The sequence below is a fragment of the Argiope bruennichi genome, chromosome 6 (genome assembly GCF_947563725.1).
Source record: "Argiope bruennichi chromosome 6, qqArgBrue1.1, whole genome shotgun sequence".
In the NCBI taxonomy this organism is placed as follows: Eukaryota; Metazoa; Arthropoda; class Arachnida; order Araneae; family Araneidae; genus Argiope; species Argiope bruennichi.
In genome coordinates this window covers 121,054,815-121,120,538 of record NC_079156.1, presented here as the reverse complement: position 1 = coordinate 121,120,538, position 65,724 = coordinate 121,054,815, and the positions used below count along the sequence as shown (strand labels likewise).

The 65,724-nt window shown below is 30.3% G+C and overlaps 1 protein-coding gene across 2 annotated transcripts; it reads left to right on the top strand.

Moving 5' to 3' along the window:
* The first annotated feature begins 4,983 nt into the window (after window positions 1-4,983).
* Window positions 4,984-53,654, top strand: LOC129971138 (alpha-(1,3)-fucosyltransferase C-like). Of its 2 annotated transcripts, none has more exons than XM_056084632.1 (4): window positions 4,984-5,241; window positions 42,919-43,152; window positions 48,633-49,009; window positions 52,625-53,654. In XM_056084632.1, exons 2-4 carry the CDS (start codon window positions 42,929-42,931, stop codon window positions 53,188-53,190), a joined length of 1,167 nt encoding a protein of 388 aa, XP_055940607.1. In that variant the 5' UTR covers window positions 4,984-5,241; window positions 42,919-42,928; the 3' UTR covers window positions 53,191-53,654. The 2 variants fall into 2 exon arrangements, with proteins under 2 accessions (XP_055940607.1, XP_055940608.1); XM_056084633.1 differs by lacking the exon at window positions 4,984-5,241 and adding an exon at window positions 34,073-34,194.
* Window positions 53,655-65,724: the final 12,070 nt, after the last annotated feature.

Here is a 65,724-nt window from a genome sequence, read left to right as displayed (position 1 = left end):
GTCTTTCCGGTGATAGAACTAACTGTGCTGGGAAGCAACAATACAGGTTTGTAACAATATTGTAGCTGAACAAGTAGTTTACAAAATGGACTAAGAGAAAATATAAGTTACAATATTCGCAGCTCTTTATTTCTTTACAAAGTCAGTATCATCTTTCAAAATATTTCCTGTCCAGGTTTCGGAAGTTCATTTACGAACCATAAAAATGGGGCAAGCATGCAGAAACAAATCATTTCTCAATCTCTACTAATAATAAGGAGGGATGTATTTGTGTCTCTCTACGAGGCTAATCGTTCGGCTTGAAAATCGAATTAATACTTAGGATAAAGGAAATGTGCAGCTTAGAACGATTTTATTTTTTTTACTTAATCAAATATAAAGCGATATTTTGTCTTTAATCCAGGGCTAATAAGGAATAGAAACAGAATAAGGAATAGAATTAACCAGGACTTACAATTTTTCAAAATATCTTCACACAAAACTATTTTTTACAAAATAAATAAAATAAATTTTTTTTTCAATGATACCAATTTATTTGTCGTATAAAATTTTTCTGAATTTTGTCAATTTCTTTGAATAATTTTTAGCAATAAATTTAATCCTCGCAATGTAATTCAAACCGTTTTCATTGTTTTATCATATAGTTAATCTCGCAATTTTCTTTCTTGGCTAAAATATAAGGAGGATTGAATCTGTTTAATAACTGCGCGATTTACATGGGGAATAAGGAAGAGAAATTGCACAACCTGGAAATGATACTTTTTCAATGCATTTTGACATCATGAGACTCGAAAGCATTAAGAAGTTTCTTATGCACAAGGAACAGAAAGGGTACAAAAACATTAAAATAATATGACTATAATGCCTGGCTCGATTCGGTGCTGAAAACTACTTTGTAGAAACAATATCAAATTATGCAAATACCAGAAATTATTTGAAATGCATTTTGACATCACCGGACTCGTCTGCCTTAACGAGTTTCTCACGTAGAGTGAACGAAACTGGTACAAGACTGTTAAAATAATATGACTATAATGCCTGGCTCGATTCGGTGCTGAAAACTACTTTGTAGAAACAATACCAAATTATGCATATACCAGAAATTATTTTAAATGCATTTTGACATCATGGGACTCGAATGCATTAAGAAGTTTCTTATGCACAAGGAACAGAAAGGGTACAAAAACATTAAAATAATATGACTATAATGCCTGGCTCGATTCGGTGCTGAAAACTACTTTGTAGAAACAATACCAAATTATGCATATACCAGAAATTATTTTAAATGCATTTTGACATCATGGGACTCGAATGCATTAAGACGTTTCTTATGCACAAGGAACAGAAAGGGTACAAAAACATTAAAATAATATGACTATAATGCCTGGCTCGATTCGGTGCTGAAAACTACTTTGTAGAAACAATACCAAATTATGCATATACCAGAAATTATTTTAAATGCATTTTGACATCATGGGACTCGAATGCATTAAGAAGTTTCTTATGCACAAGGAACAGAAATTGTACAAAAACATTAAAATAATATGACTATAATGCCTGGCTCGATTCGGTGCTGAAAACTACTTTGTAGAAACAATATCAAATTATGCAAATACCAGAAATTATTTGAAATGCATTTTGACATCACCGGACTCGTCTGCCTTAACGAGTTTCTCACGTAGAGTGAACGAAACTGGTACAAGACTGTTAAAATAATATGACTATAATGCCTGGCTCGATTCGGTGCTGAAAACTACTTTGTAGAAACAATACCAAATTATGCATATACCAGAAATTATTTTAAATGCATTTTGACATCATGGGACTCGAATGCATTAAGAAGTTTCTTATGCACAAGGAACAGAAAGGGTACAAAAACATTAAAATAATATGACTATAATGCCTGGCTCGATTCGGTGCTGAAAACTACTTTGTAGAAACAATATCAAATTATGCAATATCAATTGTGCAGCATACAACAGTGTACACAGCAGCTTATCTCCGTCGCTGCTCCTCTAGTCCCTGGAAGACGAGTTTTTCACCGTCGCTTCCGACTACACTTCGACTCCACTGGTCCACGACTCAATTCACCGTCCGTTCACCACTCGACTCACCACTGCCCCGGCAGCTGCGGGTGCTTCCTTTTATAGGTGTCAGGAGGCGGGGCTAGAATCCTCTCAACCAATCAGGAACGTTCGAGGCGTAACTCCGTTCCTACTGGACGGAACGGGAAAATTCTCGATGTTTCGGGTATAATCTATTTTGGCGCCAAAGTCCCAAATTCATCGCCAAGTCGCCAAATGGTCGCCAAGTTTGTCGCCAAGCTCCGGGACCTCCTATGGAACCAGCTATGCTGGGAAGCTGCATCAAGGATTCGTAACAATATTATGCATGTATTTTTAAGGAATTATTTTATAGTGCAATTTGTCATCATGGAACTCGATTTCATTACGAAGTTTCATACGCCCAGGGAACCCAACTTATACAAGACTGTAAAAATAATATGATTGGAATGCCTAGCTCAATTCGGTGTTTAAAAACATCTTGTAGGGAGAATATCAAGTGATGTATTTATAAGAGATTATTTTTAAATGCATTTTGTCCTCAAGGTACTGGAATATATTACAAAAATTCTTATGCACAATGAACAGAATAATCATAAGACTATTAAAATACTACGACGAATAAAACTGGCCCAATTTGATGCTTAAAAATAGTTTGTAGAGAAAATACAAAGTTATGCATTTATAAGAAATTTAATTTGAACAAAAAGTTTGAGATAAAATCACGCTAAAATTACAATATCATATACCAAATTTGATATATTTAAGTCGCTGCGTTTATGAGTTAGGTGAACGATAATTACGAAAAAGAGATTTTAGGAGCAAATTTAGAATTTTTATTGAATCTATCGTATGATTCTTGGCGAGTTTTTTGGCGATTAATCAATTGAATGCGGTTAATATTATCTGAAAATCGAATTTGGTTTTTTTAGACCCGTTTTTTCCTAACCGATTGAAACCAAAATTTGATACAAAATTCTAATTGTACCAAATTTGATATATTTCTGTCACTGCGTTTTTAAATTATCGCTGTTACATGCTTCTGAAAGTTTAGACCAATAAAAAATCAACTCTATGATGGATCTGGTTCCAAATCTGATAGGTATCTACATTTTAGATGATCAATTTTTGTACCATGATTCATTATCGTGTCAATTTATATTCGAATAGTCAAACAGGCAAACTTTCTTTGAATGGATTTAACTTAACTTTTCTGATAAATCCATAAAAATTTTGTCAAGACCATATGCTAAATTTCATCAGTCTATTTGAAAGCACTTTTGCTGCAGACCGGAAGACGGACAGACAGATCGACTGACAGTTGATCAAACAAAATACCACAAAGTATTTTTCAATCTCTGGGAGTCTAATTCATGGAGATTCGTCAAAATCTCGAATTCGAATTTTAAACGATTCCAGTATTTTCTCTATACATCACACACACACACACACACACACACACACACACACACACACACACACACACACACACACACACACACACACACACACACACACACACACACACACACACACACACACACATATATAATAAAATACTTTATCTGAAGTAATATCACTTTATTTCCAATCAAAAAATAATTATTTTCTATTAACTTAAACTTAACTTTAACTTCTGAGGTGCACGGACTTCTATTTTCTCCACAGTGATTCTGACTCATGTCGAACCAAAACTTAATATCAGCAAATTTCTTTTTAAAACTACATAAGTTTAAAATACTTTCCCTCGGTATCATTTCCCTGCTTTTTGTTTTTCCTCTTCGGACTACATTTCCAGCAGGGTTATGGCTCTTACAAAGAATTCTTAATGTAATATATAAAAATATATATTTCTTTGTTCATTTTTTTTATGCGCTGCCTCACTGTTCATTCGATTGCAATGAAACTGCCAACTTATTGCTCGCACTTGCGCAAGGGTTATAGGCATAGTACAATTATTATATCTAAAGTCAAAATATAGAATATATATTAATTACATTTCTTCTTTATGTATCTTTCAATTTACAAGAAAATAAGCCTCATTCTTTCTATCATTCCTAATTAAACAAGAAAGCTATTTCAAATTTCAAACGATATTTCCAAAATTATTTCTTCGGTGGTAGCAACACGTCTAGTACTATCTAGTATTGGATAAAAATTGATTACGTCCGTAATATCTTGAAAAGTAAAAATAATTATTAAGGAATTTAATGCCTGTATCTCCTTAAAGCAAAGAATATTTTGCATAAACATTTTTACAAAGTTACTCGAGTAAAAAATTAAACTTAATTGAATCATTAACATAATGATTTAGTTAAAAATACACTGTAGCAAAAAACTAAACTTCCAGTTTAATAAGTTATTCAGTTAATTAGAAAAGTGACCTCGTAAAACGTGCATTGCCTAAAGCCCAAACTGTCTAACTCCTGCACTGAATATATATCATTTGGCTAAGTCGAGTACAGAACTAAATGTAATATATTGAAAAATATCAAATTTCTGTAATTAATATATTTTACAATAACAAAATTATTAACTATGTTTAATAACAGCGTTTAAAAAAATGCGAGATTTGGCGGGGAAAAACTCTAAAACTAAACCGCCAGCTCTCTGTACCCATGCGTATTGAATCATTATTTACTGCCCCAACGTGATCTCATACATCAAAATCTCAACATCACTTATTAAGTAGGGCATCTGATTCCATTCTGACACGTGCGTTGTGGACATTCTAGAATAATAATAAAATAAAAAAAGAACAATAATCTCCGTAAACCTGTTGCGTCACATGATTCCCACCCGCTAATTGGCGATTTACTTTGGCCGAGAGAGCGCGAACGGTCTGCTTGTCCCCTTTTCCAGAGTTTCCTTCTAAAACGCGTCACGTGGTCTGCGTGATATCCCGGGTGTTGAATGTGGGGATTTTTAACACAATTATTTCTTTTGTAGCTGCTGTCAGAGCACGAAGCAGCGTCCGTGTTCTAACGATAGTGTTCGGGTTCGAATTCTTGTCAGCGAATGTTAAGTGATTCGTTGATAAAAAGTTATCTTATTAACGTGATGATCTGTTCTTGACGAACAGTGATTTAATTGTTCTTAAGTAGAACATTACTTAGTTATTCGGCAATGAATAAAAAGAAAAGCTGCATTTGGATAAAACAGGAATGGAGAAAATAAGGTAATAATATTTTTATTTCATATCTTTTTGGAAACGAACCATTTAGAAAATTACTTGTTGAAAATTACTCGGATAATTACTCTATATTTTTGTTTCGCTTGTACATGGTGCAATTTAGTTAAATAATTCAGCACGAAAACATTTATTCGGTACAAAGAAATGAACATAAATCATATTTCGATAGAACTTAATGAAATAATTTTTTTATGAATAAATAAATTGCTGTAAAATAATGTATGCTTGGATAAAAATAGGTATTTCATAAATAAATATTATTATTTTATTTGCTTTAAAAACGATCAATTAGAATTGCTTTGGGAAATTTAGATAAATTAAAATATTATGCGAGTAAATTATTTTATGTAATGCGAGAAATAAATAGATATAAATATATTATTTAAATATAATTCGAGTAATAAATTTCTGGAGTAATAAATTTGAAGAATGTTGATTAAATAACTGGATAAAGATAACACAAATTCTGTTACAAAGAAATGAATATAAATAAAGTTTTAATTCAATATTTTTATATAAAACTAAACGATGCAAAATAAATGCATATCTAAATCTTTCTATATATGCTTGTTTTAGAAATTGTTCTTAAATATTTATTTCATGTATTAAAAAAAATATTTTAAAAAAAGGATTGCCGAAATTTTTTTTTCTTTATTAGATTTTAAAATAAATTTTATATAAAATGACTTTTTTTCATATTTATTCTTTCTATGTTATGGATATATAATAAAATATAATTTTATTTGTCTGAAAGAATATAAATTTCGGCAATCCTTTTTTTAATTCTGCTATTTTCGTAACAATTTCACTAAAATGTTTTCTGTTATTTTATTTTAAGGTTTCATTTTGATTATTTTTACGTAATTAATATTAATTAACGAATTATATTATTCATTGTGATAAATGTATTATTTTTTACTAATTAAAGTTTTTGTACTATTTAAATTTCCACATTAAGTTTCAGAATGTTTATTTTTTAATAATAAATTGGCATCAAATTTAATTTTATGCATCGTTTAATTTATTTTCATTTGTTTCTGTAAGTAACGACTATGATGTTGATCAGCTTTATTTATTTTAAAACTAATTTTAATTTTTATGTTTCAAAGTGATTGCATAACGTTTATTCGGTTGTTATTTTTGAAACAGATAAGAGACAGATTTTCCCTTTGTTTTACAAATGGGATCATAAAATGAATTAATAGAATAGGATATACTTATTTTTTACTTTTTAGAAGTTAAAAATATCAATTTTTTTTTATGTCGGTCGCTATAGAAAGAAAATAAATGCCTAGAGTATTGAAAATTCAATAAAAATACTTCTTATTAATGTAATAAAAAGTGGAATGTTTAAAACATATTATTTAATTTAAGTCTAATTTATGATTCATTATTATAAACGTTCATTATTATAAAGATTTTGAAATCAAAATTTTTTTTCCAGTTCATATACAGGTGATTCTCTTAAATGGAAACGAAATCTTATTAAATTATAGGATAATCTGTTTATTTAAATCTGAAATTATTAAAATAGCATATTGCTTTGAGAACACACAAAAATGTACAGAATTTCAAAACTCTAGCACTTCAGGTAGAAAGTTAAAATTTAATTTAAAAAATTCCATCTTTACAAAATAAAACAAGTTGAATTAAATAAAAGCATTTTGTAATACTAATGGAATAAATGCGTTGCTAGTATATTTTTATTTTCTTTGAGTTTAGACATCACGTTTTATTTGCTAAAAAGTACTTACTGCAAGACATCAATAAATATAAAAGTTCTTTAAACTTATTGCCATGCCTGAGTATATTTGCGTAAACTTATATATATTTCTTGAGATTATACAATTTCTAAAGAATATGAGGAATGACAATTGGAACTGACATAGAAAATAAAAATACATTCAAAGCAATGAACCGACGCATTCACAGATTGTGACATAACACGTTTTGATAATGTGTCATACAACTAAAGAAATAAATTAAAGAAATGAAATAAATTTCATAACATGGAGTTTCCGCATGCAAAATATCGATCTAATTGGAGTTAAAAACAAAATTCATTTGGGTCATATTAAGAACTATTTAATTTAGCGCATTGATATATTGCGTTGATTCTTCGTAATGTCAACTCCAGTTGACACTGTCTATGGAACATTTTGTAAAGACGCAAGAAATTCGACTCGACGAAGAAGCAGAATTACAATTATTAATAAAATTTAGCAAAAAAAAAAAAAAAAAAAAAAAAAAAAAAAGGGAAATAATTATCTGTGATTAAGTTTTAAAAGAATAAAGATATTTTTGAGTAACAGGAAACAAAATATTATTAATTTTAAATTTCATCTTAATTATGTAACATTTGGGAGCAGTTTTGGAAATGATGGAATTCTTGTCGTATTAAAATATGTCTCTTTAATAAAAAAAAGTATCTTTCAGTAAAAGGTATCATTAAAGTAAATGACATTTTGAAATTATTCCCGTGTAAAATGTTATGATATGCGCGATATCCCTAAGTGATTTCAATTTCACAATATTAATAAAACACATTGTTAAAGAATTTCAAAATTCTATAGACACAAAAAAAGAAATCAGTATATTACAACTCATCAGAATATTCAAAATTGACATTTTCTGAAAAAAACGCAATAGGAGTGCTATGCCTAATACTTTTTTCGTACATTCTCTAATATATAAGGGGATTTTAAATGAAAAGGTACGAAACGACGCTGTGGGTATAAATAAAAACATGTCATTTATATCCACAGCGTCCGCGGTCTTTTGTTCTTGATGGGCCTGCGTAGTTTTCGGAATGTCTCACAGTACACATGGGAGTTAATTTTTAGTGAATCTGTCGTTCATTGACGAAGATTTTTACCGATTAAACCCTGCCATAAAAATAATATTCGAAAATTGGCTCAAAATCTGATAGGTATCTACATTATAGATTCCAAATCTGTGTACCAATTTTAATCCATCTAGCTCTCTTCGTTTTGTAGTTATCGTGTTAATTTATATTCGAATAGGCCGATCGAGAAATTTCCTCTGAATGGAGTTTGCTCAAAATCTGATAAAAATTTACAAGTTCGATATAAAGATCTTATACCAAATTTCATCTGTCTAGCTCAAAGTATTTTTGAGTTATATTTGTCACAGTCAGACAGACATAATGCTAAAAATATGTGTTTCGTATCCAGGGATGTATGAAAATGTGGATATTCTCGGAAATCTCGAGTTCGAGTTTGTTTGACGATTACAATACTTTATCTATATTTCGTACAAGAGTAAGTGAAAAAGTGCGCTCTTTTGTATTTTTATATTTTCGCATAAGAAAGTCAGCTAAATAGTGTGGCCATCCTTTTTTTTTTTTTTTTTTTGAAGTGTTCTCCATTTGACAGTTCTCCATTAATATCAGTAAAACTCCATTTCTTGTATCCAAAATTATCTTTCCTACTAAAGTTTTTTTTTTTTAATTATGGCTTTCTTAATTTTTATATTTTCCAATGTCATGAGCGTATTAAGATATTCAACATCGACATTCTCAGAGTTCAGATTCTATTAATTAATGAGTATTGAAAAAAAAAGAGTATTCTATTTTGTATTTTTTTTTATATATCTGTTAAAAATTATTATTATGAATGATTTAATTTGGACATTATATACTCAATAGTTCTCAAATGATACCCATAAAATTCTTTATATGTATCCCTTATAAGCTTCTCCACTAATGATTTATTTTATTTCTTGACTTTGATGCTTTCCTCTATTAATTGTCTACCGTAATTGTTAACGCAAACGATATTTTACTGTCTAAAATTAATAAAAAAATTATCTAATAATAATGCCAGACGATATATTTTCCTCTAATATTTGCATTTAAAAATTCCAGTTTTCTATAGCGATGAATACTTGCTCACAAAGAAATAAATTTTATATTGTCGTTATAAAGAGCGTAAACACACGAAAAAACAGAGTAGCGGTTATATATTTGATTCCTTGGGAATCGAGGGCAACATGCATGTAAATTATGTTAGTTTTAATAAAAATAATGTTAATAAATACTGAAATGTGAATGTGGTATTTTCATTCAATATAAACGGAATGGCTGAAACAAATATAACTCTTTTTTTAAGAGATTCTGCTTACAAAATAATAATAAAAAATACAAATAAATAAGTGAAAAAAAAGTAAAAGGAAAATCGAAATTATCGAAAACATTGTATCATGATACTGTTTTAGGCTAGATACATATGTCTCATTTGGTGTTTAAAAAAAATTTGCGTTTTAAATAAGCAACTATTAAATTATAAACTATTTAATATCGTCGTTATTCTCATCTGTATAAACGCAGGAAATAAAAATGAAAAGGCAAAATAATATTTTGAAGCATTTAATAAAAAAACAATTGTGCGAAAATGGAATTGGAAACAAAGGAAGGATAATTCTTTGGTATAATCAAATGTTACTGAGGAAAAACGTTCAAGTTTTGATTAATCTTTAATTAATTGAAAATATAATCAGGATTTTGAAAAGCTTATTCCTTATTAACACATTCTATTCAAAAAATATTTAACTGCCATACTTGGTAACTATATATTTGTGTAGAGTGTTTTGAACAATTGTTGCTTTTTCGTTTACGAAGTACAAAGAGAAGAGAAAGTAATTGTAATTGTCATATAATTCGAACTGAAAATTTTGACGAATCTCTACATTTCAGATCCGTTCAATTCGAATTACATTTTTGGAATTATATTTGTCTGTCTGTGAACATGATAGCTGCAAAAACTCTCTGGATATTATTTAATATACAGTCTTTACGCCAAATTTGTAGATTTCTATCAAATTTTAAACAAAATAAATCCCTAAGAAGTCTCTCCGAATGTAAGTAAGCACGATATTTACAAAACGATGAAAGCTTGATGGGTAAAATTTGACACCCAGATGAGGCATTTAAAATATATATCGGTGTCAAACCGATATATATTTTAAATGCCTCATCTGGGTGTCAAATGAACCAAATACATCTTGGTGTGAGACCGGCTGTCTTTCCGTACTTTGGAGCACGCATGTGAATTCAATAATTCAAAAAACTTATCGGCTTAAATAAATGAAATTTGCTATGCGATCTTGTGACTATAATTGTCCAAAATTCATATTCCGTTTCCTGGTATTTGTGTATTTAACGTATGTTAGCAATTAATAAATTAATATCGCTCATGGTCTTGCCTAAATTCTGTAATTTTAATCGAGAAGTGTTCGGTAAACATCATAATCGAAATCTGTTAATAGCCATTTAGCAGACGATTTCTTTTCAGACATTTTATAACTGTTACTATTTTTACTTAATTAAAATATTATTAAAAAGTAAAAGCAAACGATTTTTTCTTTGATAAACATACTTTGTAAATATTATTTCGTTTATTTTTTGTATAATAGCTGATGATCAATTGTAAACCTTGTGCAATCTGACAATATTTGTAATATATACTGTTAAGTTAAAAGAATAAACAAGCCGATGGAATTCTAAAATGCTCGGAGTATTATTTTAGTTTTAAGAATTTAATATGCTCTGCAAGCAATAGTTTGACGATTAAGAAAACGGATAGTTTTCTAGAAAGCTTGCAAAAAGAAGGTTACATTTATTAGAGAGTAAGTATGCAAGGAAGTTTTGAAAAGACCTTTCGTTGCTTATATCAAACGTGGAGCGTTATCATGTTAAAAAAGAGTTTGAACTAGTGAAAGTACTTCTTCTTATTAATGTATTACATCTTAAACGTTTTGCAAATTTACATTTTTTTGTTCAATGGACGAATTCCAGCTTCCCTCTTATCGCTTCTGAGGTATCCTATTCACATAAACTCGAATTGAACATAGAAGTAACTTCGAAAATAGTTTTTATAACTTCGAAAGTAATTTAGAAATAATAAAATTTTCGAGTTTTCTCATAATCATGAAAGCATTTTAATTTTTCAACTTTCTCATTCACGAAATATGCTTTGAAATGAATTTATAATCTATCCAGATTTTGACGTATGTATCTCAGTTTGGAGAAACACATTATCGATTTTATCTGTTTGTGAACAATGAAATAACTGGAAAAAAAACTGAGCTAGCGCGATGAAATTTGTTACACAGTATTAGAACCAAATCTATTGAGTTTTACCAAAATAAGGTCTAGATATTTCTTCTTGTCCTTTTAGTTGTCTGTATGAACTTATCCACATTTAAAAACTCAAAGAACTAAATGGATGAAATTCTGCTTATACATTCATCATTAAAATCATAACTGTATATAAAACTTTTGATTATAATCTGTCAAAAGAGATATAATCTACTAATACATGTATTTGCGTGCATGTAAACGTTGTAACTCAAAAACCAACACCTTAGACACCTAAAAGTTAGTATATAGTTTTGTGGTTAACATTAGAGGTATGGCAAATATTGGATCCAATAAATGGAATGTATGTCCAAAATGCATACCCTGCTTTCTTCTTTATGTTGGGAAACACAAAACGCGCCATATAGTGTCACTACACGTTGAAGCTTATTGGAAGAACTCACGCTTGCTAACTGTCATGACTTTCGAGGGTTTGCTGTCTTCTCTCTGCATTATTTCGATCCTCGCTATACGTTCAGTGCATGCAGAAAAAGATAGAAGGTGAGTAGAAGGCTCAAAATTATCAAAATGTATAAGAAAGTTGAAGGGAGATACTCCCAATAGTTTATGATTACAATAATTTTCTTGTATGTACTTCATATACGAAAAGATTAAAAAAAAAACTCTTCTGATGGAGTGAACAGAATTTTACATCAAATTAATTAATTCACATTTCGGTTTAGGTAATTTTGAAACTTCGAATTTGGAAAAAAAAGTTTGGGAATGTTTCCTCTTTTGCCTTCTCGTATGTATATAAATTGTGGTACGTTTTGTGATGAGCTTCATCATATTATGAAGATATTTTTCAAAATTACCCGATAAATATTTATAGCTCATTAGGTTTCAGAATTACCGAATTCACATACACCTGGTGTATACATTGAATGGATTTCCCATAGAATCGATTTCCGTAGATGATCAAAAATCTGATAAGTTTTTGATTAGATTCACATGTCGGCTTAGGTAATTTTAAAACTTAGAATTTGGACCAAACTTAAAATTTGGGAGTGTTTCTTCTTTTGTTTTCTCGTATGTATATAAATTGCGGTACGTTTTGTGATGAGCTTCATCATATCATGTAGATATTTTTCAAAATTACCCGATAAATTTTTCTAGCTTATTAGGTTTCAGAATTACCGAATTCACATACACCTGGTGAATACATTGAATGGATTTCCCATAGAATCGATTTCCGTAGATTATCAGCAATCTGATAAGTTTTTTATTAGATTCACATGTCGGCTTAGGTAATTTTAAAACATAGAATTTGGACCGAACTTAAACTTTGGATGTTTCTCTTCTTTTGTTTTCTCGTATGTATATAAATTGCGATGAGCTTCGTCATATCATAAAGATATTTATCAAAAATAACCTGATAAATTTTTTTCAGCTGTGTTGTTTTCAGAGTTACTGAATTCACATACACCTGGTCAATACACTGAATGGATTGATCGTAGATCTATAGATTTCCCATAGAAGGAATTTCCCGTAGATTATCAACAATCTGATAAGTTTTCTGATTGATTAGATTCACATTTCGACTTAGGTAATTTGAAACTTCGACTTTGCACAAAACTTTAAATTTGCGATTGTTCCCTCTTTTGCTTTCCTGTATACATCATATAAATTACGGCGCGTTTTGTGATGATCTTCGTCATATCATGAAAATATTTGTCAAAATTACCTGACAAATTTTTCTAGCTCATTGGGTTTCAAAGTTACAGGGTTCACATATACCTTCACGTGAATGGATTTCCCGTAGTTTCATACAAAAATTTGAAGCATTTTCACATTTTTGGCGAAAGGATCAAACAAAATTTATCATGTAATCATGGTGTAACATTTTTTTCGTTAATTTGTTCGTAAATGAACATACATATTTTCATTTTTTTTTTCAAACACGGGAAGTTTTAAAATATGAGAATTCTTCAGCACTTCAGCATCGAAGTTTTTGACCAACAAAGTATGTTCTTTCTTCATATCTCCCTCGGAGACAAGATGAAATGTTTTATCCATTCCCAAGAAACATATCTCGAATATCTTGAAAATTGATATTTTCGTATTTTAGAGTTCAAAAGATAAGAAAAACACAACATAACACTTCTTTTTTTTCAAATATGCCATTTATAAAATCATGTGGTAAGTTTCAAGGCTAGTTTATATATAAAAAAGAGTTATGTTTGTCAAGAAAAGACGATTGCGCCACGCCATTGAATAAAACGAGCGAAACGAGCATTTTAAACGTCCATTATCTCATTTACAATTGTGTTTTCAATTGAGGAAGTTCTTGGGCAATTTGCTATGGAAGTTGTTGGATTTTTCTTTCGTTAGAGAATTGCTTTCTTAAGTATTTGAAGCAATAAAGCTTCATTGGATTGAGTAAGAAAGAAGTATTTTTTTTTTAAATATTATATATAAAATTGAATTTTATATTAAAAAATGTTTAAATATGAAAGAAAAAAAAACAAATTTTAAACTAAAATTATGTTTATAGAAGCAATCATACGAAGATGGGTTTATTCCCTTACAGTTCTTTGTGAGATAAATAGAAAATGTGGAATTTTCTGTTGGTCAAAGCCACCTTAGGGCATTTAAGTATATCATATAGAATGATTTAAATCATATACTAGCCTTCTACAACAATGTCTGCCTTCGATATTAATAGCATTAATTTCGTCATGTTAACCAAATTTGTTGAATTATATCTTATTCTACCAAATAACACTTCTCATCCTTGATGCTTTTATCCGATTGTTGCACAAATCATGGAACGACTATCAATGCTGGTCAACAGAGATTTCGACGTAATTTTCTGTTGGGTACCGAGTCATGTTGGAATCCATGGCAATGAGCTTGCAGATCAAGCTGCAAAATTAGCTTCAGAACCTTTCAATTTCCGTGTTCCCTTTTGTGATGTATCGAGTTATATCAAACGGTATATCTATGAAAAGTGGCAAGAAGTTTGGGACAGGCAAGCTGATAACAAACTAAGTGCTATTCAACCAAAAATAAATATGTGGTCAGTTTTACCAAACCGACGCGCAGATGTAAAATTAATTCGTCTACGAATCGGACCCACACGGTATACGCATAGACATTTGCTGTTTGGTGAACGAGCTACTCATTGTACAAATTGTGGAGTGATCAATTAATTCCATTGCACATATTCTTACTCAATGTCCTAATTTTACTTCAGATCGTTTAACTCACTTTCATTCGCCCATTTTAAATTTACAGGACCTGGTGGGTGAGAAACCTCACTCAAAACTTTTTGACTTTTTAAAAGCCATTGGTTTCTTTCATAGCATTTAAAATTTGAGATTTATTTTTATTCTTGTGCCAAAACTTTGCCAGACTTTCTAAACTTTTGACGTTTTACAATGTATCCGTGTTTTATTTACACCTTTTACACTTTTATAATGGAACTATTTAAATATCCTTGTGGATGGCGTAGCTTGTCCTAAATTGGACCCTGTGCCAATAAACCTCACTATACCTACCTACCTACCTTGAGGCTTTTAATTTCATCTGCAGCCAGCATTTACATTTGACAATATCGAAATGAAAGAAATTGAGAGCTCTGATTCCACACACCTCAGGAACATCAGGGGACCCCAACGACTCAACTACGAAAAGGCCGTCAACAGTTTGTGCTTTCATCAGATCAACACGACTCTGTATTCCGATTTTTGCTGATTCATTTCATTAAGTAAAATTTACTATTCCTCCTTTTTTTCTTATTTATTTTTAACTAAGTTTCAATACTTTCTATGCATTATTGAAATTTTACAAAGCGCAGCCAATTTGTAATATCGTTTCAAATCCACTTTTCTTCCATTAAACTGTCATGCCCGAGAGTTAAGAAACTTGAATTCAAGCATTTTGCCCATCCTTTCTAAATCAGCACCAAATGAAAGTATCGTTTTAAGTTATAATTTAACAATAAGCATACAATATTCTAATTGCTAAACTATGAGCACAAAGTAACGATCCAACTGTTGAGACTGGATCAAAACTTTATCATGCGATATCTACCGAATGGATTACGTTTTGTCAGGTATGCCTAGTATGTGAACTCGATGTTCCGAAGTTCAAATGAAATCAAATTTAAGAAGTGTTCTTGTCGCCAACATTGCAGATCTCCGCTGCTTATTCCGAAAATCCATATGCAGTTTCCTACACTGTACTATGAAGCAGAATATGTGCAAAATTGTATTAGTATATAAGAAATTTCAGAGAAGAATATTTCCGCTGAGTTATGATACTGTTGCCATTCTGAAGCAATGAAATCTTCAGTCCTTATGTTAAATTTTATGGAAAAGGAAAAGTTGTCCGCTGTGTTTATTTAATAAATAATTCTCATTAATTTATGTTTTTATAAAACGCTCATGTTTGCTTTGGCAATAGCCATGAGTTTTAATTTATGAAATGCTGTCTCAAACCAGCAGGAGTGCTAGCCCCGAAGCGTTATCGTATACTTTTGAATTAAGGTCTTAACCTCACATAACGAATAGAATTATGGATGTTGGGAAAGGTCTCAAATGCATTGATTGGCATTAGCGAATAATATCTGTGAAATACAAATTTTTGGCATGAATCTAACATTTAATCTATTTTGGACGCTTTATTATCTATATTTTGGACGCTTTATTTGCCGCCAGAGTAAAATCAAAGTTTAACGCGGAAAAACAATTGTAGCCAATTATAGATAACATATCGAATTTAATTGCGTGAAGTCATTCTGTTTATATGTTCATATGCATGCTAAAAGAAAGAACGACAGACAATCAGTCCTTTGACAGATTTTGATCAAAATTGGTTTATTATCTATATTTTAAATGCTCAACCCATGTATCAAATATTATCCATCCAACTATTTCCGTTTAGGAATTACTAGTTCATTTGTAATCGAACAACAAGACAAATAGACTTTTTTTAAATGGATTTCACAAATTCTACAAATTTGGTCATAAATTCACATACCAAATTTTTCTACATCTTTTTTGATTTATCGTATTTAAGGAGAGTCGTAATGCGAAAAATGTGTTTTTAAAACTGAGGGAGTTCTGAAGCGTGGAGACTCGCCAAAATCTGGAGTTCGAATTTTTTGAATATTACTATATTTCCTCTTTACTTCGTATAAGAGAAAGAATAAATCATTTATCTTCAATATCGGGACTTAAATACAGGGTGTTTATAAAGTCCCGGACCCATTTTGATGTTTAATAACTCATAAAATAATAAAGATATAAACACACTTATGACATTGATTGATGGAATAACTCATATATTTTCCTTTTCAGGTTTGAATATTTTTACTTTTGTAAATATCGTCTGCGCGTGTGGTTAATTTCAGATAATTTCATTTTCCAGTCTAAATATCTGTACTTTTCTAAATATTGTCTGCTTATTAATTGCATTTTTCTCTCTTTTGTTTTTGTCAACTATTGCAATGTTATGTTTACTTTTGATGTGTTTGTTCTATGTAGTACTTTTGTATGTGATGTTTTATTCGAGCGGATATTAAGGAGAATGCATACACCACAAGAGAACGCACAGATTTTATGGTGGTTCATAGAAATGAAATCGATAGTGCAAGCACAGAGAAATTTCAGAAGAATTTACCAAAAAGATCCTCCATCCAAAAACAGCACCTTGCGGTGGAAAAAGAATTTTCTAGAAATTGGAAGTATCGAAGATAAGAAACGTTCCAGACGACCTTGCACAAGTGATTTTGATGTTGAGTCAGAGAGACATTTTTACACAATCCTAGAATATCTGTGAGATCAGCGGCAACAGAATTGGATATGCCAATTTCGACAGTGTACAAGGTTATTAAGAAAAAATTAAGACTGCATGCATACAAAGTTCAAATTGTTCAAGTTTTGGAACCGAACGATAGACCTAGGAGGATGGCCTTTGCAACAGATATGCTAAGGAGGATAGTAGATGCTTCTGATTTTCTGAAGAGCATAATGTTCTCCGATGAAGCATCCTTTCATGTTTCTGGCATTGTTAATCGCCATAATGTGCGCAAATGGCTCTGTGGATGCCGACATGCTTGTCGCTACCTGGCGTGAAATTGACTATCGACTTGATATTCTCCGTGCGACGAAGGGGGCACACGTGGAAGTTCATTGACAAGGGTCATGAAACTTTTTGAGTCTATTTAACCATTTATGTTATTAATTTAAATCTATCTTTATTATTTTATGAGTTATTAAACATCAAAATGGGTCCGGGACTTTATAAACACCCTGTATATGAAATTTCAATTTGCAGATAAACTGAAAGAGAAAAATGTTTTGATTGTTGTAGCCATGTAAACTGTTCCATCGAATGTTTGAGCGAATTAAATCAACCAAATTAAGCTGTAAGATTTTGTTTTATTGCAGTTTTAAAAATGAAGGAAATACGAGCTTTTATTTTTACATATCGTACTCATTGCCATTTTGAAGTAATAAAATTTTCATTCCTTATTTTAAATAGGTTAGAAAATATTAGATAAATATGATTTATTTTATCATACTTATCGTAAATTAACTCATTTTTTAAATTAAAGCCGATTAGTAATTCGACAATTAAACTATTGAGCAAATGAATGAAAAGAAAATCTGTTGCATCTCAGTTGTACTATAAATCGCGCACAAAATGTTTAATTTATAGAAATGAATTTGTTTCGAAATAAAATTAATACATTGTAGAGTTTATTTTGTAAATTTTGGCAAATAGCAAAAAATTTGAATTTTTTAAAAGACATTTTAGGACAATATAATCTTAATTTACTATGGAAAAATGGAAAATGTTTGATTAATTTAAATTAAAGAAATCTAATTAAAATTTTGATACCCCCCCATTTTAATAAGTTTCTACTAACAAAAAACGATTGCACCACATAATTTGTATACAATATCCACTTTATAAATATTATAATTTTAAAAATATAGAAATTTCATCTCTCAGATTTATTTTGAGAGAAAGTTAATAATAATTATTCGCTATCATTGTTAATATCATTATACTTCTGCCCTTTTTAAAATTTTTTATCTCAATAGCTTGATTCTAGAAACCGATTTTAAGGTGGTTAAGTCATAAAAGTGCTGTTATAAAGATATGAATGTTGTTACAGAATAAACATAAGTTGCCTATTGAGCAATAATTAAAGAGCAATAATTAAACATTAAAAAAAATCGAAAACACCAAATGATATTCTTACGAATAATATACAAAACTCTTTACAGCTTAAACAGAAATGGCTTATTACAAGAGTACCATAATTAAAACATTAAAAAAATTATAACATAAAAAAGAACCAAACGATATTCTCGAGAATATTTTGGCGCCAGATTATTTAATTAAAAATAAGAAATCAAGTGATAAATTAATAACAGCATATCTGTGTGTGGAAATACAGAATTGTACTTAGAAATTGAATTTAGTTTTTAAGAGAAAGCAAAAAGAGGGGAAAAAAGCCTTTCTCATAAACTTAAGAAAATAAACTAGCTTAAGAAAAATATAATTAAACTTCTACTAGGCTGAAATTTCGGTGATGATTTTCGTTTCCATCGAAAGGAAGTGGAAACAATCACTTAGCAACGAACGACCACTCGGTGTTTGGAGATACAGCAGATGTGAATTCTATTCTTGGTATTAAGAAAAACAATCGTTTGATTTAGTTGGAGTTTCTAAAAATGAATGTTTATCTCTTCAAAATATCTTTTACCCCAACAGCGTTAAAAGTAACCGGTTTTTTTAAGAGCCAGAAAAGAAAGTGGAAAATGAATTTGATTCTTTTTATTCTTATGTGGAAGAACTTTTTAGGCTGTAATTTTTGGGATTTGTCCTAAAATTGATAAAACCATGATGATGACAAAACCGTATACTGAATTTTATTAAAATAACATTTAGTATTTTATAGTTATAGCATTTTCATGATTTCAGACGGACCAATTTTCCGACAAGGAATTTCATCCCTAGTTATGTTTCTGTAATTTTGATGTCAACACCAGTTATTAAATTTATTAGTCTAGCCAGTTTCTTTATAGAATGTTCATGTTCACAAACTAACAGAACCACCAACAGACAGAAAAATGTAGTCTCAAATTTTTTTACAAGAACTAAAGAAGTAAATTATTTTCTTAGAAACGTGTCGTTGCTACACATATATTATGTTTAGGAGCTTTGAAAAAATATTTCAGTGTGAAAAAAAAAAAAAAAAAATTTATTTCGAAACAAGAACGGATGGGAAAAAAAATCATGTCTACATTTTATTTCACCCTACCTGTCTGATTTGAGACGAGTTTTTTTATTTCAGAATATTTGATCTTGGTTTAAATTCATTTATAAAGGAAAAATCTTCAGAAATAGAAAGGCAATACAAGATTTCTGAAATCAATGACTGGCTCTCTAAATACTGTAATTTAACAGAAATTTATCAAAGTGAGTTTTATAATTTTCATTCTCAATTCCAATTAGTATTTTTTTTATACTATCAGTTTGCTAATTCAAACTAATTCCTTTAAAACAAATGCAGTTACTTATGATTTTTTTTAAAAATTCACTTAAAAGTAACATCAACATGAAAGTTATGTTTTTGAACTTTGAATAGCAGTTTTATTGTTTAGACTGGAATCACGAAATTGAATCATGAATTGATTGAAATCACTGAAAAGGAAAAAAAGTACCCAGAACAGAAAAATGAGCAGATGTTTCTAAGTTCTATACGAAGCGTGAAATTCGTTAAAAATTTATTTTGGTGAGTAGCGATTAATTTTTTTGCTATAAATGTATGCGTTTCTAAAAATTTTGTACCGTTACTGAAAGAAATCGAAATGAGAATAAAAAAATTTGTTTGATTTTCATTATTTTGTACAATTTACGATTTTATTTCATTCTTCAGAATGTAAAACAGTTATTTCACCTGGCTTACATTTGCACGGTAAAAGCATCACAGCGTATGTCATTATTTGAAGTAACAAATGTAAAATGTGCAAAGAATCCCAAAACTAAGCTGACGCTGCGCAGTTTGATAAATATCACGTGACTTCATTACGTAACGAAGTTGTTTTAATTTCAGCTTTCGTAATGTTTTGATTTTCACTTTGTGAAATGATATTAATTGTATTTTGATTATTTAACGGTTTTGTTTTGAACTTTAAAATCAAAACTAGGTGCTCAATATGCTGATATTATTAAAAAGATAGCAGTACTATAGAAATATTGTGCTCTAAAAATTATCAAAATGGTAATAATTAATTAAAGAACAGGAACGAAAGAAAAACAATCATTATATCTGAAATTAAAATGAAAAAAATATTAATTGTGTTTATTTTGATAATTTGTTGTCGAAATGAAATTTTATTATATGTAATGTTAAAAACGTTTTTCTATTTTTTACACTATCTATATATGTCATATATATTAATATTTTTTCTTATCCTTGAAAAATTATATTCAACTAATTAATATCTGACAAATAATTTGGAATTTGTTAAAAATCTCTGGCAGACCTCTGTTACAAAATTTTTTCTAATTTTATTAAAGTTATTCTTTATTATTAGATTTTTGTATTAAGCAACACAAAATTAATCGTTTTCCTTTTTAATATAAAATAATCTATATACTTATAATAAACCTCAATGTGTGTGTGTGTGTGTGTTGGCGCTCGACAGGCCAGGTCATTTGACATACAGCTACCAAATTTGGTACATGTATACCTTAGAGGTCGGGAATGTGCACCTGGGGTCCCTTTTTTTGAATTTTTAATTAGAATTTTAATTATTAATTAAAAACTAACTTTCCCGCCAAAAGAATCTTCCATTTTCCCTACCGCCAACTTTCCCGCCAAAAAAATCTTCCATTTTCTCCACCGCCAAATGAGTAAGAATTCAGCTTTTTTTTCTCCCAACAGTAATAAGGCTAGGGTTAACATTTTTCGGCGGATTATTTCAAACGATTCTGTTTATTTTCTTAATGTTTTATGCATCTAAAATTAAACATTGTTAATTAATCCATGTTTCAGATTCATTCTGAAGTACTTTTGAATTAAAATAACACAGAATAAAGGAAATTAAAAATGTATAATCTGCATAGCGTTACCCCAACTGGCGTAGAAAAATTCACGCATTTGCGTTATCCAACTGGCGAAGAAAATTCACGCATGCGCATTGTTCTGATTGTTGTCATGACAACCACTATCAACGGATGATTTAAATTATTTTTAGGTTAGTTGCATGCTTTTGTAAGTAAATCGTATTTATGTCAGTTATATATATTTTTTTGTATATGCTTACAGTTTTAAGTACATCATTTTTAAGTAGTTTTTTTAAACCTGTTTTCGACCGATTATTTTAAACGATTCATTTTATTTTCTTAGTGTTTGATGCATTTAAAATGAAACATTGTTAATAAATTGATCTGTTCATGATGAATCCGAGAAAATTTTGTTGACAAATTCTTGAGATATTACATAAATTAAGAAAGATATTCTTTAGTGCCCATAAAGTTTAAACGCTCAGTGACTCTGTTATCAGTAATCATATTATAAAAAAATGCTTTGTTTCAGTAAAAAATATTATTATATTAATTGCACATTAATTCTTTCCATTTTAATTTAAAGCATAAATTCTAAGAGAGGTAACAGAAAATGAGAGAGATACAGATCACGTTATGACTGAAGGCCTTTATAATATTATGAGTGAATTATATGACTATTAAAATTTGAAGTTTTAATATATTTTGATGAAGAATCTATTAAAGTTGGAATTGCGTAAAACATTTAATTATTAAAATTTAAACGAACATTAAGATTGGCGAACCGACTGGTCGCCAAAGGCGGCTAGTAATAAATAAAATTCAAAAGAATTATAAGAGAATCATAATTCAAAGAAATTATACAATCATTTCATCTTCGATTTAAAATGCTTGAAATGTAATAATTCATTCATTTTAAATTGTTCAGAATCTTTCGAATATCGCTGGTTTTGATATTTTCGCACATACTATGTTGTTAAATTAAATTTTTAATGAAAATAAATCCAATGAAATAAAAAGCAACGAAAAAATAGGGAGTTACTTTTTATTAATTTATGAAATAAATCGTCTGAAAATCAAAAACTTCTCGAATAAGAAATAAGCGAAGATTTATCTTTAAAATACATCGGGATTGTTATCAGCGAATCATTTTGTTTTGCTATTTATTTATTCGATAAGATATGACCTTGTACATGTTGATCACAGCTGTTTTTAAACAGATGCATTTTTTTCTAAACAAAAAATCTAAAGATCAAAGAAGAACGGGAAAAATGTCTTTTCATTGCCACATGTGTGGTGATATTTTTATTTATACGTGATAGAGTCAATATATGCACAGTAATAAACATAAAGTAACCCCCAATATTACAAATTCGAATAGATTAGATGTGGCGCAATCATATTTAAAACAATTTTTCAAATATTTAAAAGAAATGTTTAGTTTTTGCTTTAGATTTTCTTTGATAATGTAATTCGTGTTCTTGCATTCAAACTAAAATTTAGGTTTCTTTAACTTTTTTTTTGTTAATTTTTATGCTTAATTTAATTTTGTCTCTTTTTTTTAAGAATATGATCATGTCTGTTCATTAGCGTTGTAAAAATAAATGTAACCTTTGTGTTGATGTTATTCATGGATTTGTAACACAAGTATTATTAAAAACTATAGAATTATTATCCTGACAAGTTAGGATCATCGCTGTATAAAGAGAATTACAACGGCTTTTAATCGATACCATTCAATGGCACAAAATGGAGGTTCTCGAAAATACCAGAATTATGGCCTTATCTCTTTTTGAAACCGAGATCCTCAGATTCTTCTGGAGAATATTATTCGATAGGATGATGATACACTCTATAGAGAAAATATATGTCCAGTTTTATTAAATATTGGTGGAATAAAGTGTTGTCTGCATATGGAATTATGCTGCATATTGGAATTATTTTATTATATAGCGCCGGAGGATTTCTTCAGCTTGTTTTATTTAATTCATATATTAGATAACTTCTATTGTTATCAATTTATTAAAATTTCATCCATATTTACGTTCGAGTGTTGCCTCTCCCATCATTCATAACAATTTTTACTATCCCCTCATATTTCAAAAACATATTGATGATATTGAAAAGTTAATGATATCAATTTAAATCTCTTTTGTGAAGGAATATTTTTTTAAATGATATCGAAATTAATATAAGTGAAAAAGTAAAGTTTTGAATTTTAAAATGGATAAAATATTTCTTGTGAAATAATTTTGCTCCGAAGTTACTGCGAAACAAACGGTAACGATTTCGGTTAATTTCTAATTAATTGTATATTTAATAAGCTTTTGCATCTTGAAAAGTTTGCAGTTTTCTTCCCTTAGTCTTAAATGATAATTGTACGAAAATTGTTAGAATTTGGCCCATCTATTTAGGAGATATGGAGAATACATATATAACCAAAATATCTCTTTTTTGTAAATCTCTTTAAATTTAAAACAATTTAAAAAATCCTCTTATACTATTAACTCTTTCAGAGAAATTAACGAGAAAAAAACTAAACAATTCTGACTATATATAATATTTGAATTCGAGCCTAGTAAAAAGAAATATTTTTAGAACTTTATAATTTCAGCTAGTTGCCAGTTCCAGAAGCAATTTCGTATGGTTGAGTGCTCCTATTTTAGAATTTTTATTTATTCCTTTAAGAACACTGAGAAAAAAACTCAAAAATTGAATTGAATCAAATCTTAAATTTACATTATGTTCAATTTTAAATTGCAAAAACAGTTCTCGTTTTTTAAAAATGTTATTTAAAGTAATGTTATTAGAGATCAAACATTTTTTGTTTTGATTAATTTCAGAAACAATATTTGAATTAGACGATAACTGATAACGTTATTTTATCTGAAAATGAAACAAAGTTCTTGTTTGATTACTTTGCATCTCCTTTTTATTACTAATACAAATGTTAATGGCCACAACTTTATTTATTTATTTATTTTTAATTTATTGTTACATTATAAAACAAATGAGTGAAATTCATTCGTAAAATTTTTTTCTAAAAACCAGCTATCGGTTAAGAAAGAAAAACACAAAGAAAATAAAAGAAATGGAACCAGAATCGTTTTCTCGCAATGCAAATGAGGTAAAAATATATTCGTCTGCATTATTCGATTTGAATGTAGGGTTAGTGTACTTCTGTTTAGGAAATGTTGTCAGCTACAATGGAATAATATAGGCGATTAAATCACAAAATGCATTTTTTAAATCACAAAATGCTGTTTTTCTTTTAAAGGAAACAATAATTTGGTACAATGTTTCTTAAATTCTTTATGAATAAAAATGTTTAACTAGGTTGTTTATAAATTTAAGAATGAAAGATTAGTACAGAAATAACAATAATTTTACTAAACAATTTTTAAATACTTTTATATTACTTTACTTCCGAATTTTTTTAAAATAAAAATATTATTTTCTATGAAGTTGCTTGGGCGTTTTTCATAGAGATCGTTTTATATAAAATTAATATTTCTTTTAGTAACTAAGATATCGCATGATAATATTGAATTTTTACACTTATTTTAAAAAAGCATAAAATAATTCCATATTATTCAACTGTGTAATAATTTTAAGTTATAATAATATTTCTATTAAAGATTTTTATTTCCTTTCATATTTTAGTCATATATGTAATTAATCATTTAATTATAGATATATGTGTATTAAATTTTGTAGATTAAATAACAATCAAACTTGTTGTAACTAATATATTTTTTATTTAATTTATTTTTAAACTAACTTATTTTTTTCCGATACAAATTGGTTTTCTTGGAATATTGATTGTACTTGATTTTAATTAATTTTTTATTCATAACTTGATATTGACATAACTTGATTTTTTAGCATAATAATTTTAAACTTCAAACTGAGACAGAAAGTTAAATAACATTATAATAGCCTGTCTTACATCGATTCTAGACTTTCTGTGCTTAAACCGTCTTAATGAAATCAAAATAAATGTCGAAATAGCACGAAGATCACATTGTCTGCATTATCTAATATCTAACTGTATGTTGTCTTAAATGGTGATGCAAGTTTACTTTCTTAGTTGCTTATTTCTTATCTGCCGATTATTATGTGGGCTTGTCAATCAGCATATTTAGGAAGAATAAAATTTGTCCGTGAATAATTAAAAATAGCCAGTAAAAACAATACAAGCATAACAGGCTTATTTTCTTTAATAATTAATCTTTTAATGGGCTTAAAAAAAGAAACAATGACATAAAATCAGATATTAAAAAGTTACAACAACATTGTCAGACTATACGACTTATAAACAGAAATTTCAATCTTTTGGCATTTAACAATGGAATAAAAGCCCGCTGTTTGTTTATATAGTGAAAACAATTGGAATTTCCTTTTAACAATATAAAATATCATTTCAAATTTTGCATAAACATATTATTAAAAATGCATTAAATTGGAGAAAAATGAAACGAAATAAAAAGTTATGCTATTGAAAAGATATATTTTTTCAGATTTTAAAATAATTTAAAAACTATTTTTGTTTTTAAAAATATTTTAGAAGTTATCACAGAACAACGTTAAACTCTCACTCAATTGTTTAAAAAAATTAAAATTCTGTGTTATGCAATTAATAAACAAATAGTGGTTTTCTTTACTATATTCTGAAATACTATACTCTCTTATGCAGGATTCTGAAAGTAAAAATTTGAGAACTCGTGGCATTCATGTATTTACCAATGACCCACAGTTTTAGGAACTGGACGGGGGTAATGCCTTTAATAGAGAGTATGCGAGACAGTTTTGGAAAATCCTAACTGGTGGATTTTTTTTTGTTTGTTTGTTTCCACTTTCAACCAAAGTTGGATTTTTTTTTTTTTTTTTTTAGATTTTTTTTTTTGTCTCTATCATTGGATGTTATGAGTTTTGGTTCCGATTGTTGTTGCCTTGACAGAAACACATGTGTTTTATTGGACAGACCTGGAGAAGACAGAGAGCACCTTGCATAGCATTCGCTTACAGTAGTTACGATATATTCCTATCATAAGTGTATTTAGTGGATTTACATCGTGTCATCCTTGGCGAGTTTTTTGGCGATTAACTCTTGGCATTCCGTTAATAATATCCGAAAGTAGAATTTGTGATTTAGATGTGTTTTTGCCGACCGATTGATATACTAAATTGGATATGTTTAGGTCATTCCGTTTTTGAGTTATCGCGTTTACATGTTTTTGAAAGTGCAGACCGACAGACGGTCAGCCGCTTGCTTCATTTGGCTCAAAATTTGACAGGTGTCTTTACTACAGATGTTGAATTTGTATGCCGAATTTTATCCATTCAGATTTTCCTCGTTTTGTAGTCATCGTATTATTCGAATATCTGCACAGAGTGCCTAAATCAGAATGGATTTCTCTCAAAATATGAAGGAATTCTACAAATTTAACTTAAAGATTATATACGAGATTTCATCTGTCTGGCTCAAAACGATTTTGAGTTATCCTTGTCACAGGCGGAGAAACATAATTCCAAAAACATCTTTTTTGGGAGTTTGAGAAATATGAAACATAGACATTCGTCAAAACTTGAATTCAATATTTTTTCTTCTTCTGGTAATTACAGTATTCTCTATATACTTCGTACAGGGGAAAGTAAAAAGGTTCCCTTATTGTCATTTCATATTACTTATTGCCCATCGTATTTGATATTCATTTTCGAACGAATATTGTCCAGCTGACTGGGCGTAGATGGAAATGTGTCGGGGGTGAGACTCTAATACTTTTATCCACTAGCACTTCAACACTCACATAATATTTCTATTAACAAATCTAATAGGAATTTATGGTGATAATTTAACATGCTGACTATTTAACTATTATTATTTATGCTGATTATTTAAAAAAACTCGAAAGACAGCATATTTGATATGTGGAATTAAAAATTTTAGGCTACTTATAGTAGAATAGCTTTTTTACTTTCTCACATTTCGAGAAAGTACTTTAATCGTCGAAAAATTCAAACTCGACATTTTGATGAATCTTCACTTCCGAACAGACTTCTATGACTCCGGAAAACGCATTTTTGGAAATATGTCTACCTTTCTATGTTATATAGTATTACGTCATATAATATTACATATTTCGTATATAGTTACATATTAACATACAGGGTGTTTATAAAGTCCCGGACCCATTTTGATGTTTAATAACTCGTAAAATAATAAAGATATAAACACACTTATGGCATTTATTGATGGAATAACTCATATATTTTCCTTTTCAGGTTTGAATATTTTTACTTTTGTAAATATCGTCTGCACGTGTGGTTATTTTCAGATAATTTCATTTTCCAGTCTAAATATCTGTACTTTTCTAAATATTGTCTGCTTATTAATTGCATTTTTCTCTCTTTTGTTTTTGACAACTATTGCAATGTTATGTTTACTTTTGATGTGTTTGTTCTATGTAGTACTTTTGTATGTGATGTTTTATTCGAGTGGATATTAGGGAGAATGCGTACACCACAAGAGAAAGCACAGATTTTATGGTGGTTCATAGAAATGAAATCGATAGTGCAAGCGCAGAGAAATTTCAGAAGAATTTACCAAAAAGATCCTCCATCCAAAAACAGCATCTTGCGGTGGAAAAAGAATTTTCTAGAAATTGGAAGTATCGAAGATAAGAAACGTTCCAGACATCCTTGCACAAGTGATTTTGATGTTGAGCGTGTCAGAGAGACAGTTTTACACAATCCTAGAATATCTGTGAGATCAGCGGCAACAGAATTGGATATGCCAATTTCGACGGTGTACAAGGTTATTAAGAAAAAATTAAGACTGCATGCATACAAAGTTCAAATTGTTCAAGTTTTGGAACCGAACGATAGGCCTAGGAGGATGGCCTTTGCAACAGATATGCTAAGGAGGATAGAAGATGCTGCTGATTTTCTGAAGAGCATAATGTTCTCCGATGAAGCATCCTTTCATGTTTCTGGCATTGTTAATCGCCATAATGTGCGCAAATGGCTCTGTCGCTACCTGACGTGAAATTGACTATCGACTTGATATTCTCCGTGCGACGAAGGGGGCACACGTGGAAGTTCATTGACAAGGGTCATGAAACTTTTTGAGTCTATTTAACCATTTATGTTATTAATTTTAATCTATCTTTATTATTTTATGAGTTATTAAACATCAAAATGGGTCCGGGACTTTATAAACACCCTGTATATTAACATGTTTTGTTATATTAACATATTTTGTTATATAGTATTACTATATAACAAAATATGTTATATAGTATTACGACCGAATTTCTAGATTTCTATCAAATCTATAACGAAATCCATTCTAAGAATGTTTTTCTGTCCAGTTATTCGATCACAAGTGAATGGAAGTCTGTCTGTTGTACTGACTAGCGTCCTCTATGTACGAACTCAAAAAAAAAAAGTAAAAGAAAAAAAGATCAGAACGAAAGAAGCTGTGATGGAGTGACGTGAGGATGAGTGGTGTTAACTGGAAAGACGATGTGTGTGTGATGTGTTTCGTGGAATATGGCCTCAGAAAACTGTTAACAAACGGCCCATTGAATGCAGAAATAATTTTATATCTTTTGTATATGTGTACTTGTGATGTGTGCAATAAAATACTTATTAAAACATATTGTATTAAAAGGGTATTGACTATTATTTGCTCTTAAGAGACATCACACTGTTCGACTTTTCGATCACAAGTGAACTTGATAGTTCCAAAATGCTAAGTGTCAAAGAGATAATATTCAGTACATAAGTTTAACATCTAAAATATAGATATTTATCAAATTTTTAATTGAATACGTCAAATGGTTAACTGTCTAGCGGTCTCTGTTTTTTGGAATGTTATCATATGACTACAACTTTAGTTCAAATTTTGGACCCCATCGGTCGCCAATAAGCCACCCAAAATATAGCAATAGATTCAGTCATATTGTTCGATTCATGGCAAAGACGTATATAACTATCGTTCACCAATGCCATGCCAGGAATTCAAGTCCTTACCCAAGATCCACAATTTTATACTGGGGGGGGGAGAAGTAGATAAAAATACTTTATTGGAGAATATGTGAGAAAGCTGCGTGGAAACCAGAGATTGCAGTATATGGTTATTTATTGTAATGTCTTGATAAATATTTTTTACAACTAATGTCTAAATAGTGGACCCGCCACTGATTAGACGGTTGTTGCTATTGAATTTTCAGCTCTTAAAATAATAATAATTGAAACCAGCATGGATATTTCCCATTGACATTGTTTCCAATGGCAGTATTTCCCATGACTTGCTTCTTCTATATGACATATTTTATGTTTCGCGTCTTATGGTAAAGATAATTGAATATCCATTTTTACGAATTTTTATGCAGATCTATAATTTATAAGTAAAAAAACGGAAAAAAAATGGTCATCAATCTAGCAAATTTCCTTTTTGAATTATTGCTCTCACATAACATCCAAACCGCTAACAAATTTAGTCCAAATTTGATCTCTTATCCAATCTACAATTATAATAATAAAACCATAAATGGGATTTCATACGATTAGCCTACTGTGTATTTGATTGCCAAATTCAAATACTCATAGACGAATGAACAAAGAGGCAATTTTAAGGATGACTGATTTTGTCCAAAATTTGATATCCTTAATATTGCATATTCAAATTTCATGTGTCAATTTTATCCTAATTTTCAGTACTTCTCTTTTGTCCTCTTCAAATAATAGGAAATAATTCCAAAAGTGATATTGTTCGTGAATTGGGCGGTCTAAAGCGTGGAGATTCTTTCAGTTCTTGAGATCGAATTTTTTATGACAATTAAGGCAATAATTCATACTCAAGAACGTGTTAAAAATAATGGTAACATTAAAACATACACAGCAGAATCCCTATTTATATAACTTCCATTTAATGAAGTTTTCTAATTAATAAAATTTTCTGCAGACTTGATTTTGAACAACATTTACATCTCTTACACCATAACTTACCATCCATTTTTGCATGCTTTCTAGAAAACTACCCGTTTTCTTAAGCTTCAAATTATAGCTTGCAGAGCATCTTAAAATTCTTAAAACTAAAATAATACTCCAGGCATTTTAGAATTCCATCGGCTTGTTTATTCTTTCGACTTCATAGCGTATCTTACAAACATTGCCAGATTCCAGAAGATTTATAATTGATTATCAGCTGTCATGCAAAAAATAAACGAAATAATATTAATAAAATATGTTTATCAAAGAAAATATCGTTTGCTTTTACTTTTTAGTAATATTTTAACAAAATAAAAATAGTAGCAGTTATAAAATGTCTGAAAATGAATCGTCTGCTAAATGGCTATTAACAGATTTAGATTATGATATATACCGAACATTCCATATTACAAAAGTTTCCAGACGGAAGGATTTTTTTTGTCAAATTTCCATTGTTTTATTTCAATATTTCATGACTTCTCATCATTTAAAGTTGTAACAAAATGAAGCAAATGGTGACATTGTTATTATTGAATATCTGTCACAGCAGGGCATCTTGCAAAATGTTACAAAATGATATGAAGATGCTGTAAGGAGTGACGAATATGATAAAGAGGGTAATAAAAATACCTTCCCAAGAAGAAACGCTAACACTATTGGATACAATGCGATGGAAATTAGAGTTCCGAAATAATGTTTTCTGATGTGAAAATGTTGTAAATGTAGATGATAATGCATTTATAACCCTACAAAAGAGAAATTTTTACGAATAGTATATTACTTGTAATGAGTCAGTAAAATGCAAAATGGTAGGCATTTTTGATAGTTAAGCTGTGCGTTAAAGTGAATAGAGTGGATTGGTAAGTTTCAATATTTGTCTTCTTTTTTATAACTTAATTTACAAATTTCTATTTTCAATATTTCTTTTATTTTCTTTAACGAATAATATATTTACTACAATGAGCCCGTAAAAAAGTAGCATTATAGGCTTTTTTTTAAAGTTACTTATTAAAATGAATAAAATGGATTGGTATGTTTCAATGTTTTCTTATAACACAGTTTATAAATTTCTATTTTCAATATTTCTTTTATTTTCTTTAACGAATAATATATTTACTACAATGAGCCCGTAAAAAAGTAGCATTATAGGCTTTTTTTGAAGTTACTTATTAAAATGAATAAAATGGATTGGTATGTTTCAATGTTTTCTTATAACACAGTTTATAAATTTCTATTTTCAATATTTCTTTTATTTTCTTTAACGAATAATATATTTACTACAATGAGCCCGTAAAAAAGTAGCATTATAGGCTTTTTTTGAAGTTACTTATTAAAATGAATAAAATGGATTGGTATGTTTCAATGTTTTCTTATAACACAGTTTATAAATTTCTATTTTCAATATTTCTTTTATTTTCTTTAACGAATAATATATTTACTACAATGAGCCCGTAAAAAAGTAGCATTATAGGCTTTTTTTGAAGTTACTTATTAAAATGAATAAAATGGATTGGTATGTTTCAATGTTTTCTTATAACACAGTTTATAAATTTCTATTTTCAATATTTCTTTTATTTTCTTTAACGAATAATATATTTACTACAATGAGCCCGTAAAAAAGTAGCATTATAGGCTTTTTTTTGAAGTTACTTATTAAAATGAATAAAATGGATTGGTATGTTTCAATGTTTCTTTTTCTTCTTTTCTTATAACACAGTTTATAAATTTCTATTTTCAATATTTCTTTTATTTTCTTTATCAAAATATTTAAGTGAAACGATGTAACTTTGTGAAGTAGAAACTCATGCATAAATTCTTTGTAAATTTTAATATTTTTATGATGAAACATTAACCTCTTCGCAAACATTGACGACTCTGACTTGCGTATCGAATTACTGAATTTTTAAGTGTAAATATTAAATTATAAGTATTAAATTATTTAAAATGCAAAACACTTCAATATGTCAAATGCTCCTTATATTATTATAGGAATTAAAATAACAATAAATATTGCAAATAGGATGTGTCATGTAATTAGGAAGTTGTAAAAATTCGTATATCAAGCGATTAATTAAAATTAAAACGTCAAAATTAAATTACATCTATTAAATGTTTCTTTTCCTTCAAACACCTAAATTTGCAACATTCTGAGAGAAAAATCTTTCGCTTTAAACCTTTCACTGTAACCAGAGGCATATTTGCGGACAGGCAGACCCCCACATTTTAATAAAATTCTCATATTCCTCTCCCTATCCCTTCAGAAAATTATAGATCCTGTCCATTCTCGGGAATGCTCCAAGTACTCAAATTTTTATTTTCACATGATAGGCATGGATTTCTTAATATAGTAAAAGAAAAGTAGCACTGGTATTAAATGCACGTCATTGACGAACAATAGTAACGAAAGAGACTACTAATATGCGATTTTTTTAGCTGTTAGTAATCAAATGTGGTTAATACGCAAGTACAGGAAAACAGAATATGTGTTTTGGGGGAATTTCAACCAAAATTTGATTTATTTTATTTAAGTCATTGTAGTTTTGAGACGCCAAAATGTGAAACACTTTTAATTTATTTAAGATGTTAAATTTTTAAATTATACCATTTTCATGTTGTCAAAGTACTAATAAATAAATCATCACCTTCTTGATAAATCTGGTTCCAAATTTCATATACATTTTAGATACTAAATCTGTGCACCAACTTTATCCATCCAGCTCATTTCGTCTGTTGTCTGCATTCATTTGGACAACTGAACGGACAGACAGACTTCCTCTAAATGAATTTCGTTCAAAATTCGATAGAAATCTAAAAATTTGCTGCATGGACAGTATATCGAATTTTACTTGTCAAGCCCAGAGCGTTTTTAAATAATAGTATTCAGAGATAAATGGATTTTTTTTTTTTTTTTTGCTAAGATTTGTGAAAAATTTTTGAAATGAATTTTTTACAATATTTTTTCTTTCTATACTTCATATGTATAAGAAAGGGAAAAAAAAGAAGAAATTTCATGAATTAGAAATTACTAAGTCTGCAGTGTGTGTTTTCACTGAATTACTCAATTACTTAAATTATATTAACAATTTAATTGTAACATATGAAAAATATTAACTATTCATTTAGTAAGTTGTGTCACATACTATTTTACAGGTCTTGTAAAATAATAATTTTTAATTATTTATTTGAAGTTTCTTTCTTTCTTTTACTAAATATAAGTATTTCATAATTTTAGTAATTTTTTTCTCGATATATGTATTAAAAATAAATAGAAATATTTATATTTTGAAAAAGTAAACATCAAAATGAGGCAAACTTTTTCAAATTATTGAAGAAGTTTCTAAATCTTAGTTTCCTACTTTTTTTCTTGCCAGCCTTAAAATGCTAATTTGCGATATTTTCACTAGATTCCATTTTACACTCAGTTTGAGAAAAGTTACGCTCCCACAAGCATTTAGATTAATATCTCTATGTCATTATTTCTAAAACATCTGATATGAAAAATAATCGTAGAAAACTTATGTCTGGTTATTCGTTGAAATCTTCCGAACAACCTTATCAGTCCTTTGATAGATTACCAAACACTTATAAAAAAAGGTTCGACTTTTGTTATCGTTTTTATTATACTTATGTTTGGAAGACATACGCATAGGGGAGTGGCAGAGCGGAAGCGTGTGCAGAATAGAAAGGATTAAAAGTAAATCTTGAGCAAAATTAACAAGCTGCTCATCGGTTACCTGTCTTGAGGTGCAAAGGTGAGAGTCAATTTACTTACTTCTGTTAAATCGTGTCAGTTTGAATCATTTAATGGTACCGGTAATCATACTTATTGGTGAAACCATAATAACTTCATTGCTAAATATATGTAGACTAACTGATGTATCCGGCTCTGTTCGGTATTAAAATACTTTTATGCGTAATATTTTAACGTTGAAGCTACTTTTGTACAGAATATTATAACAAAATAATACCTTTTATCATCTGAAATGTGTATTAATTAAAATGATAATAATGCTTAAAACAAACGATTTTTAAAAACCGCTTATAGCTAATTTGTGCATTAATTAAAATGATAATAACGCTTGAAACAAACGATTTTTAAAAACCGCTTATAGCTAATTTGTGCATTAATTAAAATGATAATAACGCTTGAAACAAACGATTTTTAAAAACCGCTTATAGCTAATCTGTGCATTAATTAAAATGATAATAAAGCTTGAAACAAACGATTTTTAAAAACCGCTTATAGCTCATTTGTGCATTAATTAAAATGATAATAACGCTTGAAACAAAAGACTTTTAAAACTCCTTATAGCTGATTTTCGCCATATTTGTTATATAAATGTCTGAGATTTTGATCGTAAATATTGAAATTTAAATGAAAGTTTTTAGTGAATGTTTCGAGACAGTTAATAAATAGTTACTTTTTCATTAATAAAAAGCGTGAAATATATATCGTCTGCTTTGAAACTTTTCTTTTGGTATTCTTCCAGAATTCTGCTAATCTGTTCTGACAACAATTTTTCTTATATATATTTGCTCTTCAATAATAAGAAAATAGTTATAAATTATGTTTAAAATTAAAAATCGTCTGCATTCCCCTCCGCCAATTATTTATCTAAATTTGAAAAATTAGTTAAAAAAAGTATTGCTCTAAGAGGAAATTGTTATTATTAAACAGATAAAATTTTGTATTTTAAGATAGTGTGAAAATATTTGTTGTGAAAATTTTTTTTCAAATGTTACTGAGGACAAATAATAAAGCCTCAGTTATTTCTAATCAAAACAGTATTTTATTGACCTTTTCACATAGACTAATTGACAATATTCTTTCTCTTGTGTTATATAATAAATCTACAAAATTAGTTTAGATTCGGCGCAGTTGTTTAGATGGAAATGTAGTGTGTGTGTGTGTGTATATATATATATACACACAATGACTTTTATTTAAAATGAAATAATATGTACATTATTATTTTTAAAATTTTAAATGAGTTTAATTGCCTTTTTCATACCGCTGTTTTGATGCTACTTAAATGATTATCTTATCTATATGGATGATATAACATGATTAAAAAATATTCTATATGAATTCAAATTTAGAATCTTTTGTGCATTTACATTTGTACAGTTACAAAATGTGCAAAGCAATTCTTTTTCTTATGGATGCATTTTTTTAAAAATTTGTGCATTTTTTTTCATTGATAATACTTATATTCTTTGATATTAACATTTTATTCTGCTTCTTGTAATAGCATCTAAATTAGACTTTTTAAAATCATTTTTTAATTCTTAATTTTACAATAGGTAATTTACGGTTCATTTAATGCAGATTGTGATTCTTTCTAGTTTTAAATAATATTTACAAACAAAATAAAATATTAAAATTAATTATAAACAATATTCCTAATCCTAACAATATTTCATGAAAATGTTTTGTACATCTGGTTAATCTAGTTTTTAAAAAAAAAAAACCACTCTTTTGGTATTATATTTTTTGTAAACAGAATTATTTAAGCATGAAATTTTAAAAAAAAATCAACTTTGATGAGTAGCAGTACGCGAGTCTGTCATCTTGCTTGAAAACAAAAATGAAGTGCTATTCGTCGATTTTTTGCAAATTTTTTCTAGAAATTCATTAGAAAGTATGTATACATTATAATGTAACTGAACAGAGAAGTTGAACACATAATAAATATTTGAAATCACGGCTAGATTTTAATGAAAGAAAAAAACGAGAAACTATATACAAGAACATTTGAAACCATTTTTTTTTACTTTAATTGTTATATTGTATAATTAATTAAGATTGTTATAACAATGGTATTCAATTAATGAAATAAAATGCATTGTATTGGCGTATCTGTAAGCAAGGCAAAAATATTCATTTTTCAAACAAAGGTCTTATATCTGAAAAATCTATATTTCATAATTCAAGCCATTGACTTGGAGATGTTGTAAATATGATTTTGAGTAATGAAATCCGATAACGAATTTTTGCAAGTAGAAGGTGCCAACATAGGTTTAAACATTTTCTAATTTATTGAAAATCGTTTTTTTGTGTGTGTGTTTATATTAAAATCCTTCATCTTCATTAGCTCTATTAGCATAAAGCTACGTTATATTAAACTGACTTATGGAATTAGAAATAGAATTTATTCTATGTTAGCTGTCTTTGACGACCGGCTGGATTTGCCAAGAATAATAATTGTGTTTAATTTCAATTAAATTTCTCGTGGTGTCTCTAATTATCTTAATTTGATATAAAATCGTGACAGACATTAAAGCCGTGTTATTTTAATGTACTTGTTTTGATTCTTACGATTCTTTAAGAACCTTCTTAATGATATCAAGCTTCACGACATCATAGTGCTTTTAAAAAAGTAATTGTGTGGATAAAATATCTTCTATTTGCTTGTTATCTTTCCCGCTATTACATTTTCACTTTCTTGTTCTTCTAAGAAATTATGCAGATAATAAGCAAAACTTTTATTTAGCTTTTTATAACAGAAGAAAATGTTTCTGTTAAATATTTAAGGAAACAATGAAAACAATGTTGATTTCTTTTCAATTATAAACATTATTAAATATTATGCAAAATTCTTTTTTTAAAGAAATAGTTAAAGTAAAGGATTGCATAGTAATTAAGTTGAAATTTATAAAAAATAATTTTTTGAATCTTAAAAATACGTGAAAGTTATTTTTTTAGCAATAATATTTTTGGAAATTATGGTGAAATCTCGTTTGATTTTTGTTTGGTTAAAATTTCGATTGAAATTTTAAAAAAGAAATGTGTTCTGAGTTGTTTTTAGTTTTTAATCTCCAAAATGTATAAATGAAAAAATATGGTAGTTTCTCCCTGTAGACCGACAACTATTAGATATACCCAACTACATTTCTTCTTTATTATTAGTAGAGACAGAAATATTATTCTGTATTTACTACATAGTTTATAAATATACATATTGATATTTAGGCTAACATTATAAGATTTGGGCCTAAATGCGCTGTAAATATTCTCATAAGTCTTAAAAACTTTCCACTGAATTTTCGTCATCTGAGCATTTAATAATATATTATTGTAAAGTCAGAAATTAGAAAATGTTTTCGAACGAAAATTTTCTAAAATTTCGCATAAGAGTAAAAAGTCAAAAGAAAATCCCCCCCCCCTTCTCTTGTTCAAATGCAGTTATATTGAATATGTGCTTGTGAGTACATAATGTCATTTTTTTCTGTGATCTTCAGTTTCAAAAGCTTTCCCGATTTTAGATAATGTCTTGAAACGTCCGGCTTTTGTTTCTTAGTAAAACGACCATATTGGAAACACACAGACATACACAAAAAAAAGAAGAAGAAAAAAGATTAAAATGATTTAATTAAAAATAACTTCAGAAAAATTTTCTCTTCACCTTTCTTAACAATTTTAAATATTAACGTATTCGCCAGAAATATTGAAATATTGATTTTGTTTGGTTTCAGTTATATTTATTATATCTAATCAGATGTACATGCCTTCATTGTTTAATAAGTTTTCTTTTTCATAAAAACTTTTAAATATCAAACTGTGGTTTAACTATCGTTTCCTTTAATAATCTTTCACCTATTGTACTCATTGTTTGGATGAGAGTCTCTAATGATATCAAGTAACTGCCCACGTCATCTAGTTTTGTGTTGCCATTTCCACTTTCGTATTCCTCATACAAAATACGCATTTGATTTCAACATTAAAACTGTGTGATACATTTTACATTCAATATCAGGTTAGCTGTAGATAAAAATATGCAAATAAAACATTTAAAGATTAGTATCTATAAACTTTGAATTTATTGGAAATATTTGATAGCTGATGTGCTCTGTGTTACCTGGGATTAAAATATTTGTATGCTTAATATTTTAAAGGTGAAAATTACTTTTTATTAAATATTATAATTCACATTTTTTTTTATCGTCTGAAGAGCGTTTTAATTAAAGTAATAAATACCAAAAGAAACAGACGATTTTAAAATGCTGCCATTAGTTATTTTTCTGTCTAACTTTGATATTATTTTCAGTTGCAATATTATTTATTTATTTCTTCGTAATTAAATATGACTAGAATTTTTGACAGATTTTTTTAATCTAATTGGATAAACTTTAGAATTTTTTTGAAGTCAATAAAAATATTATCAAAAAGTGTTTTTTATAAAACTAAACAAAAATGTCAAGTAGAGTAGTTCAAAGTGTCTTTTCATAGTACAGAATATCTATAAATTCATTTCAAAATCGCCTGTATATGTTGAAATTTATTAAATTTTGAAAAACTGATAAAAATTAGATGAAAATTTTTATGAAATGAAACCGTATGATTAAAACGGTATTAATTTGAATTTTTATATAGAAAAAATATTTCTTCTAGAATAGTTTGATCTCAAACTACTGCGGAAAAATATTAAAATGCTGATAAAATTAAGAAAATTATCGGAAGACAACATAACTGGTGTTACTGAAAAGATAAACTTTGAATTTTAACATGTGTAAATTATTATTTACCATTATATTTTCGAAAGTTGTCGTTATAAAACAAAAATAGCACCACTTTTTAATTGATTAAAGTTATAAGCTTGAATAAAATTTCTATATTCATAATTAAACTTTTCAATGTGTGAATTAGTAGAAAATTCGAACTATTTATATATTCACACATTAAAAACATAAAACACATAGACTTTTCATGCCAACTTGAATAACTGAAGATCAAATGACTTGAATTGTAGATAATTAATATACACAAACAATATAAAGACAATATGCACTTTAGCTTTTATTATTTATTGTCATTGGAAACCATATACTATATTCATCTCGGACTAAGTGAAAGGCTGATTCATTATAATGAAAATTACTTTAATGTGTTTATATGTCAATTTCCTTGTGTAATTTTTCATTCAACTGCTCTGTTTTTTTAATTGTTTAGAAGTTTTTTTTAAAAAAAATCTGTATAAAAAAATTGATTTTACAATCACTTTCCCTTACTGGAGTGATCTACTAGATAGAAATTCAGAAAATTGTCCTTCTTTTATTTACGCGTAATTTCCAAACTGCTCAATTCTCGTTACTGCAAATAAAATCTTAAATTATTTATAGTATTCTATTCTATCGCCAGAGCATCTCTCCCTCCCCTCCTCAGATGAATTATGTAGGGACAAATGATAAAACATAGCTACGTTTAACTACAGTGATTAAATATGTACGAATCTTTGCTGAATTTTTGATAAAGGCTTTTAAACAAGAATTTTTTTAATTTAAATTTTATCAATTTAATTAAATTATTAATATTGATTTAATTAATAAAAAATTAATTATATCAATTTTATTATTTTATTATTTTTATCACTATTTAAAAATAATCGAAATTCAGTGAGTTATATAATTAATAAAACCACTCTAGAAATGTATCAATCCATAAACTAGTAATAGAAATAATAACTGAAAATTTGGTTGCTTTTATACAGCTTTTTCCTGATTTTTTTTAACAAAAGTTCTAAAAATTGGCATTTTAAATCTTTTTTATTTCTTGTAATCATTTTAGCCAATTTTACCCTCTCCCCACACATTACCACTAATATAAACAATTTAAGAGGATAAAGTTTTCTATTAGTAACTATTAGTAACTAGTCAATCTATTAGTAACTATTGTCATGACAATATTAATTCTGTTAATAATTTCAATACTATTATGACAATGTCATAATGGTATTGAAGCTAGGTCAATTTGAGCCAAAACTAGTCTTGTAAGATGAATTTCAGATGTATAGAGACTATAAAAATTAGTTTCTTACTCCCAGACTCGCAAAGCATGAAAAATAAAGCTTTAATGAAAATTTCGGAAGTTCTCCATTAAATGCCAGGTGATGTCATTCAGCTGCAACTTTAGTACATGACAGATTGCATTAAATAAACAGAGTCTCGCAGCTGAACTTCTCTATATTAAGAGTTGAATGAAATCCGGCCTTTATGTTGAGGGTTGGTTTTACACATCGTGTGGCTTCAATCTTTACCTTAATTTTTCGCCTTTTTTAACACATTTACCGACATAATATTTAAACAAAATTTATTCCTTACCATACCTTTTGTTTTTTCTTTCTTACTTTTTCGTATATGAAGTGTAAAAGGAATATTGTAATTGTCAAAAGAATTCGAACTCAAGATTTTGACGAATCCCCACGTTTCAGACCTCTGTAAATAAAAATAATAATAATAATAATAAAAAACATTTTTTTGAAATTATGTCTTTTTGTCTTTCTGTGAACTCAACAAATCAAAAATGCTTTGACCAAGACAGATAAAATTTGTAGAATTTTACGAATCTTTTTATGGAATCTATTCACTGGAAGTTTGTCTGAGTGTCTATTAATATAAATGGGCATGATAATTGCAAAATGTAGAGAATTGGATGAATACAATACAGTTAATAGGTTTAGTATCAAAATGTTGATTTATTTTCAATTTTGTACCACGTCTATCAAAGATAATCGTCTGCTGATTTTATGTATTCAAATGAAATACTTAAAAACGCAGACTTATATAATTGAAATATGGTATGCAATCTTTTTACTGCAATTGAAAATCCGGGTCAAATATTGATTTCAATTATTAGAAAAGTAGTGTGAGATGCATATTATACTATGAAGAACAAAATGCTCACTTGTCAGATTCTGTTATTCTTATTAAAAGTACATGCGTTGACATACGTTTCACATGTGTTGCTTCCCATCTGGATTGTCGCGGTTTCCGATTCCTTTCTAATAAAATTATAATCACTCCTGGGTTTCATGGCCTTACTCAAGGTACACAGTTTTTTACGATAAGCGGTAGGGTGGAGTGAAATATTTACTAGGCGGTACGCATGAAATTGAAATTACGCATCTATTGAAATCACTCCCTCTGGATATTTTCTTTTATTCGCATTAAATATGTAAATTACAAAATGTATGCATTACATTTAAACTAATCTTGTACGATATTTCTTTAAGTTTTCTCTTGTTCCCCCCCCCTCTCTCTAAGTAAATGTAGGTTTAAGTGTGATACTCAAATCTGACTGTAAATGGAAGATATATTATCTAAAATAGTTTTAATTAAAAGGTAGAGGATGTTCACAATATTTAGGACAAGAAAACAATTAAATAAATTGAAAAGGATTGAAGAAGGCTAAATGCCTTTTACACAAATAAAAAAACAACAGGCATCACGCCTCCAATATTGCATAGCGTCGACACCTTCAAACTTTTTTCTTTTCTGTCTAGTTACCCATCGCGTGAGAAGATATAGGCGCCATGACTTCATTCTGCATGTTGCCATCATATGGAATATATATATATATATATATATATATATATATATATATATATATCTTATTTTCTGAACCAAATCTCACATTCCTAACAGACACTCTAAAGAATTGGTGAATCTGCAATTCTCATGCTCCATGTTTAAATATAAAATTCCCTATTTCTATGACATATCTTCCAATGATACCTAAGATTCTCTTACTCTAATCGACAAACCCCCCGGAGGGGGCTCCCCGAAAAGAGGATGAGATGCTTCAGGTATGGTGGTTGGTTCCCGTCACCTTGGTGGGTATACAAAAAGGGGGGGGGATCTGGCTCCTTCCATCGATGAGGGACGTATTTCCTTCAGGAAGGGTTGTACCGTAGTCGGTGATGGCCCTTAGGACTCAACCACAGTTCCCGCCAGTGTTGCTGTTGCGGCGGTCCGGTCATTCAGTTTTCTTTATCCGTGTGCCTTCGGGTGGGTCGGAGAGTCAGTGTATGACTACCCTAATCGACACGTATCAAAGATTTCTTCTTAGCCACTCATTTGAAAAGCTGTGATACGCACAAGAAAAAAAAAACAGTAAGCAAACAAACAAACCTATATATTTCCTTTTCTAATATGTATTTTATATATATATATATATATATATATATATATATATATATATATATATATATATATATATATATATATATATATATATATATATATATATATATACATAATATGTAAATGTGACGTGACACAAAATAAGCATGCGTCAAAGAAAGAATAAAATTTGGAAATATTATATATGTCCCTTTCTATACCTCACACCTGTTACTCGGACATTTATCTAATTTGATAATTTCACCTATGTTATTTCAATAAAGAAGGGTAATCTAATAAGGAGGTAAGTGTGAATCACAGGTGATTCATGCGGCAACCTGAAAAAAAAAAACATGACGTATTGAAAATAACAAACCCAACCGTCTCTAAAAAAATTTATAAAAATCTCATTAAGAGAAATTATCAATGTAATTAAATTCAATAAACACTTTTCTTAATAAGCGCTTCTCTTCTGAATGTTCTTTAAATTACAGTTTAAAATCTATCAGATGGGATTGGACTCAATTGTATAATTATGTCCAATTATTTTTTTCACTAAATATTTTCGTCTTCAACAGGTGACTCAGAATGCGACAGAAGCTCGAAGATGGGGTAAAAAGTTATCGCCCTCATCCACGGTACCAGAAAGTATTTCTTCAATCATGCACTGTTATGATCATCGTGTGCATTGTGTGCTACACATACGTGCATTTCGATGGGCAAGACAGAGTACCGAACAGCTTTAGCCGGTGGAATGTTAGACAAGTTCTTCAGAATGCATTCAATAGGTTACAGTCACAGAAAATTGTCAGGTAAGGATATTGTTATAAAATTGTAGCAATGAGCGAGCCTGTATTCATGCAAAACGAAACTGCAGCACTTCCCTATTTTTTTTTTTTTTCAAATATGAATTAAATCAATAATTTGGTTAATTTTTTTACATAATATTTAAATTTATCAACAATCTTTGCTAGTTACTTACCAGTGATTTCAATTCCCAGAAGAAAATTGTGATTGAAAACTTTTACTTTTATAAATTTTTCTTTTAAATAATGCGTTTTTCATTGTAGAGTGAAGAAAAAAGTACTGCATTTTCTATCAATGGTAATTTGCTTCCTTTGCGCAGGCGCAGTAATAAAGTGTATCCTTTTCCCCCACGTTTCTGAAAAGGGAAGGAAAAAGGTGGAAATTTTTTATGGTGGAAAATTTTTTCATAAAGCCAAAACTTGAAATTAGGTAGAAAAATAAAAGATAATTCGTGGTGAATAGATAAAATGGAAAATAATTTTTTATTGCACTTAATTTCGAATTAAACTTTTAAGAATTGCAGATTATTGTTTATTGTTTGTTAGAAATCGCACAAACTTCCGACACTTCAAACCGACTCTTTCAAATTTCACGATTCCAATATTCTTTCTGTCCTGCTCTATCTAGGTTCGTGATTCGTAATTTTTTTTTATTAATAATAAGTCAATCCTTGTGCACCACAAAGTACAGCACAAGGCTTACAGAGGTAAGTTGAAACAACTACATACATAGAAAAAAAATATGTACATATAAAAATAAGGAAAAAAACAACAGGAAAAATAAACAACAAAACTAATTAAAAAATGAAGCAGCAAAGGCAATAAATTTACAGAATGAGAAAAAAGCCATTTTGTTGTCGACCAAAACATGCAGCGGAGGTGGAAACTTAATATTACAGGCATCTAGATCCACAATAAAATCTCTTCTCCCTTCAGTAAGTTTGGAGCAATCAAAAAGCAAGTGTTCGACATTTTGAACTCCACCCACGCTGCAAGAGCACAGATCAGTGTTCGATAATCCAAATTTCTTGAGATAGTAATTGAAATTACCGTGTCCAGTAAGAAATTTTGTTAAGTGAAAATCACTGAAAAAATGCTTGTTATTCAACCTTTGAGAAATTGTGGGGAAAAATAATTTGGTTAAAGAGGCAGTTGACGAATTTTGGTACAGCTCGTTCCATAAGAGAATGGTGTTTTTGTGATTCTCATTACGAATGTGAGATTTGGGAATGCACATAGGATCAATGATGTTTAGTTTTGTAGCTTGCTTTGCAAGCCAATCGGCTCTTTCATTCCCTAAAATGCCAGAATGACCTCGGACATGAGAAAAACAAACGCTAATTCCTCTTGCTTTAAGCTCGTAAAGAGTGATGTGAAAATTCACTACAATTTTGTTGCAGGAAGAAACATTACTAAGCAAAAATAAGGATGAGAGAGAATCAGTACAAATAAGGAAACTAGATGACAGAGTACAGTGGTTTACGATCCATTTGAGCGAGTTACTGAGGCACAGCAATTCTGCTTGGAACACACTACACTCATCGGGAATTCTAAACATAAAGTGTTCCATTTCAACTGCGTCTTGAAACACAACAAAAGCAAGTCCAACACGGTAGTTAAGTTTACTGCCATCAGTAAAACACACTACAGGAAAATTGCTAAGAACATTGTCCTTATAATCGATAATTTCGATAGGAATGCGTTCAGCAGGATGTGGAAGATTGGAAAAGGACACTTTGGAATCTTGTGTAATTTTTATAACGTTATCTTTGAAATCTTTATTTTGAAGGACGAAAAGGTCAATTGGGGGAAACCCCGAAATGACAAAGCAGGCTTCGTAGCTTACAGTTCTGTAGCCACGTATAACTCTAAGTAAAATTCTTCTTTGAATTCTACGAAGATTTCGACAGTTAATCTTTTTTTTCAAAGCATTACCCCAAACCCTAGAGGCATAGCAGACAAAAGGAACAATTCCCTGTTTGTAGATCATGCCAATAACGTTGGATTTCAATCCAAAGGTGTTGCAAGAGACACGATTAAGTCCTTTCAGAATGTTTTCACATTTTTTGGAAAGATATAAAATATGATTTTTCCAACAGAATTTGTCATCAAGCATTACCCCTAGGTATTTGATTTCATTTACCATTTCAAGTCGTATGTTGTCAAAAAATAGTTGTTTGCTAGAAAAGTCCACGTTCTTTTTCTTAATAGCCATAACCTTTGATTTATTCGGGTTGAATTCCATTTTGAAATCTCTTGCCCAGTTTAAAATATCATCCAATGTGCTTTGAGCAAGTTCAAAAATATCATCAAGACATTTTCCCTGAAAGCAGATGAGCAGATCGTCCGCGAAGGCTATGGTTTCACATCCTGTGATCTTCGAAAGTCTGTTCATGATTCGTAATTTAGAAGGAGTTTTGAATGTACCTAACTTCTTTGAAAATAATAATAATAATTGCATTCCTTTTTAAATATCAGAACATACCTCTATATTAAATAGAACAGAATAATAGTGTATCTTTCATCTCGGCTATTCACTGACGATAACAGAGCATGAGCTTCGTTTTCAGACTTTAAAAACAATAAAGCTGAGAACATATATAAACTTTTGAAAGAAGGGTGGTTGTTGGCTTGTGATGAAAAGCTTATAAGCCAGTTAATAGCAGCGCTGCACGAGCAATTGCTTTTGTATTATGGTCATGTTACTGGACTGCGAACCACAAGGTCCCGGGTTCTATCCTCGCTCAATTCTATCCGCCACATTGGTGACCTCGGACGCTGAACCTTCAACCTTCGTACAGCTGTTGTGGCGCCATCTACCCACAACCAAAAGTCGTCAGACTCGACGCAGCAACTCAAAGTCGTCAGATTCACTTGACGCAGCAACCCAAAGTCGTCAGATTCACTTGACGCAGCAACAGCATCAGCAACCACTCACCCACACACGCTCGCCATAACGCTTGGCGCTACTCAAAATGGTTACAGGCGCATTAATCAACAGCTAATACATCACCACTCAACAGCCATATTGTTCGTCTCACCTCTGACTTACTGGAGGGAGAGTCTGTGGTGAAAAGCTTAAAAGCCAGATAACAGCTACGCTACACGAGCGATTGCTTTCGTATCGCTACACGAGCGATTGCATACTGGGCTGCGAATCACAAGGTCCCAGGTTCTATCCTCGCTCATCACAATTCGCTACAGGCTTTAGGGACCATGATTGGGGAAGTTCTGCAGAAATTTTTCCAAAGTCATATCCTGAGAACCATTGCAAGAGGTAGTCTTCCTATAAGGAATCTACCTAGATTGCATGGTGTTGCATTGATTGAAACGGATGAAAGTGATTATTGCGTGAAGAATTAAAAGTACCAGCGACCATAAGACTGCATCGCATCAGCTGTCATTAATAAAAATAGTAAAGCAATAGAATATATCATCAGGTAGCCTCAACACGTACGGTAAATTTACATTTATTAGAAGAGTAATCTGAGAAAAAATGCCACAGAATAAGGAAATTTACGTAACATCTACAGGGGTAATAGGTAGACAAAAAATAATTTTAAAAGAACATGTAATAAAAAAATTACATACAATATATAGACAAAACAGAAAAAAGAAATAATTTAATGCAATTTTATAAAAGCTAGATGTATAAAATTAATTTTTATGAATGATTAAATCATATAGGAATAATGTAATTTATTGAAATTTTTGAATAAGTAATAGAGATAGAAAGATAAATTAACCAACATATGACCAAGGATAAGCAAAATGAATAATCTTTCGCTCATATATCTCGGCAATATATGACCAGGTCAGAAATCCTAGGGGCTTGCAATGAGATCGCATATCTCTGTAGAAATTTTAAAACGTTTATTGAACTTGAAGAGAAATCCTTGATTTTAATGAACATTTAGAAATTGTTAATTTGCTAGATTTATTAAACTAATTTTTTTTATATAAATACACTTAAATAATTAATTATTGGTGTATCCTTCCAAGTCACACACTCACGTTGAAAGTCCACATACAGTGAAAAAATACATGAAATGATTAAAGATGATATAAATGACTTTAAATAATTAATGATTGATGTCTCCTTCCTAGTCACACAAGCATGCTGAAAATCCATATAAAGGTAGAAAATCCATGTAAATTTTTGCTAACCGGAAGCTCTTGATACAAATGTTATTGTTACACATCCCCCTGGAGAAGGAAAGCCTAGACCAGGTTCAAGAGACCCCGTCGCGTCAGTTCCTCATAAATCTGCAGAAAGTCCCGTTCAATCAGCAGCTGCTTATAAGAAACGCCCAGACAAAAAAGAAAGTGAACAGGACTAGCAGGTTGGGAGCAGGAACAAGGTTGGAGAGCCTCCTCCCCATTGTGAAACCTTAAACACTTAAGATGGCCATTACGAAATCTAGCCATGGCCGATTGGAAAGGCCGAGGGCCACAGCATGTTATTGATAAGCCAGGGCGGTTGCCAGCATACCACTTATGAGATGGAGTACGTTTTTCCGACGTTTTTCCAGGGAGTGGTTCTCAGTGGGAGTAAGACGGTTCAAACAGTCCATTGGAAGATCATAGCCATTCTTGGCAAGCACATCAACTGCCTCATTTCCATGTATTCCGACATGCGATGGGATCCATTGGAGGTTTATAGGTGTCTTCAGGCCAATTTCGCACAGAAGCTTCATAATCTCCTGGTCTGGAATATCAAATATTTCTGACCAGTTCTTGAAATACTGTATAGCACTCCTACTATCAGTCAATATCCAAATGCAATTGTTATCTGTTGTCTGGGCATAATTAAGGGCAGTTCCAATTGCTATGATCTCGGATCTAAAGACTGAACAATTGTCAGGGTTTCGGATACTGATCCTTACTTCGCTATCATTGCTGTTGATGAAAACACCACTCCCTGTTTACAAATACTCTTAAATAATTAATGATTGGTGTCTCTCTTCTAGTCTCACGAACATATTGAAAATTCATATAAGGTTAGAAAATCCGTACAAAAATTTGTTAAACTGAATCTCAATATATAAACGGTCTTAAATAATCAGTAAAATTGTTGTCTTCTTCCTAGTCACACAAACACATTGAAAATCCACGAGAAATTGGAAATTCCGTAATTATTTGTTAAACTATCTCTTTACATAAATGCACTTAAATAATTAATTATTGGTGTATCCTTCCTGTCACACAATCACGTTGAAAGTCCATATACAGTGAAAAAATATATGAAATGACTTGTTAAACAAAACTTTTTATATAAATGCTCTTAAATAATTAATGATTGATGTCTTCTTCAAAATCACATAAACATATTGAAAATCTATGTAAAGTTTGTCCAACGAAAGCTCTTTAAATAATGAATGATTGTTATCTTCTTCCTAGTTACACAAACATGTTGAAAATCCATGTATAGTTTATATCACATTTTTGTATGAATATATTATTATTGTATGATTTTTTCATTGCAGAGAAAGAAAGAACATTCTTCTTTGGACAAGTTTCTTTTCTGAAGTCAATTGGCTGCCCACGACGAAAGAGCTTCATTGCCCGGTTCAAGAATGTGACGTCACGTCCAACCGCTCCTTACTGGCTAACAGCTCTGTCATAATTCTTCATTGGCGGAATATCAATCCACAAGATTTACCGAGTTTTCTGTCGTCGAATGACAAAGACAGCTATCCTCTCGTGGCTCTTTTCAATAAAGAATCTCCGTCTAATTCTCCGAGGGAAGTGATTCAGAATATAAATGATAAAATTCATCTGACGATAACTTACAGGAGAGATTCTGATTTTTTTGCTCCGTATGGCAAAATTGAGGAAAGGAAGAATACATTTACGATGCCAAGTATGTATTTTGTTTAAATCGTATTCACTTTGTGATGCTATTTTCTTCAAATGAAATTCCTATAATTATCTAGAGGTATTCTGTAATTGTTCAGAATATATGTTTTTAAAAATAAGCAAATAATTATGTTTATTTTTAAAGAATAAGTAAAAGAATAAAATTAAAGTTCGAAAATAATTTGATTAATATAATTTGACCTTTCTTGATCATGTATATATATATATAGTAAGTTTCATTTAATCATTGATTCTATTTACAACTGACGAAGTCTGACGTGAGCATTTGATTTAATAATCGACTTCCATGATCGCCAGATCTTAATCCTCCAATCTTCTTCATCTTATTAGCCTTTTTAGCCTTCATTAGCCGTTTCCTCGCAGGAAATATTATCGCTATACTAATAGAATTTTCACTTTAGTTTGAGAGCTTATATAACTGATTATGATGCCATCCGTTGTCTAATTAGGTTTTCTCTGCTCTAATCGAATTCGCTTGATGTTGCCATTCTGCTTTAGGAATTTTGATATATTTCAGGAGGCGTGTACACATTTAAAATCGATTTTGTACATTTAATGTTTAAAACGTAAAGACTCTTTTTTGTATGTTCGATGTGATAAACTTTCTTCTGGACTAAGTCTGCGTCGTGATTTCCATAATAAAAAAGGTTTTTGTAAACTTTCTAGCGATATTGATTTCAGAATCCTTTCTATGACTTTCTAGGGCTAATAATTCGTTATAAAAGAGAAATATCTTTTTTCAACAGACAAAATGCACAATAGTCCATGGTAAACGTCAGGGAGGTTTCGTAGGAATATGTGCAAAGGTATTTATGTAATATCTGTATCAGTATTCATTTTTTCAAAAGCTGCAGGGGTGCGTTTTAAAGTATGACTTGGAGCTTTTTCTTGATGGATCTATACTCATTAAAAATATTCAAATAAAGAAGTGTAATTTCTTCTCTAAATATCAGACATAAAACTTCCTTTTGATAATAACGTTGTGCTGATTTTGACAATTCACCCAACTTCTTATATATATATATATATATATATACACTCATGTCCAAAATTAAGGTCACAAAAATGTTTTTCAAAGTAATTTTAAACGGCTACCAGTAAAATTTAAACAAATTATATTTTATATATTGTGAAGGACCGGAAACACGATATTAATCTTTGTTGTGGGAAAAAAAATGTTTTTTAGCATTAGTTTTTGAGGAACTACTGAAATTAGACCGTTTAGGCATCTGGGATTTCTGTCTGCAATTTTGTGAATATTGAATTAAAACAAAAGATTTAACATGTTTCCAGTGATAATGAATTATCATAACCATTTAGACGATTCATTGAAATGGAGAGCTGTTGGCAGGCTTGAAGCTGGGCAGTCTCAAGCGGAGGTGGCTCGATGATTACAAGTGGCGCCGAAAGTGGTATCCAGGTTGTGGAATCAATTCCAAAAAATTGGTACTGTAACCAGGAAGGCCGGCCAAGGCCGTCGCAGAACAAAGACGCCTGCACAGGATCGCTATTTGGCATTAACCGTACGACGGCATAGGCTGACAACTGCTCCTCAACTTGCTCTTGATCTTGCTACCTGCGTCTGGAATAAGAATTTCCAGACAAACAGTATACAGACGTCTAGCAGAGGGGGCCCTTTATGCCCGGCGACCAGTTGAGTGCGTCTCGTTGACTGCATCCAACAGAAAAGCCCGGTTCTTGTGGTGCCTAACACAGCAGTCTTGGGCACAGCAAGAATGGGAGCGTGTTCTTTTCAGTGATGAGTCGAGATTTACCACACAGAGTGACACTCGTCGAATCTTCATCTGGAGAGAGCGAGGAGCTCACTATCATCCCTCCTACGTAAAAGAAATCGACAGATTTGATGGCAGAGGAATCCTTGTCTGCGGTGGCATAATGTTGGGCAGTTAAACACCACTGCACGTCTTCGATGCGGGTACTGTCAATGCACATTGCTATAGGGATGAGATCCTTGAAGCCTATGTGAGGTTGTTCCGGGGTACGTTTTGTCGAGACTTCATATTTATGGACGATAACGCGCGTCCACACAGAGCCCAGATCGTTGATTAGTTTCCTGAGGAATAGGATATTTGACGTATGGACTGACCCTCGAGGACTCCGGATCACAATCCTATTGAACATGTTTGGGATGGTCTCGGAAGAGCCATCGCACAGCGTAACCCACCTCCTAATACCCTCCAAAAGTTAAAAGCCGCACTTTTGGAAGAATGGACTTTGTTGCTCCAAGCATTTATTGACACCCCCATAAGCAGTATGAAAGCTCGTTGTGAAGTCTGTATTGTAGTGCACGGTGGTCACATTCCATATTAGACAGGCTTTTCCCGAGATAAATGCATTATCTCTGATTCATAATGTAACACTTTTTGATATACCCTGTTTCTTAAATCTCAATTAAAATCTTTTCCATGTTGTTATATGTCTATGTTCTTTCTTCCATTGCAGTGTACCTTTGTGCCAAATTTCGTGGCAACACAGTGAATAGTTTTTCATTTTTCTCAGATTTTATGTTTGTGACCTTAATTGTGGACATGAGTGTATATCATGGCTGTAGCGGTTAGAGCTGGGCACTGATGAGACTTCATCATCGCGATATATCGTCCAACACATATCGATATTTTTCGATATATCATGATATAATTATTTATTTACAGCTATTATAAGTTATAAATAACATCTCTTAACATATTGACTGATCAGAACGACTCCAAATAAAAGAAAGTTGCAATTTATATAATAAAAATATTTGTTTTCTTTTCAATAAAAATAGTTAGAAATAATTTTGTTAAATCCCCTTTAATAAAGTATGTCAATGCCAAAGCAATGTCCGCATGTTAGAATTTATAACATTGCATTTAAAACAAATATTTTTATATATTAGATTAAGACAGTATTTATAAAAATATTAACAAAAAATTATGTATAAAGGACAGTAAGAATGAAAAGAAACAAAAATCACTAACCGGCAACCAAAACGAAATCGAAAGCGTAAAAAATCTTGAATATCGATTTATTGTAGCGAGATATATCGTTAGCCACTAGGCAAAAGCGGAAATATAATGGAATTTTTTTTTCTATGCGAATACGCTTAAATCTGAAGATGCGAGCTGCGAATAAAATTGTGAATTTAATCTGAATTTATCCTTTTTGCTTTTATTTCTGAAGATGAATAGTTAGCGATTAAACAATGGACAGTCGACAACCTTTTGATTACCGCAATTATTTTTCCATAATGGTATCATTTGGTTAGGGAGCAGAAAACAGTTTATTAAAGAGTGAAGAGCAAAATAAATAAAAAAACACTAACTGACAACCAAAACGAAATCGAAAATGCAAATTAGTTGTGAATATGTATTTATTGTATCGCGATTAATCGTGGAGTATCATTCATGATCATGATTTCGATATATCGATATTTTTCGAAAACTTGTATCGGAAAATCGATTTTTTTCGATAAATCGAAAATAGGCACTGCTTTAGTAGCGGTGTGGCCTGTAGGAAGTCAACACGCGCATACATTCATCTTTATTATTAACAAGATGATATAACTACTGTGTTCTTATCTTTTATTTTTTTGCAGAATTCAACGCTTCTAAGAGGAATGTTTGCTGGCTAGTCAGTAACTGCCAGACATCCAGCCACCGAGAGCAATACGTGAACGAACTGGAAAGGTACATAGATGTCGACATCTACGGAAATTGCGGGACGAAAATGTGCCCCCACCAGCACGCACGGGACTGCTATAGGATGCTGGCAGAGAGATGCAAGTTCTACCTTTCGTTCGAAAATTCCATCTGCAAAGACTACGCCACTGAAAAACTGTTTTATGCCCTCATGTTTGACATGGTGCCTGTTGTACTCGGAGGCAACGACTACGAAAGGTACTTACCACCACACTCTTTCATAAACGTTATAGACTTCGCCAAGCCAAAAGATTTGGCGAATTTCTTGCTGGAAACCGCCGAGGACGAAGCCAAATATTTATCCTATTTCAAATGGAAAGAATCACATGAGGCCACTTCATTGCCATACTTGTGGCTGTGTGATTTGTGTGAATTGATACATAAAAGGGATTTTAACAGACCAAAGCCACATGAAGATGTGATATCATGGTGGTACAAAGAAGCTAATTGTGGTTCTTTGTAAAAAAAAAGTAGTCAGAAGAGGATCATTTCAAGTCTAGTCGTTTTCTAGTTCATTTTGAAGCTCACTTTATTGGTACAAGATATTATACAATGTCTTCACAATAGTCTGAATGCCGTATAATATTGTGAAGATACCTTAAATATTGTAATGTATCTTGTACATATAAGGTAACAATCATCAATTTCCATGGAAAAGAAAGCATTAAGTTTTTTTCAAACCACAGCAATACAGAAATATTTATAGTATGGGACAATGTTCGCAATATTGTTCAGAAATAAGTGCATTTATTCATCATGTATAATTATCTACATTACTGAACAATATTGTGGAATATCGTGTAATATGACGTGTTATGTGGGGAATTCAAGGTATGGATCATACAGTATTCATCTGAGTGACCTGATGATGATATATTTGACTCAAGTATTGCCATGCAATAAATTAATGCTTTTATTTCTAGTGGATTTTTTTTTGTTCATTTTGAAACAATTACAAATTTTATAAAAAACAGCCGTTACAAATTTTATATAAATGCAAGCATAAATTTTGGCTTAAACTCCAGTAAATCAAATATATTGTTACAAATTTTTTTCTGCTACAAATACCGTCAATCAATCATAATAACGTAACGCATTTAATCGCTATAGTTCAGCAGCTCACTTGCTGTCTAATACTCCAAAAAACTGTTATTTGTCGGCGACTCCGACTACTCGCACACACGCCTTCTGACGATACACACAACTTCACTGCAGCTTCAGAGTGTCCATTTTTTGTAGTTCCGGGAGGCGGGGCTAGAATATTCAGACCAAGCAGAGCGTACCAGAGTATATCTTGCTTCCTACTGGATAGATCGTGAAACTTCTCGAACTTTCCAGTATGATCCATTTTGTAGCCAAATTCATCGTCAAGCCGCCAAACACTCGCCAAGTTTGTCGCCTAGCTCTGAGGTCATTGACGCAGCACCCGCTCAGCATGCACAGGACAGATCATACAACTTTTTTCCCACGATGACACTATTCATGCCGGGTAGCAAAATTACAGATTTGTAACAATATTTTACATTTTTGAATAATATTTCTGATAAGGTTAAAAAATAATGCGTTAGGTATCTTCATTTATACGAGCATTCATTTGATATATATAAAATAGAATACGTCATTATGATATCTAGCCATATTGTACAAATCATACAACATTATGCGGTACCTGGAAATTTTAAAATGTTAATAAACAACAAAGTAACAATTTGAATGACAAATTCATGATTTTTTTTTACCTCGAAAAGTGTTATGAAAAAAAATAATGCTTAAATTTCTAGTGTCAATTTGTTTTTGCTCAAAATAAAGGCTTTAATTTTTACTCATATTCTAGTAACACAATAATATTGCATGATATTGAATTAAACTTTAAATGTTGCATAATATAGTACTGCCCTATAATATTATATAATATAAAATATTGTACAAAATCGTCCAATATTTTTTTCAATTCCTACTATTAGCTCACTCTCTCTCTCTCTCTCTCTCTCTCTCTCTCTATATATATATATATATATATATATATATATATATATATATATATATATATATATATATCTTGTTCAAATTTTCAATCGTTAATAAAATACTTTTTATTCATCCACTCAAGTTCAAATACATTTTTTAAAACTTGTAGTGGATGACACTTGATATTAATACAGTTTATTTAGAATATTAATTCATTAATAATTAAATTTAATTCCGTTAAATTTAATTTAGAGCTACTGAAAACATATATACACTTTAGAGGGTGGGAATGTTTCAAATAATTATTTTGAAGTTTTACTTAGAATTTTAATTAATTAAAAATTAAGCGTAGTTTTGGCAGTTTTTTAACTATAACTTTCAATAATATCGCAGCAAAAAAATGATTTTTATATTATCTTAAAATTTTAAAATGTATCTTTTCGTTGGTGATATTTTTTACCATACATTTTCTTATGTTCCTAAATAATTTTTAAAAGTATTTTAAGCGTGTTTTGCGACATTATATTTTGTTGTTGAAGTGAAAGTATATCGTTTTTTCATTGTTGCTATTAACATTTCATCTTGGGTTTTTTTTTCACTGTTAATTAGCAAGATTCGGCAACTTTTTCTTCTATATTGAAAGTGTTTCAGTGCAAGGCCCATTGAAATTTAATAAAATTTTGGGAATCAATTTTTACTTCCCATTAAGGTTTGATTTTAAAGTTAAGCCATGTCAAAATTTTTAAAGTACGTCTATTTTTAAATATTGCTGATCTTATTTATAATACAATCTCAAATTTTGCTAATATTTATAAAGACATGGCCTCTAGTAGCACATTCTACTTATGCCTTAAAAGAAAACTCATCGTCACTCACAAGAAATAAAACACAACATGCAAAAAGTCATATACCAAAATGTTCATTTGATTGAAATCCATTCTTCATATCGCCAATGACTGCCAAGTCGCCAATGATCAAAAGCAAGATCATTGCTAAAGTAAGCTTTACAAACATTTTTGCATTTTGATTGCACTAATCAATGCCTAATGACATTATATTAATAGAGTCATCTATTTCTACTCAGATACCTTTAAATATTATCACTTTCTTGCCATTTTAATATAAAATATATCAAAATGTTCACAAATTCGAAATCGTTTGCAATTTTCTTCACTGAATTAATTTTTGAATATTGAATAATTGCATCTTGTTTCTCAAACATTTTAAAATATTCACATAATTAATTCGAATTATTCGTTTCTGGAATATTTTATAAATATTGTTATATTTTAAAAGTAATAAAAAATTTAAATAATTTAATTTTTTTTAAAACATTTTTGCATTTTTTTTCTACGATGTCTTTGTTTTCATAATTTATATTACATGCTGCTTTCTAGTTATAAAATTATTTGTAGTTGTTGCAGTATATTTATATGTTTTGTGTAATAAAAATGTTTTATAGTTTTTATTATGTATAATTATGATAAAATTGTTTTCAATAAAAAATTTTTTAAAAAAATTATGACAATAGCAAAATTTTCCTGATATTTTTTGAAACTATATTTAACGAAATTCATATGAAAATAATACTTTATTATCGTGAGATATATATTCTTAAATTAAATCATATTGAAATGAAATCTATTTCAACTTCGTTTTGATTTCAAAACACCTCTTATTTGGTTTAAATAAATGTTAAAATATGGTTTTGTCAAATGCTTTGAATTAAATATTTATATTACAAGTTTTGTACTAAATGCAACATTTTATATAAAAAATTCAAATAGTAGTAATCGATGTTTTAAAAGTTAATGAATACATTAAAAAATAAATACAGTTTATTATCATGGAAAACGTTTAGCTCTTTAAAAACGTGGCACTTTATCAAAATCGATTTAACAGAAGAGTTTCTTCAATTTCTTAAGAATTATTTTGATTAATTGATTATTACGAAAACGGCTGCTCAATAAAGAAGGAAAATAAAATAATAAACACAACTTGCCTGTATTAATCTTTCAAACTCGGATGTTTTTTTATAAAACTCCCCTTTACATAAAAAGTACTTATCAATATAACTTTTCAGTTTTTAAAAACATACAGGAAAATATTTTTTATAGGTTTTACAAAGCTGCTTTAGCAACTTCACTACAGCGTCTGATAAGGGAAAAGAAAAGAAAAAAAAAAAAGATTTTTCCCGAAGCGTATCAAGGAAATCGGAAAAAGAAAAAAAAAAATCGCATGGTACTAAATTAGGGATACAAAGAGGACGAGTAACACATATGGCGTGTTTTTCGAAAGACATTCAGTAATATTACTGGCCTTGCTTTTTCAAATGCGACTTTCTACAATGGATTTGAGCTTGGAGTACTTTCAGAACATGTCTATCGTGCGTTCGAGCAACTGTTGTAAATGTAATAATTGTAATGTGTAGAATGTTCGGAATCGAAAAATAAAGCCATTATTTTTCCAGCTAGCAACTACTTTCATCGTCTTTGGTTTTGGTGATGAAGGAGATACTCTCGATGGAAGGGGAACTCTGTTGCTTAAACGCAAGATCATAATGATGAAACCAACTTTAATCAGTAGTGATAATTTTCTAATGAAACATGACATCATTTTGCAAGCTTCATTTCAATTCCGAACTAACTTCTCGGTAGCCAACGCGCTTAAACACTTGTCAGATTTGCTGTTAATAATGTATATGTCACCCAAATTCAGATTCACGATAAGCTTGAGGGAGCACCCGTCCTCGGATCTGAGGACTATCTTCTTCATGATAGTGGCTGAATAATACCGTTGCTTGGTTGAATGTCATGATGTGGGATTGTGTCCTGAGATGGTAAATGCCTCGTTGCCTTCCATATAGGTTTCTTTTACAGCGAAAAATTTAGTCTTTCTATAGATATAGATAGGTCTCTTAGGGATTCACCTATCCCCTTTCTCTATCGCAACAGCGATGTCGATGTTTACTTTCGTTAAAGCAGTCATTGTAGTGCCAGGAACTCTTTTATCTTCAACTGTTTTAAAACATTTAGCTGTGTTATAGGGAATTACAGATTCTCCCAAAACTTACTATAGCATTAAATAAACTTCCATTGATGATTATTAAAGGCGAAATCACAGTCTCAATCCAGAATAATGTTTACTTTGTGAATCACATCCCTTTTCTACATAGTTGAAAGTGAAAAAAAACCCTTGTATTATTTCCCAACGGATTCTAACCTCCCCCCCCCCCGCGCTTTCGCGCACGCTTTAGGATGAGTTTAATTCGTCAAAATAGGGGCGAGAAGAGAGTTGAAAGGAGAGGGTGTTTACATTTAACAATAAAGTAAACTCAGATTACTCTCGGACTGAATTAAAATAAAATAATACGGTCAGAAACGACACAACACTGAGAAGCACATGAACAAAAAATTGAAGGAAAGAGTATCTAATAGAGCGGAAATCAAGGTCAAAGAATGACAACCGGAAAAATGCGCTCTTCCTTCTCCGTTTCACCCCTAGTGAGATAGAATCATTGAAAGTGGTTTCTTAGAATACTGAAACGAGCGCTATTTCTCCGGTTGTCAAATCCACATGTGTCTCAACATTAACACGAAATTTTTACTATCTATTATTTACTTATTCTGCTATATGTGCAATAATTGTTTTATTTTTCTTGAGATTTTGTTAAAAAATCATATTTAAAAGTTATTACGATCATTCTTGTTTGAACGGCTTCTATAAGTTGAAGATGCAGTTACAAACTTTTTAAGTATATCAGATATACAAATATATATACAGAAACTTTATATATATATATATATATATATATATATATATTGCATTTGTATTCGAAGCACATATACCTTCAGAAAATACACGTTTGATTTTAAAGACTTATTGTTGATAGATACTGTGTTTGACTTGTCTAATATTGTCATTTATATATTCGAATGGTTTCCTTTCTTTTTTTTTTCTTTCACTTCAGAAATGTGTCCGCGAAATAAAATACTTTTCATTTTACTATAGAATTTTATCGCACGAAATTCGTTTATTGGTGTTTAAAACCAAATACAATTCAAAAGTAGAAATTAAGATTGAAAACGTAGTCAGGACTATTTAACATCGCGTAACGATACATGGCGTACATTTGCCCATGCTATCGATATTGACTGTCTCTGATTTTAACCAATCTTTTTCAAAATACTATTTTATTTCATATGCAAAGAAGGAGTGAAAAGAATAAACTAAACTAAATATTAACAAAATCTTGTTTCACATTCAAGGGTTTCCTCTCCACCTATTGATCTTTACATTTTTATGAATTTGTATTTATATATCTTTAAATATATCTTAAGCGCTCCAATCGAACAAAATTATTTATAAAATTATGCTCAGTGTAATAACTTTCTTTTTGAAAGCTTCCAGTCAAACGATATCCATTTACTACGTTAATGGGTACCATCTGCGTCTGATGAAGGAAAAACGTTCGAATGAGTACTACCACCTGCTCTGTACCCTTTCTTCCCCCCCCCCTTATTTTTAAGCTTGGAAAGAAAAAAAATGCTTCATGTAAGAATTATTTTCTACTTATTTCAGTGAGAGAAAAAAATCGCTTTTTTAATTCTTGAGGTTTTATATTTATTAAAAGAATTTATGAATTTTTTATAGCATTAGAGAGCTTATAGCGAATTTAATGTTTAATAAATACTTTACTAGACTTTTTACATTAATAAAGCATTAAATTCATTTTATTATTTTTGTTGTTTTATTTCACAGAGCCATTAACTTTTTTTTTTTTTTTTTTTTGCATAGGATAAAAATGAAAATGAAAAAATTATTTTTTATAAGAATAAAGCACTAACTGCTGTTTTATTTTTAAAAAATGTGCATTTTGAGATTAAAATACCAGCATTTAACACACTAATCTAAATATAACTTCTAAAACTTTTACCACTAGTGGTCTTTTAAAATTCATGAAAAAGTATTTGTAGACCTCGAATGTACAACATATAATAAAACATTAGTTAATTAATAAAAATGGCTGCATGTTTCTGTAAAAAAAATAATAAAATATTTTTAAAAAAATTTGATTTTTATTTGCTATTCTTAAAAAAGGAAGAGAAATATTTTTTTTTCGAGATATTTCTTTAAATCAGGACATATAGTTTGATTTAAAAAAACAAACAAACTAACACAGAAATTCATATTTTCTAACTCCAAAGTAAATTAATAAAACTGACCGAAACTCTGTTACCTAGTATGCATTTATTTCTTGCAAAATAAAATATTCTTTTCAGAAACAAAATCTATCACAGAGTACATATTTCGCTAAAGCTCTATAACTTTCCGTTAATGTTGATGCATTAAAAATTTTTCTGTTCAGATTCCTGTAAAACAGATCATCGGAAATATTTTTAATCACGTGAATTTATAATAAAACTAGCTGACCCGGCAAACGTTGATCTGCCATATAAATTATTTCTAGTGAAAATTTTGGTTGTTAATTAAAAGATAACGAATGAATTGTGTGTGGGGATGAGATTTATGACAGAAAGAGGAATGGAGCGCTGTAAACAATGGTCGCCAATAAAATAAAATAAAAAAAATGTTTTTAAAATACAATGTATTTCATTAACGTAATGAACATATACATTGTTTGATCTCTTAAAAGTTAAACGTAAAGTGAAAAAAGTAATATATTTTTTGTCCTAAAGTATAAAAATGAAATAAAGAAAATCAATATTCATTTCGAAGGGCAATTGAGTGTACAATATTTTTTGTCAGTCCGTATTTAGCCAACACAAATCAGCTCAATGATTTGCCCTCGCGAGAACATGCCACGTATAATTGTCCGTGTGTAAAACATGGTGTGCCCAAATCTAAGCCGCAAACAGCCATCGTTTGGCCTTGCGACATATTGATTGTCATTGCAAATGCCAATCTAATAGGAAATTGAACGTGTTTGAATTCAATCGGCACATCTGTGAGAATCATTGGAATTCGTGGCAGCAAAACATTTTCGGCTCGGAATTTGCCATTCAAAATGGTGGCTTCGATAACGCTTTGCATCAATTTTTTAATGACCAATTGCGTGCCATTGCACAGCCGTGGTAGGTTCAAATTCCGAAGTAAAATAACCGGAGACTCAACTTTTAGTCATAGAAGGTGTGGTGACATGCCTGGCAAATCCAGTGAGTTTAAAAACTCTGTTGGATAATTTACAGCTTCGTTAGCATCGTAAACTGTATCGATCAATTTGTGTGATACCAAGCCGCCTGGCAACGACTGCTGTGTCTTGAAGTTTAAATCGTCGACGTCAACATTTTTTGCTGCCAAAATTCTCTTTCTGCCAGCCACGCATATTTTTTGTATTGTGTGCGTACATCGGAAAATATGCGGTCAATGAGAGCATTTTGCGAATAAAAGATAGTGCAGAAATTAGTGGGCAATTTTATGCTTCCAGTGTTTTCACAGTCAGCAACTTTTCCATCGCCGATATCTAACAATTGGTCCGAGAATGTGTCAGCAGATGGATCTTGTAGCATTTGAACGCGCATGTTTATTTTTAACTGGACTTTTTCAACATTACGCCACAGTGGCGATGATTTCAAGCGAGCGTTATCTCATCAGCGTACGTTGAACATGGAACGACGGAAAGTGTTTGTCTGAAATCCCCTGAAAAGAGTAACAGAGTGCCGCCGAATAGTTTGTATTTGTTTATTATATCTTTGAGTGTACTGTTCAACGCCTCAAAAGAATGTTTGTGTGCCATAGTGCATTCATCCCAGATGATAATTTTGCATTTTTTCAGTACTGAGGCCATGGAAGATTATTTTTCTATGTTGCACACTGCGTCTGGGTTATTTTAAATATTCAATGGCAGTTTAAATGCTGAATGAGTTTTTCTGCCTCCATCCAATAAAGTTGCTACAATGCCAGATGATGCAACGGCCAAAGCGATGCCATTATTAGATCGTATTTCGGTGAGAATTAGCGAAATAAAAAAATTGTTTTGCCAGTTCCACCTGGTGCATACAAAAAAAATCCACTTTGTCCCGCTGAAACTGTCAGCATAATGCAGTCCTAAATGATTTTTTGTTCATGCATCAGCAGTGGGACATTGCGAGTAACAATCGCTGCCATTTCTGTAGTATCGTACTGCAGTTCACGATTCATTTCGGTATCCATTAAATCAGATGCACTTCGGTTTGGTGAACTCATACCGAAATAACTGAGTGATAAATTGGCAATCGCAAAGATCCTCGACAGCAATCAATGCTTCATTGTACATGCTGCTGAATGTAATCGTTAGATCGTTGCACCGTGTACGAATTCGACGAAATATATCGTCAGTCATTGAATCTTTGTGCTTATCTCACAACATGTCTGCTCGTCCCGGGAAACATGTAGTCAATACTATTACGAATAGTAAACGATTAGTTTGTGTTGCTGTACAGCCCAATGCTGCTTCAGCAAGCATATCATCGCAGTGATTGTCGTAGTCGAGCAAGCCGAGTGCAAGGCATGCATCTTTATATGTTGGATACTGTTGTCCATTCACTTTGCGTATATCTTGGAAGGACATTAACCAACAACAGTCGCACACCCGAATTACCCAGCGTTATGAAATAAAAGTTACGACCTATTCTCATACCTACCAAATATACTTAAAAAATTTCCTAAAAATCGATCGAGCCGTTTCGGAGGAGTACGGACACAAACACCGTGACACGAGATTTTTATATATCAGATAAATAGCCTGTAATGGCTAGTTGGTTTAACGGGAATATTGACTGAATTTAATTTTAATTAAATCTCTTAATTTAAAGTTTATGATCCGCCTATAAAGTATAGGGTGGTTATAATCAAACTTCCCCTATAAACAGCACCCTACAGCGCGAACGGGTGAACGGATTGCTATGAAATTTGGTATATAGGCTATACACGAAATGCGCTCATGGAATTACGAAAAAAAAAAATTAATTCCAAAATGTCCACCAGAGGGCGCCTTTTACAGAAAAACATTACGCAAAAAACGGAATAGAGAAAAAATATTAATAATCTAGAACAAGAATTATGAGTAATAAAATGTAAAATCGGAAAAAGCGGTCAATACTAGGAAAAAAATGTCGAGATTTGCATGCTTGCGAAGAAGAGGAAGCTTTATGTAAAACAGGTAAGGATTAGAGACGTTTGCAGTCGTTGTCATGTTTTATGTAGATTTTTCCATCTGTAGTGTTGACGGTATCTTGATGCTACGGTGTTGCGACATTGAATGACTTAAAGAAATCCATTACGCTTCATGTGCGATGCATCACAATTCATCAGTTACGATCTGCTGTTGAACACACTGTCCATCGACTTGAAATTTTGCAGGTGAATGAGGGTGGCTACATAGAGCACCTTTCCCTACATCATCCTGGACACGATTAACAACGGCTCCTCTTGTGCAATTTCGTTCCAATCAGTTTTTGTTTCTGCAAACTGAACAGTTTTTCTCAAACAGCGTACACTGCTATTTTTTCCTCGCCTTTACTAAATGTGGTTCGATGACAAGGTGATCAGAAACTAGTCAATAAATGTTAATATTGTTTCTGTATTCCACTTTGGCCATTTATTGTGTTAAAATTAATGCTTATCTCGAAAAGACGCCCTCTGGTGAACATTTTGGAATTGAAATTTTTTTTTTTTTTTTTTCGAAATTCCGTGAGCGCATTTCGTATAGTGTATATATCAAATTCCGTTCACCCTTTGCGTTGTATGATGCTGTTTATAGGGGAAGTTTAATATAAGCACCCTGTATTTTAAAGCATCATATTGTTACAGATATCAAATCCTGTTATTTAAATAACCTTACACCTGCTCTGTTTATTGGGCGCATGCACTCTCACAATAGAATCAATATCCATGACATCATTGGCGAATTGAAACAATTAGGTGCCCAGATAATCTATTTTCAAATTGCAAGTTAGTTTTTACGGTTTATTCTTCATGTAAATTTAGTTGATAGCGGATAAAATCATCCTTCCTTAGCTTTCAGTAATAGAAGGAAATCAAAGAAATAAGTATTTAAAGGAGTAATGAACACACACACACACACACACACACACACACATATATATATATATATAAGTAACCAATCTAAAGTAAGAAATAGTTTGAAAACGAAACTAAAATGAAACCGAAACAAAACAGTTTCGAAAACGCAACTAAAAATTATTACCTATTCAAACTAAAACCAAAAAAGGAAAAGGAAAAAAACTTCATAGTATTTAGAGAGCGCAACTGCAGCTACTTCTGAAACACAGATGAATTGATACAAAAGTATTAAAATCAAGTTAATAGGAAAATAAAAAAAAACCCTAATAAAAATTAAACCCAAAAAATATATAAAAAAGAATGCGGCCTGAAGACTTTTTCAAGGGTCACCCTCAGGCAGGGATTCAAAGAAAGGGATTTTTTTCTGTGAAGGAAATGAAAACATTAGTCTAATAAGGATTCCACATGACCTGAAAATCCCCTGAAATTAGGCCCAAGAGATATACCATTTTAACAGAAAGGAACAGAACAGAATACCATTAACAGAATACCATTTAATCAGACCATTAACCATACCATTTAACAGAATACCATTTTAACAGAAAGAACATTTCCTTTCTGTTAAAATGGTATATCTCTTGGGCCTAATTTCAGGGGATTTTCAGGTCATGTGGAATCCTTATTAGACTAATGTTTTCATTTCCTTCACAGAAAAAAATCCCTTTCTTTGAATCCCTGCCTGAGGGTGACCCTTGAAAAAGTCTTCAGGCCGCATTCTTTTTTATATATTTTTTTGGTTTAATTTTTATTAGTTTTTTTTTAATTTTCCTATTAACTTGATTTAAATACTTTTGTGTATATATATATATATATATATATATATATATATGGGAATTAAATTATTTGAATTTATATCATTTGAAAGTTAATTTGTTTTTTATTTTAAAATAAAGTGACAATTAGTTTTGTGCCATAATATTCGGTGTGCACTAAAATTTTGCTTAATTTTTAATAAATTAAAATTCTAATTGATTTTAAAGAAATTCGCCACCCAGCCTCATTTTTCAAAGTGTATTTTGTATCAAATTCGGTTGCTCTAGACCAAGTGATGTGTCCTGTAGAGTGCCAAAAGACACACATTCTAGTTTATTATTATACATATTAGATTCCCAAACAAACTTCTTACTGAAAAGTTATAATAGAAAATACCATGCACATCGACGGAGTGTTTAAGAAATTAAAAAAAAACTATATTCAGTATACTTTTAGATGTAAATTTGTAATAACATTAGAAGTTTTGTTTCCTTACAGTGGAATCTTTTCTATCCATAATGTTCACGAACAGTCAAATGAAAACTAATCACGAAAATAGGAGAGAAACAAATAGTGATCAACAAACAAAAGACAAATATAAAATTTGAAAATATGCCCCAAAAATATTAGCAGTAACTTTTAATTTGGTCCGTGAAGGAAAAATATAATGAATCAGCATAAATATGAAATAATAAAAATAACATATGTCAGCTAAATAAATTTTATATTTATTCATACTTAGATTTATTTGCAAACTGAATGAATAAATCGAAAGAATGCACAAGATAAAATATACAACTCAAATTTAATCGAATAGAAATTTACAAAAGCACACTCATCCGCCTAAAAAGCAACAATGAAGCGTATTTTGCTCCAGACGGCATGTCCTTTGAATACTTTTACTTGCCATTATCGTATCTGTTATGATGCATGCAATTATCTATTATATGCCTGGTGTATTAATGAATGGATTATTGTTTAGCTTTTTATAGACAAACAGATATCAAACATAATTAAAATTTTATTTGAATTATCGAAGAATTGTATCGAAGTTTTTCTTTTCAAAAAACATATTATATAAATTTATATAAATAGAGAATTTAAAAACAACAATGACATATCCTTAACTAAAATACCTATTGTGCTAATATATTAGCAATAAAACCCATTTATTATTTTATTATATCAGTAA

Bases quoted from the DNA above. Each gene is read 5' to 3' on its own strand.
- LOC129971138 (XM_056084632.1), top strand. From the start codon at position 42,929: ATGCGACAGAAGCTCGAAGATGGGGTAAAAAGTTATCGCCCTCATCCA. The intron at 43,153-48,632 runs GTAAGGATATTG...TTTTCATTGCAG, and splicing joins CAGTCACAGAAAATTGTCAG to AGAAAGAAAGAACATTCTTC. The intron at 49,010-52,624 runs GTATGTATTTTG...ATTTTTTTGCAG, and splicing joins GAATACATTTACGATGCCAA to AATTCAACGCTTCTAAGAGG.